Here is a 72,089-nt window from a genome sequence, read left to right as displayed (position 1 = left end):
CATTAGATTAAAATTTGCAAATTTCCCCTTAGGTAACATTATTTCTTCTGCTCAAAGCTTGCAAAGACTAAATTCAGAAAATGAAGATTCAGTAATACCACTAACACAACCTTTATATTTTCTTCTCCCATTAACCTCCATTTGTAAGAAAGAAAGTAAAGGAACAGAAATCTTATTGTCTAGCTTTACACTGTCCATACAATCATGACTGGCACATGATAATTGTTGAATGATTTCTCATGGTTCTTCAGGCCTTGGAGCCTGAACTCTTGGCCTGGGCACTGTCCCTCAGCTCTTTCAGCTCAAGGCATGTGCCCATAATGGGGCTTATACTCAGGGCTTGGGCACTGTGTATTTCTCAGTTTTTTCCTTAAGACCAGTGCTCAACACTTTAGCCACAATGCCAATCCCAGATTTTTGGTGGTTGGTTAATTGGACACAAGAGTCTCACAGATTTTTGTGCCCAGGCTGGTTTTGAACTATGAGCCACAGATCTCATCCTCCTGAGTAGCTAGGATTACAGATATGAGCCACAGGTGCCTAACCCAGCAATCTCTTTCAGTTATGCGGATCACATGGAATCTAGAATAATTACTATTACTATTTTTTGAATATAGCACTTCAGTTTAAATACCTTCCTTTGCTCAATTAAAGGGAAGATCAGGGCACAGGGAGAAGGTAAATGTAATTCAATGTAACTTTTTTCCTTTTAATGAAAACATGCTCTTTTCTTCACCTTTGTGGCTATAAATTTGATGTTTTACATAAATGTGCCTTGTAAACTCTATAGCACTATAAAAATGAAAGCTATTTTACTTAATAATTAACATTAATGCAAATAAAATATTGTCTCCTATTAAAATGCAAATGCTCTTTGGAGGCTGAGACATTAAACCAATTATGCATGACTTGGTGAGAAATATTTCATAAGCAAATTTCCCATGCAATAAATGATGTGGTATGATGATGTAAAGGAGAGATATGTGTGTGTGTGTGTGTGTGTGTGTGTGTGTGTGTGTGTGTGTGTGTGTGAGACAGAGAGAGAGAGGGGGGTGGTTGGAGATTAGTCCCAAACGCCCCTCTTCTGGACAGAGCTGGACTGAGGACTTGGTCACTGGGCTTATTTTGGTAAAGCCACTGAGAAAAGGATGGGAACACCAGCTTGCATGCCGTGTGACTAATACCTTTTGAGAACTGTCTTTCTTAGGAAAACTCTGAGAGGACAGGGAAAACGTTTTCCATTTCTGATAGTTAATGACGCTGTACAAGGATCCATGAAACAAAGTGGCAAAATTTGATATTTTCTTCAAGTTCTATTAGTCGTGAATAGGACCCATGCTTCATGCAAGAAGCAGACATTTCAAGATGGAGGTGACTCGAGGCATGAGCTAGTCTTACATTTTTATTTTACAGAGGAGGGAAGTTAGATGCGGGAGGAGCACATGTCTGGCAGTCAATGCCCTGATGGAACTCACTGGCAGAGCCAGAATTGTGACCCCTATCTCCAAGTTCTTTAAACAGGTCCATGAGTCACTTGCTCAGTGCCATATCTGTGGGGTTTCTGGTTTGGAAACACCCAAGAGGGAGCCATGAACACAAGCTGCCGAGCGCAAAGAACTCATCTTTAAAGTATGTCCCCTCTTTCCTTTGCTGTTCTCAGTCCTTCCTTCATGACTATCCTTACTCTATTTTGCCTGTTTTCCTTGGACACTGAAAAACAGCGAGTATCTGTGGGCAGAACAGGGGTGGGGTGAGAGTCAGGTGAGAGAGAGCAGCTGCAGTATTTTGCTCTAATACCATCTTCTCACAAGCAGGGAGGTAGAGGCTAATTAGTCTTGGAGTGGTAGGGAGGATTTGCCAGGGAGTAGAGAGGAGGGGGAAGGGATGGGAGGGGACAGGAGGGGAGGAGCATTTTAACAAGTGAGGCTGGAAAGATAAGGAGGACCCAATCATATCAGGCTTTTTGGTCATCATAAACACTTTGTTTTATAGTCTAAAAGACAAGGGGCATCATGTACAGCATAATACTTTGAAATATGTATGTATACATGCATGTATATATATATATATATATATATATATATATATATATATATATATATATCCTGTGAAAGTCTTCCTTTGGTACAGTTTTTAACCCTCCAGAAGTTACCATGATTTGGCAAGTGGAGGCCTTTAACACCATTTCCCCTGCTCATGGTAAGAATGGGAATACGCAGGAAGGTCTTTGGTTCATACTGCTCTCAATACGCACATTGGAAATTCCCAGTAGAATTTTGGAGGAAAGCTCATGGAAAAAAACCAAAAAAGAGCCTGAAAGCTGTTGAAAAGCTGACAAAGGAGAGTGATATTTCCGACATATATTTATATGGGTTTTAAGTATTTTTGATACTGTGTGCTGTTCTCTATGATATTCATTTGCTTTGTGGGTTTTTAATTGACTGATCAAGGTGAACTTTATTTGGACTGTGGTCACGAGATTATTTTGAGTGTTGGCAACTCTTTTTTTTTGTATATATTTTTATTGTAAAAATATCGTACAGAGGGGTTACAGTTACATGAGCAAGATAATGAATACATTTCCTATAGAGCATTGTTACCTCCTCCTTTGTTTTTCCCCTACCATCCCATCCCTCCAACCTCCCCTCCTCTCCCCAAGTTGTAAAGTTGGTTTTCAACATAGTGTCCTTGTACGTCTTATTGTTACAATGGTCCAACCTCTATCTTTATTTCAGCATTTTGTTATTTCCTTTCCCTTCCCCAAATTAGAAAAATGTATATACAAGATGCAGGGCATCATTATTTTGGAGGTAAATTACATTTGAAAGATAGTCATTACACTCAAACTTTAGGTTCTGTGCCCATCAGAGTGAAAGGCAAAAAGAGAAGGAAAGGGAAAGAACCTTCTGTAAACCTACTACAAAGCCGGTCTTATCAGTAGTCTAGGAACCAACATTTCTTTTTTTTTTTTTTAAATTGTGAAAATACCATACAGAGGGGTTACAATTACATGGGCAAGATAATGAGTACATTTCTTATCAAGCATTGTTGCCTCCTCCTTTGTTTCCCCTTCCCATCCCTTCCCATCTCCTTCTCCTCCTCCCTCCCCACCACCCCTCTACCCTTCCCAACCCCTCTCCACCACCCCCACCCCGCCAAATTTGTAAAGTTGGTTTTAGGAACCAACATTTCTATCCTGTCATTACAGATGAGAACATGAGGTGGGATAGGTTGAGAGCTAGTTCAAAGTTACATAATTTACATGAAAGAAATAGAAGTGGAACTTGATCTGATGTCTATGTAGAATAAAAACCTCTGTTCATTACAGTGTTAATTTGGGAAGAATTCTACGGATAGCAGAGAAAAGTTCTATACTAAACCCAAGTAATCCAAATACAATAACTCATATTTTGGAGTTTTTAAAGCAATTGCTGGCAATTTTTTTCTGACTTTTCAATTCTAACCTTCCTAGTGGACCTGAAGTGGTATTTTACTCTTTTGCTCATTTTAAAATAATTTGTTCATATATTATTGATTTGTAAGTTCTTTTTATTTCTAGATATAAATGTTTCTAGTTCATTACTAGATGTGTAATTAGGAAACGTTTTCTTCCATCCTTGGGCTTTTTTTTTTTTTAACTCTTGTTGACATCTTTTGAAGTACAAAAGCTCTACATTTTGATGAAGTCTAATTTACCATTTTTTCTTTTATTCCTTGTACTCATGAGGTAGATATCTCAACTTTTTATGTAAATATACCATAATCCAGCAACATTTGGCGAAAAGAGGAGGGTCAAGTTGAGTTTTGACACTTTTGCTGAGCTTGAGGTCTTCAGTTCATCATGCTATATGTGTATTCTCTTACCAGTACAATATTTTCTTGGTTTGTGCAGCTTTATAGGAAATTTCAAGTAGAGTAAATGTTCGCCAACATTCTATTGCACACATCACTTGAGTGAGGTAAGGAGTTCCATTATGATTCTCCCACCCTTGCATACAAGGAATTTTGATCCTATTCACTCCTCTATTTTCTTTTCTGTCTGTCATTCCTCTTTACCCCTTCTTCTTCTATATTCCTAGTAGTCACCTTTTTCTACTTCCCTGCCCTTCTTTTTTATGTCCTAAATTCTACATATGGGAGAAAAGATGCTATACACGTCACTTTGGGATTGGCTTGTTTCACTTAACATGATGATCTCCAGTTTCATTCATTTTTCATTCTTCTCTATTGCCAAGTAAAAACTTCATTGTTCATGTATAACGTGTTTTCTTTATCCATTTATTTGTTTAATAGGCATCTAGGCTGATTCCACAACTTGGCTATTCTGAATAGTGCCACTATGAATATATGTGCACAGGTTCTTTTTTAATCATAATTTGACTTTGCTTCTTTTAACTATGTACCCAGAAGTGGTGTGGCTACATACTGTGGGATTTCTATTTTTAAGTTGTAATTAAAAATTAGATTTTTTTCCAATCAGCAATGAATAGGTTCTTTATTCTTCTCCTAGAATCCTCAAAGCATTTTATTATTGTTTTCTTTATTATATACATTTTATTATTGGGTGAGGTGGAATCTCACTGTAGGTTTGATTTGTATTTCTTTAATAGCTAAGGATATTGGGCCTTTTGATATATTTATTGTCATTTGTACTTCTTTGAGAACTGTCTGTTTAATCCATTTGTTTATTTCAGATCAGATTATTTCCTCTCTGGCTGTTTAATTGTTTGAGTTTTTCATATATTTTGGATCACTTGTTGGATACATGTCTGGCAAAGATTTTCTCCTATTCTGTAGGTGGTCTCTTCACTTTTGGAACTAGGTCCTTTTCTGTGAAGAAACCTTTATTTTGTCACAATATCATGGGTCATTCTTTGCTCTTATTTCCTGAGCAGCTATAGTTCAGTTCATAAAGTCATTGTCCATGCTTGGATCTTGTGTTTTTCCTATGACTTCCTCTAGTATTTACACAATTTATAATCTTACATTGTATCAAAGACTGTGGTTGACTTTGAGTTTATGTTTGTACAGGGTGAGAGATAGTTTTAGTCTTCAATATGTGGCACTGCTTGTCACTGAGGCAGTCTTTCTTCCAACATGAATTTTTGACCCATTTTCAAAAGTCAGATGCCAGTCTGGGCCTTCCATTCCATTGATTTATGTACTATTTTGAGTCAGAACAAGCTGTTTTTGTTTCTATGATCTGTAGTCAAATATGAGGTCAGATATTATGAGACTTCAAGTATTGCTTTTTGGTCAGGAATGCTTTGGCTATTTGAAGCCTTTTGTGTGGTTATAAATTATAGGATTTTTTTTCTAGTTCTGTGAAGATGTCAGTGGAATTCTGATGGAGAGTCCATTGAGTTGCAACCTTCAACTTTTGTTTTGAGTTTTTAATATTGTTGAAATATTTTGGTTTATTATCTTTTCTATGTGAATCTTTAGGTTAGTATTAACTTTTGCAAAAAGCAACCCAAGGATTTGATAGGGATTGCATTGAATCTGTAAAGCCATTTGGGTAGAGATGTCATTTTAATAATATTGGTCTTTCCATATATTAATGTCTTTCTATATACTTAGGTGTTTAATTTCTTTTCAACATTTTATGTATCACTCTTTAGCATGATTGTGAATTAAATTTTCTTAATTTAACCTCATTTTTGCATGTATACATGTGGCTAATTTTTGTACATTGAGTTTCTATCATGGAGTCTTGATGAATGAATTATTACTAGTATATCCTCTCTGATTTCATTAGTGGATATTATTGTATATGATAATATATTTTGATCAAATTATTTCTAGAATTTTTAAAGGTCAACTTAGAGTTTCTATGTTCTGGGTCAGGTTTAATGTGGATATTGGAAATGAGCTTTAATGGGAGAACAACAAAAGAGGGAGTAACAATTCTCGACAAGAAATGTACTCATTGCCTTATTTATGTAACTGTAACCCCTATGTACAGTATCTTTACAATAAAATAAATTAAAAAAGTTTTACTTTTATTTTTCCAAGCTGGCTAATTTTTAGAAGAACTTTATTTTATTGTCTGATTGCAATGGTTGGACACTCTAGTTCAGTGGAGAACAGGAAGAGGAAGGGCATATATTCTTGCTTTGCAGTTTGTGCAGTGTTTTGCTAGTAAGTGTGACATTGGCTGTAGCTTTTCCTGTGGATGGCTCTTTATCAAGATGAGGAAGTCTCCTTCTAGTCCAAGTTTGAGATTCTACTAGAGCTGCTAACCAGGATCACTTTGGGAACCTTTTTAACCATGATACTGGAAATCAACAACATTTTTTGTTAATGTTGAAGCAAGACAGAAATGAAATATACCACAGTTCTTCCATCTTTCAACCTCAAGCTAATAACATTTTGACTTTAATGAGAAGCACATTTGTACTCCCTTATGATCATTGATGTCTTCCCAGGTCTCTGAAGTCAGTAGCCTTCACTTGCCTCTGTGAAAGATGCTCACACTCATCAGAGAATCCATCACTCTCTTCCAATCTCCTGTTTGCTTCTCTGTCTCATTTATCTGGTCTTTAGGCCCTGGAGCTAATTTTAGTTTGTGTAAGCCTAAACTATGGGGTAGTCTCTGACCTTGTGGGTGATTAATAATTTTCTAAATAAACGGATCCGTGCTAGGTAGACTGTAGCATTTGGAGATTTGTTTTTAGAAAGCAGTAGCTATTTTGACGGTACAGCAGGTAGATTGGAGTGAATGACCACTTCCTGGTGACATTTGTAATTTCCTCCACTCTGCTCAGCTGTTGAGAAGAAGCAGTTTGTGGCTCCTTCATTTGCCCAGGACAGTTCCGCAGGAACCAGCTACTTCTTGCCTACCAACTTTCTGTGTGGAGAATCTAGATCCCATAGACCTTCCTTTGGACACAAGGCTTTAAAGACACTACCTCAGCCCCACGCTCAGATCTAAACTTTGTTTAATTCATGTGCTGCTTGGCCTCTCCTAGAGAACCTCAAAAAACAAGCTAGATTTAAACATAAACAAGTAAGAACCAGGAAACATTATTTAGGTCTCATTGCCCATGCCTTACCTGAAATCCTATCCAGTGCTTTCCTTCCATTCCAAAGTCAAAGCCTACCCTGCTTAGTTTAGCAGGATACTCTCCCCGCTCTTTTTTGGTCAGTTATAGGGCTTGAACTCAGGGCCTGGGCGCTGTCACTGAGCCTCTTTGTGCTCAAAGCTAGCACACTACCACTTGAGTCACAGCATCACTTCTGTCTTTTCCAGTGGTTATTTGGAGATTTTTGAGTGGTTAATGGCACCTCGATGCTTACCTCTTGCCTTTTCCAATCCAGTCTCAAAAGCAGTCAGTTCAGCAAGTCCTGAATTTTTTTTAAAATAGAGAACCTGAGTGCCACATGTGAGTATTGCGGTCACAGGTGACTAACATTGTTATTGGACCATTTCAATGGAATAAGATAGAAGATATATACGTTCACTTAAGTAGTATCACTTCCACATTGGCTCAAATTTTTCAAAATGAATGCACACACAAACATATATGGAACTCTTCAGACCCTGAGACAACATGATAAAATGCTTCAGCTTGAGAAGGAACGTGGAGTCACAAGCCTCTCCTTCCTCTCAGCAAGGAGGGCTTCAGTTCCGGAGGACCCTTAGAAGATGGATTCTCCACAGCCACAGTTAATGAGTACAGTTGTGACTTTATTTTTCTGTCCAGTAATAAACAAGCAAATTTATCTGGGAAGGAAAACAAACATCATCTGGATCAAGTTGTGAAGGTCTAAAAGTAAGTTTGAAATGACTATTATAATGAGGAGATTCATACTTGGATCACTTTCCCACTACCATGGCCATCCCTATCATGACTTTCACTAGATGAAGACAGGTAACCTTTCTGAGCTCTTCTCAAATGCATGTATGCCAGCATCATGCCCAACATTGTCTGTGGATTAAGTCATCTCATATCTACAAAGCAAGGATGGTTACTACATTCATATAGCAATAATGAAAGTTAGCTTTAGGAAGGCTCAATAATGCCATGTGCTGGTGGCTCATGCCTATAATCTTAGCTACTCAGGAGGCTGATATTTGAAGATCTCAGTTCAAAGCCAGCCCAGGCAGGAAAGTCTGTGAGACTCCTATCTCCAATGAACCACCAGAAAACTGGAAGTGGAGCAGTAGCTCAAAGTGCTAGAGTGCTAGCCTTGAACAGAAAAGCTTAGGGACAGTGCCTCGGCCCTGAGATCAAGTCCCATGACTGACAAAAGGTTAAATAAAGCCCAACATTGTCCTTTCCAAACAGTAGCTTTTGTAACACTCACAATGACAACATGAGGTGGAGTCTAGTGCTATCCCAGTTTTACCAATGGGGGCCCAGGATCTCATAGTTAAAGAAACTTTAGGACTGGTGTCTGGACTCAGATCATTTTGACCAAGGTCCACAGTGTGACAAAGTTGAGGGGAGGCGTTCCTGTCATTGTTGCAGTGTGTGAGGGATGGACTTTGCTCACCCTCCTAATTTAGGGCATCTTTTGCTCCTGACCTGCTGGTTTGTGCCAAGGACCAGTGGTGATAAAGGGCCTGTGTGCAGTACTTATGAAGGAGTGTTAACTAGCTCCAGCCCTCGCCCTGTATTCTCTGTGCCACCACATATAAACCTGCAAGACTCTTTGCTACTTGCTCATTTCTTCTCATACCGCAGGAGCCTCTGCAATAGTCCATGAGTTAACAGCTGGAAGTTCTTTTTTCATTTCTGTGAAGTCTCATTGACTCTCACACTCCTTTTATGAAAAACGATCCACTTGTATGTGCAGGGAGATTCATCAAAGATGGATAAATTTAAGAAACTTGCTCCAACTATCTCCTACTATGCACAGGAACTAGCATTTGGACCCCAGCATTTTTAATTCTCATCTGTGTCATAAATACCAAGGTCTTTGAAAACAGACAACAACTCCAGTTTGGAATCTAGCCTTTCCTGTATAATGGATGTGTGCCATAATAAGCTGTTTAACTTTCTCTGAGCTTCAATTTGCACATCTATAAAATATTGGGAGTAAGATGGTCACTTGGGGGAGAAAGAGAGAGAGAGTGAGTGAGAGAGAGAGTGTGTGTGAGAGAGAGAGTATGTAAATGCTGCACTTACTGTCCAGTGCATAATCAGCTGATAACAAATATTAGCTCTCTTTCAGTGGGAACTTGGTGAGATGAATTGCTCCCTAAAGGCCGACAGAACAAGAACTGCCTACCTTAGACCACCAAATGAGGCTAAGGCATTACACTGGGCAGCTTTAATTGATCTCCTTGTGATTTCCACAACTGGGTGCAGATTAGCGGCACTGTATCATAGACTAATTACATTCATCACTCCATGGGGCCTGATGGAATATATTGTAGCTTTGCTATTAAAATGGGGTTCATCTCACTAAAAAAATCCCATGAAGTTCTGCAAACAGCCCATGGTGATTTAATCCTGGTAGGGTGTATTTAATCAGAACAATGGCACATGTGTGTACTGATTATGTTTCTTTGGGATCAAACTTCCAGTTACTATGCCATAGGTTTGCACTATCGACTGAAGTTGTTGGGAGACTAGTTAGGGAGATTAGAACAGTTTGCTGAAAGCTGAGTGGTCCCTATTTTCCCCACTAGTTATTTGGGCTTCTCCTCTTGCTATTTCAATAAAATGTTAATAAGGATGAAACAGTTGTCCTTTTCGCCATTAACTAGTCCTTGAATGAATTTATTCACTAACATGACATGGAATACTTAAGTTTACCCACTAAGTGGGTGACATATGCGACACTGGATGACACAGATATTGCTGGAGAGATGGTCTCTGATGTCGAGGGCAAAAAGAACCCAGGATATAGGTGGTCAGATATAAGGCAGTGAATCACAATGTTACCATAGATTTGAAATAAAACATTTGTATGATTTATGGCCTAGAGAAAAGTCACAAGTTAGAGTTGGCCTAACTCAGGTTGGTATTCCTACTCCTCTGATTTTCAGCACTGTGTTCTTACATAGGTTATAATATTTCTTGGATCCAGTTGCCACAGTAGGGTTGGGATAATGAAGATTTCTTTCTGCTGTTGATCTAAGGAGATATATTATGCAGATATATTATGCAAATGTTAGCATTAAAATGTACATATTGAAGCAAGGTATGGGGCAACAGGTTTTGAATTCTTAACTCTGTAAGAGATGCTTAAAAGATGCTCCCCCCCTTGAGATACATTGACTCCTTACTGCAAATTAACTGGTTAGTCATCCTAGCCTCCTACATTTTGTCCCTATGTCCTTTGTCCTGAGCCATTCTTTCCTGTAATCACTTTGTACTCATCTTGGAAGCCAGGAACTAGTGGACAGAAGATGGGACCCACTTTCAGGAATCCATGACTCCTCTTTTTTTTTTTTTTTTAAAGTCACTTGTCTTTTTAAATTTTTCAAAATTACTTTTTAGTTGCACAAAAGGATTTCAATTCAACGTAACAATTTATGAATACAAAGCATCTTGATCACTCTTCTATCATTCATCTCCTTTATTCGTCTCCATCTTTCCCAACCCTGCTCATGCCCTCAATTTATCTAGCTCTGTTTTCAAATACATACATTAAATATTATAACTGTATTCACTCACCATTCTTCTCTCCATCCATCCATTGTCCCTTTCCTTGACCTTTTCTTCTCTTGCAACACATGTTTTAGCTTCTAGTATTTCTTTTGTTAAACTACGAGTTAGTTGTTCAAAGGAGCTGTAACACTGCAAACCTGCCTTGTATGCGCTATTCTTTTTAAAATTATCTTTAAATAGTTTATCAATGATTCTTATTGTGGCAAAGCTTCACTTGGTTAATCCTGAGCCAATAGACTGTTAGACCACTGCGATAATACCTTTCTTAGCCATTCCAAAACCATCCACACATATAGTCTAAAGGACTATATCGTCCAATGGATCTGGAGCCACAAGAATCTAGTGTACTTTTGTTTTAGTGCTGGTCCTGGGGCTTGAACTCAGGGTCTGGGCACTGTCCCTTAGCTTTTTTTTTTAAAAATTATTTTATTTTTTTATTTTGTCGGTCGTGGGGCCTGAACTCTGGGCCTGGGCACTACCCCTCAGCTCTTCAGCTGAAGGCTATTGCTCTACCACTTGAGCCTCAACCCCACTTCCAGCTTTTTCTGCTTATATGGTGCTGAGGAATGGAACCCAGGCCTCATGTATGCAAGGCAAGTGCTCTACCACTGAGCCACCTTCCCAGCCCCAGTGAGCTTTTTTTTTTCTCCTCAAGATGAGTGCTTTACTATGTGAGTCACAGCTCCAAAATCAGCTTTTTTGGTGGTTAATTGGAGATAAGAGTGTCATGGACTTTCCTGCCTGGGCTGGCTTGGAGCTGAGGTCCTTAGAAATCAATCTCCTGAATAGCTACGATTTATAAGTGGGAGCCATTAGCACTTGGCTCTCTAGTGTATTTTTTTCTTGTTTCCATTTCCTGGAATTCATTTAGCTAAATATTATTTTGTATGATCAGATGCACATAGGCATTGCATGTTGGTGTTCTCCTAAGGGTATCCTCCTTTGGTCTCTCTGTGTGTAAAGGCCTAGAGTCCTATATAATTTATCATGTCCCCGTGCATTAGATCTAACTTCTGCATATGAGGGAAAACATGCACCATTTGTCTCTCTGAACTTAGCTTACCTCCTCTACTGTACTTTTACACAGTGAAGTTTCACCATCCAATGTATATTAAAGAAATGAAAGAACCTGAGGGGTCTGGTTGACACTGCTTTTTCAGGCCAGCCCCTTTCTGTTGCAATAAAGCTCACTGGGCTGAGGGACGATCTCATGGCTCTTCCATGTCAAGTTTGAGGAGTCGTTAGGTATAAAAAAAGAAAAAAACAAATTGTTTAAATAGGGATACAGGTAGACCCATTGCAACAATGAGATGTACAAGATGTTATATCGAAAAACGAACTTTACAACTTTGGCCTGGGGGGGGGGTTGGGTGGGGTGAGGGGGGAGGGATGAAGAGAGGTGGGGGGAGAGATGGGAAGGGGAAACAAAGGAGGAGGCAACAATGCTTGATAAGAAATGTACTCATTATCTTGCCCATGTAACTGTAACCCTCTGTACAGTATTTTCACACAAAAAAATAAAATAAATAAAAGAGCATCAGCATGGACTAGCACATCTTACAGAGGCCAAGGGCTTTCAGCAGTTTACTGTCCACAATTTGGAAATTATATTTATTGATTGTTACTAAATTATAGTTATTGAGTTTATGTGAGAAATAAAAGACCCATAACAGATATTTATTATTTCAACCTCTTTTCCCTTTCAATGGCTCCTGAGGAAACAGCAAGGAACAAATGAAATGTTGATCCCATTTTGCTTTTTTTGTGTGAAACATGGTAAGGAAAGATAAACTACAAGGAGCCATTCAACATGGTAAAGAAAGATAAACAAAATGAGCCATCCACGGGTTATTTAGTAGAATGGCAGAAGGTCCAATAATTGGTATTTGACAAAACTCTGTGTAGACTGAGATGTGTGCAGAGGTGATCAGGTAAGGTCCATCACTGAAAAATAGTGAGGTATTAAACAGATACATGAGCATAAATAGGAAATAAGCAGGAGATTATTTTTGGAGTTAAGCAGAACATTACCAAGAGGGAAAGCAGCTTTCTAAGACCCCCAGAATGGGAAGGACTTTATGGGCTGTGGAGGATAGTGAGCATGTGGGGGGCGATTCCTGTGGATGTGGGGAAGATGTATATCTCTTAATCTCCTTGGTGGCACATGCGCCAGCCTGTCTTGAAGTTACTAAAGGGATCACACCAAAGACATAGCCTTTCTCCTAACCCAGGCTTATTGCTTGAAAATTAATAAATTGTTTTCTCAAGACTTGGGATTTGAATTGATTAAATAGTGGTACTGAGGAATCGAACCTAGGACTTCATGCATGGTAGGCAAGCACTCTACCACTAAGCCGCATTCCCACTCTACCACTAAGCCACATTTTTATACAAATTCAATGCAATTCCTATTAAAATCCCAATGACATACATTTCTGAGATTCAGAAAACAGCCCCCAAATTCATATGGAACAACAAAAGCCCTAGAATAGCTAAAACAATTCTAGGCAAAAAAGACAACCTGGGAGGGATCTCGATGCCGGACTTCAAACTCTACTATAGAGCCATAATAACAAAGACAGCATGGTACTGGCACAAAAACAGACCCAAAGACCAATGGAATAGAATAGAATATCCAGAAATAAAACCACACACCTACAGTCAGCTGATATTTGACAAAGGAGCCAAAGACATACAGTGGAAGAAACACAACCTCTTCAACCGCTGGTGCTGGGAAAACTGGGCGGCCACACGCAGAAGATTAAAAGTGGACCTCAGCCTATCACCATGCACCAACATCAACTCAAAATGGAGTAAAGACCTTAACATCAAACCTGAATCTCTGAAACTACTGCAGGACAGAGTAGGAGAGACACTTGAACTTAGAGGCACAGGCAGGAACTTCCTGAACAGAGTCCCAGGGTCACAACAAACTGGAGAGAGACTTGACAAATAGGACTACCTTAAAATAAAACGTTTATGCACAGCTAAAGCTATCGCAACCAAGCTAGAAAGACAACCAACTAACTGGGAAAAAATATTTACCAGCAATATATCAGACAAGGGGTTAATATCCAGTACATACAGGGAACTCAAGAAACGAATCCCTCCCAAACCTAACAAACCAATTACTAAATGGGCAAGGGAACTAAAGAGAGACTTCTCAGAAGAAGAGATAAAAATGGCAAAGAAACACATGAGGAAATGTTCACCATCCCTGGTGGTGAAGGAAATGCAAATAAGACAACCTTGAGATAACACCTTACCCCAGTCCCACATCCTCAAGTCAGCCAACAACAAATGCTGGAGGGGATGCTGAGAAAGAGGAATCCTACTGCATTGCTGGTGAGAATGTATACTTATACAACCACTTTGGAAAGCAGTCTGGAGGGTCCTCAGAAAGCTAAATATTGACCTCCCTTATGACCCAGTCATACCATTTCTAGGCATCTATCCTGAACAACATGAACCAGCATACAAGGACACATGCACCTCCATGTTTATTGCAGCACTGTTCACAATAGCCAGGATATGGAAACAACCCAGATGTCCCACCACAGATGAATGGATCCAAAAATTGTGGTATCTATACACAATGGAATATTATGTGGCCATTAGAAAGGACAAAATAATGGAATTTGCAGGGAAATGGATGGAGCTAGAAGAAATCATGTTGAGCGAGGTAAGCCAAGAGCAAAGAGACAAATGGTACATGGTCTCCCTGATAAGTGGATATTAAATCCAAAATGTAAGGTGATATGACAAAGTAAATAAGACTCAAGAAACAAAGGACTTCCACTCATTTGGTTGAATCACTACTAAATAACCCCATGCTGCTGATCACATATATGGTATATATGTGCACACCGGAGGGAAACCAGGAGGACGACACAGAACTAGAGGGAATCAGGGAAAAACATATAACAGTGGGACCCATCAGCTGCGCTGGACATTGACCAAAATGAACTAAATGACTCAATGGCAGCGATGGGAGGGAGGGAACAAGTGGGAAAGAGGGAACAGCTGATGCTATGCAAAACAAAAGAAATGTACATACCACCCAATGTGGAAGAAATAACTATTGCAATGCTCATAGAACTCATAAATGTTATAGATCATGATAGATAAAACAAAAGAGTGCTAGCCTTGAGAAATTGCTCGGGGATAGCGCCTAGGCCTAGAATTCAAGCCCTATGATAAAAGGAAAAAAAAAACGAGTCTCATGGATTTTCCTACCCAGGCTGCCTTTGAATCACGTTCCTCAGATCTCAGCTTCATGAGTAGTTAGGATTACAGGTATAAGCCACCAGTGCCCAGCTTTGTTTTTATTTATATTTCTGTACCTTTGATTCAAATGTAGAAAAGGATAACCTGACCCAAAGTTATAAAAATGTATCCCTATGTTTTCTTCTAGGAGTTCTATAGTTTTAGCTTTTATCTTTGGATCTTTAGACCATTTTTTTTGGTTGTGGGGCTTGAACTCTGGCCTGGGCACTACACTCAGCTCTTAAAAGCTCTACCACTTGAGCCGCAGCACCACTTCTGGTTTTCTGGTGGCTTATTGGATATAAGTCTCATGGACTTTCTGAACCGGGCTGGCTTTGAACCATGATCCTCAGATCTTAGCCTCTTGAGTAACTAGGAGTACAGGCATGAGCCATCAGGGCCAGCGTCTTTAGACTATTTTGAGTTCGCGTTTGTGTGCAATGTATGGTATGAATCTTTACTTATTCTTTCGCATATAGATACCCAGCTTTCCTTAAACCATTTGTTGAAAAACTATTATTCTTTCCCTATCAACTTGTTTTTGACATCTTTGTTGAATACCATTTGACCATGAACATGAAGACTTATTTCTGGATTCTCCATTGTATTGCACCGATGTTCATGTAGACCCTATGTCTACATAGCATTTCTTGTTACTGTTGCTTTGTATTAAAATTTGAAATCAGAAAAAAAATACATTTTTATTGTAAAAATACTATACAGAGGGGTTACAGTTACATGAGCAAGGTAATAAGTACATTTCCTATCAAGCATTGTTACCTTTGTTTTTCCCCTACCATCCCTTCCCTCCCACCTCCACAACTATACTCCCTTCCCCTTCCACCCCTTCCCAGTCTAAATTGTATAGTTCATTTTTCAATATAGTGTCTTGTACATCTCATTGTTACAGTGGGTCAACCTCTATCCTTATTTAAGCATTTTGTTTTTTCCCTTCCCGTCCCCAAATTAGAGAAGTGTATATACAAGATGCTAGGCACCGACATTAAATACAGTGAAAGCAGGGGTTATACCGTGGGGGAGGGACATATAAAGCAAAAAAAAATCTTATAAATATGTTAGAAACAGTAGCAAGAAAGAAAAACCATTTGAGTCCTTATCTTGGGGTTCATTTAGCCTAACATCAACTTATCTGACCGTTTCTGCTTGTCTCAGACATATACTAGTTATTGCAAATAAGGGAAACCATGGGACCTATGTTTCTTTGGGCCTGGCTTACTTCACTTAATATAATTTTTTCCAAGTCTTTCCATTTCCTAACAAATGGGGCATAGATGGAGTCATAGAATTCCATTGTGTATATATACCAAATTTTCTTATCTGTTCATCTACTGAGGGGCATCTGAGTTGATTCCATATCTTAGGTATGGTAAATAATGCTGCAATAAACATAGTTGTGCTGGTAGCTTTAGTATAGTTTTGTTTGTGATCATTTGGGTAAATGCCCAAAGTGGGATTGCTTGGTCATAGGGGAGCTCTATGTGGAGTCTTGTGAGGAACCTCCAACTTCTTTCCAAAGTGGTTGAAAAAGTTTACACTCCCACCAACAATGCAGTAAGGTTCCCTTCTGGCCACATCCCCTCCAGCATCTGTTGTTATTAGATTTCTTGATTATAGCCATTCTAACTGGGGTGAGGTGGAATCTCAAGGTTGTTTTGATTTGCATTTCTTTTTATGGCTAGGGAGTTTGAGCTTTTCTTCATATGTCTATTGGCCATTCTTATTTCCTCTTCAGAGAAATTTCTCTTTAAGTCTTTAGCCCACTTATTTATCAGGCAGTTGTTTCTTTGAGGATTTTTTGTTGGGAGGTTTAATTGAGTTCCAAGTATATTTTAGATATGAGACCCTTATTTATTGTATAGCTAGTGAAGATCTTCTCCCGATCCGTGGGCTTTCTATTGATCTTGCTAGCTATGTCCTTTGCCATGCAGAAGCTCTGCAATTTCATGCAATCCCATTTGTCCAACCTTTCTTTGATTTGTTGTGTTTCTGTGTCTCTATAGAGAAAATTTTGGCCTGTGCCAATGAGCCCTAGAATTTCTCCTATTCCTTCCTGTAATGTTTTCAGAGTGTCTGCTTTGACTTCAAGGTCTTTGATCCATTTGGAGTTGATTCTGGTGCAGGGTGATATATAAGGCTTTAACTTTAATTTTCTACAGGTATTTAATCAATTTTGTCAGCACCATTTACTGAAGAGGCTGTCTTTCTTCCATTCTATTTTCTTAGCTCCCTTATCAAAGATTAGATGGCTATAGTTCTGTAGGTTCATTTCTGGGTTTTTAATTCTATTCCATTGGTCCTGAGGTCTGTTCTTGTGCCAGTACCAAGCTGTTTTGATTATTATAGCTTTGTATATTTGTTTATCTTTGTTGCACCTTTTCTGTGTCCCCCTTTACCCTCCCAAATACAAATAAATTAACTAGACAATAGGAAAAGTAAATAAAAACAACAACAGCAACTAAAAATCTCTTGTTTCTTTTTCTTGGAATTCATGTCACAAAATATTATTTTATATGATCATATGCACACAGTTATTCAGCCTTTGTGATTTGCTACTATGCATATCCTCCTTTGGACTCAATGTGTGGATGTCTATATAATTTATAATGTCCCTGTGTGTGTGTGTGTGTGTGTGTGTGTGTGTGTGTGTGTGTAACTTATTCAGTGTGTTGCTTGTACATTTATGGGCACATTGTAGCAACTACAAATGAGGTAGACCATGCAACCCACGTTTCTTTGGCTTTGGCTTACTTTGTTTAATATGATTTCCCCCCTAAATCTTTCCATTTCCTTATGAATGGTGTGGTATCATTATTTCTGATGGATGAGTGGAATTCCAATGTGTATATATACCACATTTTGTTGATTCATTTATTACCCGAGGGCCATGGGGGTTGATTCCATATCTTGGCTATGATCAACAATGCTGCAATAAACATGGTTGTGCTGGTAGCTTTAGTGTAGCATTGTTTCTCTTTCATTGGATAAATGTCCAGGACTAGGATTGCTGGATCATAGAGTAGCTCATTTAGTCTTTTTGAGGAACCTCCATACTTCTTTCCAGAGTGGTTGAACAAGTTTACTTTACCACCAACAGAGTTTTCTTTTGGCACATACACATCAGCATTTATTATTGTTAATAGCCATACTAACTGGAGTGAGGTGGAATCTCAATGTTGTTTTGATTTGAATCTTTTTAATGGCCAGAGATGCCGAACATTTCTTCATTTGTCTACTGGCAATTCTTACTTCTTCCTCTGAGAAGTCTGTCTTCAAGTCTTTTTAGCCTATTTATTGATTGGCATGTTGAGATTTTTGGAAGTTTAATTTTTTCAAATTTTTAGAAATGAGGCCCTTGTTTGATGCACAGCTGGTAGAAATCTTCTCTCTCTATCTTCTTAGCAATGTCCTTTGCCATGCAGAAGCTCTTTAGTTTAATGTCGTTTCATTGCATCTTTCTTTGATTTTTTTTTTGGTGTGATTCTGGATCTTTACTTAGGAAGCAAATCTCTATTTCCAGACACTTTTCCCCCTCTTGATTGTAGTAAGAGGTCCAGCATCTTTTAACTGAATGATTCCAGGCAGATAGATCACTGACCCCCATTTAGAAGAAGTTGTTTAAAACAAGGGCCCCAAATTCAACTGAGGTGATCAGAAGATAAGCTGAAAGTGGGGTCTGTATTTAAGGAAAGCTATAATCTCATTGTTTCTCTTGTTCAATAGAATGTTTCCAGAACAGACTTTGAGATAATGCCATTGATATACTGCCTCCAACATGACTTTTTCATGATCTCATGTGGAGGACTTCTCACACTAGCCCCACATTAATCATAACTAGAGGTAGGGTCTTAGTCTCAAAGCTTAGTAATGCCACTGAACTCTGGTTTAGCATTTGGATTTAGAAGCCAGTCAGAGGGAGAAGTGGTTTTTCTGCTGGCTGCTTTGTCTTTTCTCACTCTAGCACATGACAGGATCTGGCTGAGGTAGTGGTCAGGGGAGTTATGATGGAGGAAGTAACCTTTTCTCTCATTGGGGAGATTTGCTCCATTGAAACATGAAGTACAACTTCAAGGACTGGGCCTTAGCTGTCTGGCAAAGGGCAGTGTGTTGGCAAACAAAAGTGCTCTTATTTTTTTGTCAATGAAAACTCAGTTAACCGCAGGAAGAGATGACAGCACTTTTCCCACTTCATTCATATGCATGATAATGAACTCCATTGTAGACCAGGCCTTTGGGCATTATCTGATGCTGCTATTTCTGCTGGCCAGAATTTACACATCTCCCACATGACTCAGAGTTGTGCAGGCTCTTTCCCACTGGGTAACTAACTGACAGTCAGTTCTCAGATTCTCAACTCTGACCTTGATATTCAGCTTTCTAAAATAAGCGTAGCCACAGAGCCTCAAACCTTCTGACATGGGCGTAGTTGGGAGACATTTAAGGGCCCTCTTTTCAAGGGGCTTTTCTTATGGCTTTTACTATCCAGTGGCTATTGGAAGTCACATATACATGCTCATGCACCCAATCCTTTGTCTCTTTCTCTCTTTAGAGTGTGGTTAGAATATCCAATGGACCATAACTTGTAAACTCAGTTCTGTAGGGAGAAAGGAAGATAGCCAGGTGTCAGGGTACCTACCATGCTCCAGATCTGTGCTCATTGCTTCACATACACCATCTTCTTAACTTCTTCCAAAACCTCATTGCATTGATTGCACTACTGGGGAAATTGAGATACAGAAAAGTTAAGCTCTTGGCCTAAGATGACTACAGATGAAAAGAATGTATTCAGAAGCCAACACCAATGGAATATCAATTAAGTGCCTGTCACAGTGCTAAGCATGTCATCAGCAACTCCTTTCTGAATGGGCAGAACAAATTTATGTGATAAATAGTATTATTTTCACTTATAGATTTAAAACAATCAGCATTCTAAGAGGGTAAGTACAGTTGTCTCCTATCATAGGGGAACAAGGTTTGTGTTCACATCACATTGATCTGTGATTCTACTTTCTGGAGCCAGAGATTGTTGATAAGCAAGAAGCTTATCTCAAGATAGGATGAAAGAAGGGAACACAGACAATGCTGACTGAACACAAGCTCCCATCTATGTCAAAAATGCTGTTCAAGCTTGCTTTTCTTCCTTAGAAGAATGATGAAGGCATACTGTGTGAATCAGTGTGGGGCATGGATGTTCAAAACAATGATGTTAGTGTTTGTGCAACAAAGCAAGATGCACACATGTTCACTATGCAGAGTCAAATAAGCAAAGTAATTCCATCTTAGAAATGTGAAAGGAGTTGTTGTTTATTGAAAAAAATATCTTGATAAGATCCTCTTTGCTCTCCAAGCACTTCAGCAATTGCTGTTGAAATCTATGTACTTGGGAAACTGTCTTTTCTTATCATCCACAGGCCAGATTCCAAACATAGGCTGTAGACATCTTGTATTTGCACTATAGTGACCACTTACCAAATACCAACTTGGAATCAAGACTGTGTTGAATGCACAATCTCTGCTTTCGGTAATTATACGGAAGGTGGGTATTATTTTCCATCTTCTCCCAAGAGAGGAATCTGAGAATGAGATATGTCAAGTAGCTGGAAATATCAAGATGGAGGTTAAGATTGTCAGGTCTAACTTCAGCTCCACTTCTTATTGGGTATTGCTCTGAAATCCACGAAGCACTTTAGCGACAGTCTCAATCATTAGGGCCCTAGTTATTAAACTTCCAAGGTGTATTGATTCAAATTTTATTTATGATTCTAGGCTGTGCTGTCACTGGAGGTCACAGCAATATGCCCTTTCTACTTATATTTTCCCTTCTTCAAGGGTCTGGGGTGCTTTATATATAGTAGGTACCCAGCAAATGTTTGCTGAATAAAATGGAACTTTTTGTTTCACTGTATTTTTTTTTTTGTTGCTGTTAAAAGAAGACTACTAAGAACAGACACCATAAAGGAAGAATACTGTAGATTGTAAGGTGTAGTAATCAAATGAAAGAAAACAGAAAAAAAAGCAGAAAAAATAGAGAGAGACCTAAGAGGAAGAGACGATGTTTGTTTAGCCTGCTGGGATCAGGTTTAACGTTTGATTAATTATCCCTTTGTACTGGTCAGCTAGCGTCTCCCTCAGTACTGCATGGATTAAAATGTTAGAAAATTGTGTTGTGAGACCTGACACATAAATTAGAAATCACTTGCTTAGAAAGGGCCCCAAAAGTCCTTGATAAGGGACCTATGTTGTTTTTATACTTCTGCATGGCAACTGCTTGGCATCCAGCAAGCCTTCAAAAATGTTTACTGAATTGAAAGGAATGATTACTTTTCTTTCCTTTTCTCCTCTTTCCTTCTTCCTTTATTTGTGCCAGCCCTAAGGCTTGAACTAGGGCCGAGGTACTCTACCTGAGCTTTTGTGTTCAAAGCTAGCACTCTACCATTTGAGCTTCAGCTCCACTTCTAGCCTTTTGGTGAATAATTGGAGGTAAGAATCCAATGGATTTTCCTAACCTACCTTTCAAAGCCTGGCTTTGAACCACAATCCTCAGATCTCAATTTCCCCAGTAGTTAGGATTACAGATGTGAGCCATCAGTTCCTGTCTCAGAAATGATTGCATTTTATTTTCCAAGGATTTAGCATTCTTTAATGAAGATAAAGCAATGCATAATAATGCATGATGAAAACATTTTCAAATGATAGCTAAAGGAATCTTGACCCAGTGTGGGAATTAACCCTTCTCTCAGGTAGTTTTTTCCAAGTGATGGCACACTTGCTTGGGAGGTTCACCTTGATTGACCAAAAGCTACCAGATGTTTCCAGGAGATAGAGCACTGTGAATAGATGTCAGATATGTAGGAGTGTTTTATCTTTGGGCTAAGATAAGTAGAAAAGAAGCAGTCCATTAGCATTATATACTGCATAGGTTGTATTCTATGTCAGGTTTGAGATGTTTGTGATTATTTGTGCTCATTTTAAATTTAAAAGCTTTCAAGTGAATTTTTCCAAAGTTAAGGCTAAAGGACACCTCTCTCTCTGTCTCTCTGTCTCTCTGTCTCTCTGTCTCTGTCTCTGTCTCTGTCTCTGTCTCTGTCTGTCTCTGTCTCTGTCTCTGTCTCTGTCTCTGTCTCTGTCTCTGTCTCTGTCTCTGTCTCTCTCTCTCTCTCTCTCTCTTTCTCTCTCGCTTTTTCTCTCCCTCTCTCTCCCTCTCTGTGGTTTCCATGCTGGGAGTTACTTGAAAACAATCGCAGGCTGCTGACAGCTGCCGTTAAGTTTTGACTAGCCTAGCATGACTTTTTCCCAAACAAATGCAACACTGGTCATCCGAAGCCTTTCCACTACCCAGAAAAAGAAGAAACAAAGAAAAGAGAGACAGAATGATCTTAAAGGGAAGAGCGGAAGCAAGCTTGTGAGGCGTCTGTACCCCACATTTTCTTCTGCAAAAGTTACCTTCTTGAAAGTGATACAGGAGAGCTGAAGTTCTATTTTTTTCTCTCTCTCTTTTTAAAACCATACTCTTGGGAAGTTGCAAAAGCTGAACAGAAAGTATAAAAGCTGGAAGTTTAAAAAAAGGCACAAAACCTCCTCAAAGTAGCCCTAAAGTATCTGGTTCTGAGAAATAGAGGACATTTTGCTCACTTTTAATTGTTCCAACTTTTATTTGGTTGATTTTCTTTTTTCTTGCTCATATGGAAAATTAAAAAGGCTATTGATTATTGTCTCACATTATTGTCTCATGAATTCTGTTTTTATATCATGAAAATTTTCTTTTGATTTATCATGCTCTGGGGCTTGCACATAGGGCCTGGGCATAGTCTCTTAGCTTTTTTGCTCAAGGCTGGAGCTTTATCACTTGAGCCACAGCTCTACTTCTGGCTTTGTGATGGTTCATTTCCTGGGCTGGCTTTGAACAGAAAGCCTCAGATCTCAGCCTCCCAAGTAGCAAGGATTATAAGCCTGAGTCACCAGTGCTTCACTGTGAATTGTTATTCATAACAAATTTCCTGAAAGGCCACTGTAAACAGAGAAAGTCCCATTGATACTGCTTCTAAGGCCTTGAAGCAATGTCAGATGTAACAGAGCAAGGTTTGAGACAAGGTTATTCTGATGCAGTGTCTAGTATCAAACTTAATAGGGATCTGACTTGTTGAGTGGACTGGGAAAACCTGGAAATTGACTCTCTGAGCTTATTGTAGACAAAGCACTTGGCCTCTTAACTAGCTAAATGATCTTGAACATCACTTGAACTCTCAGGCTATTTGTCAGTTGGGAAATGGGCATATAGCACATAAATTCTAGGTCGTTCATTGAGTTGTACAAGTTGAATCAGTACATATGTCAAGTATTTGGCTCTGATGATCAGTCTTCTAACTTTTAGAGGAAACTGGCATTATATGGAAGTTGACAGGTACTTCAACTAGTAGAGCAGCCATTGTGTGCAAGATGTAGGCACCAAATTCCATCTAGGATTTACAAGGGGACTGGGAGGAATGGAAGGTAGGGGCTCACTTTTGTTCATTTCCAGCTGTGTGTCAGTCTCTTACTCAATCCTCTTACACAAGTCATGTTTACTTCTCAAAAAATCATACAGAGTGGGGTTTATCTCATATTTCATACATTTTATAGATTCAGAAACTGAGGCTCAGGGAACTCTACCATTCTAAGGTCAGGATCCTAAGTGCCAGATTTAGGAAAGGAATTCTGCTTTCCTTGAAGTTGAGCATGCAAATGACCAAATTCTAAATCTCAGACATACACACACACACACACACACACACACACACACACACACACACACACACATGCATGTATATGTATATATATGTATATATATGCATAGGTAGTAAGTATATTTCTTTTTAAACAGTGTTACCCCATCCCTCATTGTCTCCTGCTTACCCCTCCCTATATTTTTAGGAAGTTCCCCATAGTTGGACCACATCTCATTGCTTTCATTTTTAACAGCCATTGGTTTTCTGTCGTGCTGATTAACTGTGGCTCTCCTTGATCTGAAGGTGGTGTCTGTACCCCAACCACTTTGCTCTCTTTTAAGGCCCCTGCCATGAGTGTAAGAGGACAGGTGAAAGAATCTTTAAGAACCTCAGCTTTATATGGTCATACTCTGCTGGGCTAGGGAAAGCATTTGGACATAACCAAGTTCCTTTTCAAGTTCTTTAAGAGCTACTTCACTTTCATTCCTTTGTGCTTTCGCATGAGCTGCTTTCCTTATTTTGTGCTGCTGTGCTGTTCATCTTTCTGCATCCTGCTTGAATATTAACTCCTTCGTTAAGGCTTTCTGTACTCTTAAGGAGAATGTAGTGTTTCTTATTTTTCTTATAACATAGGGGCAGTTTACAGTGAAGTATGTTTAACTGGGTTCTCACCCAGCTCCACTATGCTGAGAGCTTCTCAGAGGCCTTAATTCTATCTGCACATTTTCCTCTCCTCTAAACAGTATGCACAGGATTTGGTACATCAATATCTAATAAATTAGCAAATCAAAGAAGACTAGCACTGGCCTCTGAATGCTTATGATGTATCCGAGAACAGTGTTACCTTCTTGAAAGGCTAGCTATTCTTACCCACTTTTTAGGTTTTAACCCGTTCACAGCAGCCCTGTTTTTTTATTCTTCTGTGGGCAGAGTGATCTCAAAATATTTTCTATTGATGGCTATTTTGGTTCAAACTATACTTTGTTGGTTTCTATTCTCTGCTTAAGGCTCCTGGGGATTGATTCTTGCTTAATTGGTTTAGGCACATGCCTCATGCAGTGAATTGCTTACATATAATTAGTACAATATTGGACTGCAGCACTGAGATCCCAGTATTTGAGGAAGAGACACACATGCGTGCAAGAGAGAAACCATTCATGAATGCTGGCTTGGGGGTGGGGATAGCAGTTGGAAAGGATATGAAAGCCACTTCCCTTTCTCATGTGAGTAGAAACCTCAGCAGAAGTTCTGAGAACCACTCATCTCTATGAGCATTCATTTGTGCATTCATTCATTCATTCATCTTGGAGTACCTGCTTTATTGCAGGAGACATTTAATGGTTTCTCTTACTTTCTTTTGGCCTCTGTCCAGACCATCTTAAGCAGAAGTGACCATGACCTCTCTATAGTTCTCTGCTATTCACAAGATAAGGTTCAAGTTCCTTAGCATGGCATGTGAGACTGCTGAGCTAGACTCTGCCTGCTGCTCTTCCTTACCTCTTTAAGCTCTAGCAATATTGGACACAAAAAGTCACCACTGAAATGCCAAGATTTTTCCCTCTATCTTTGCTACTTGCATATTTAATTTTCAAAGTTCAGCTTAGCCTTATCTTGACTGTAAAGTCTTTCTTGGAGCCAACCAAAAGGAGGCACAACTCCCTTTTCCTACTATAGTGTTGTAGACCTGCACTTATCATTCATTGCTCTGATTACAAGCACTGAACCTCATTGATCTTTTGCATTCTACATTCACCCCCTGCCCCCAGTCAGAGCCCATGCAGTTTCTGTCATACGGCAGGACTAAATACAGAGTAAATGTACACATTAATTGTATGTTGTATGCTCTGGGTTAAGATGTGATTCTGAATTCAAATAAAATTATTTGTAGATTTTAAAGCAGTGATAGTAGCAGAATTCTATTTGTGTTTAGAGATAGACTGGAGAGGGCATGGGGCTGGGCAATACTACAGGCAAAATGAGCAGCTTAATTTTTTACTCTCCATCCTGGTCCTTTCTAATTCCAGCCACCCTGGAGAGTGTCCACTTCCTCAAAACAGTTACAACATCATCTTCAGCTGAGTGTAGTGCCTCATACTTGTAATCTCAGTTACTTAGGAGGCAGAAATGGAAAGGATAGTGGTTTGAGACCAGAATGAGAAAATTGTTAGTGAGAACACATCTCAGCGCATAAGCTTGTGATCCCAACTAGGCAGGAAGTATAGGTAGCTATGACAAGAGGCTATTTTAGTTTGAGGCCAAAATATGCAAGACATCATCTGAAAAATAACTAAAGCAAACAGAAAGAGCTAGGGTATGGCTAGATAGAGCCTGTGTCTACATATATCTATGTAATGTACTGCAATCATGATCAGCCCCTAGTGCCTGCTCCTTTATCTTTCTCCTCTCACACAGACTTCCTCCTCCCTCAGTTGGTCCCTTACATCAAAGTCCTGTATAGCTTTCATTTCATTTCTAAAATATACATCACATTCAAGATGGGTAGATCCTCGTTCAATAAATAAAATCAGGGAGCAAGTCAATAAAGGACCTATGTATTCTTTACCTACTCCTACCCTTAATCTGACCAGTGGTATATCACTCATTGTCCCTCTTTTACTTTGAGATTGATCTTTTCAGCATGTTCATATTGAACCCAAATCTTAGAATTCCCCTTACTCCTCAGACCTTGATATTCAAACCCCAGTTTGCATGGCATGCATTTGAATATTCGGTGGCTTAGACTGGTGCCAGATTCCATTTTTCCAATGTCCATTGCTGCTTCTCTCATTGCTTTTGACAGGGGCCAGGCTCACCACATCACACTTGGCCTGTTGGAAAGGGTGAAGAAGTTTCCCCAGATTCAAATATTTGGTGGCTAAGCTGATGTTCCTTTGCCGTATAAAACCTTTAATTGAAGATAACTCATGGATTCTAATGTGTTTAAAATATCTCCAAGCCCTGGCATGAATGGAATGAGACTTAAGACGCAAAGAGCTATCATCCCCAGAGAGACACAGAGTGAGAGGGGACAGAGCCTTAGAGCAGAGAGCTCTGTAGAATATAGAGGTCTGTTAAATAAATGGCTCCAATACTCTCTGTGAGGTTTGGCAAAAACCAGGCCTCTTATAGCCAGACACGTTCTGCATGAAGTCTAAACTGACTTAACGTTGTGGTAGAGGAAGTCCTTGCTCGCAGGTTCTATTAATTCATGATTCATGCCTCAGGATTGTGTTTGTGTAAAGGGTCCAAGATTTGTAATGGGGCTTGGTAAAGTAAGTAACTCCTCTCCTTCCCTCCTCTCTCTTTTCTTCACATATTTGGTCAAACTGAAACAGTGTTTGAAACTGGTTTAACCTGATTTGCATTTGGGTCTTGGAAGCCAAATCATCTGACACCATATAAACTTGGCAGAATCTATTCCCCTTTCTCTCTAAAGTGACTAAGGCAACAACCTTTTCTTGTTGTTCAGTTGAGTTCTCCAGTTAGGCTCAACTATTAGGCAGTGGAAATCTCAAAACAACTTGTTTTGGCTATTATTCCAACTAGCATCAACCTTCCTGAACTTCAGGTCTGTACATTCTTAGGGACACACTCTGGGCATTGGGGAGGCTTTATCTTGTGGAACGCTCCATTAGTCACTAATAGCTCATGTTGGAAAGTTGGGAGTTATTCTTGACTTTTCCCTCTCAGTGTCTATAATCGTTTCCCCAAGACATGCTGATTTCATTTGTACCCACTTCTGCCAAGGTTACAGCTCAGGTTCTTGCCATTATTTTCCAGAATGTTGACTTGGCTGGCTGAGTAGCTTCTTTGCTCATACTTTTTGTCCTTTTGTATGCCACCCACCAGTCAGAGATTCTACAGATCTATGTAAAGAATGAATTTAATTATGTCACTTAGTTGCACAAGCATCCTCAGAGATCTCTTTAGATGTCCTTAGGGTAACACTTCAAATAATATCCATAATCTACAAGGCCCAGCACCAAAGTCAAATGCCTTTGCCTTTTACTTCAGCTGGCTTTTCTCCCATTATGTCTTTACCCTGTGATCTGTGTATTAAACTCTTGGCTGTACCTGAAGAGAAGCCACAGTTTTGTTAACTGCCATGCCTTTAAGTGTGGTCCTTCTGTCTTGACAGTTTTTGTCTTGGCCTGACTTTTACCAGCTTTATTTAGCTTTTAAGACTCAACTTAGCCGCTGCCTCTCTCCCCAAATTCCCCTTTGCTTGGATTCTAAGCTCTTTTATTGTAATTTTTCCAGCATCTTGGACTTCAGCCTATCATAACACTCATCAGAGAGTATCGTAAGTACTCCTTTCCTTTCTGGTTTAAGTGATTGCATAGTAAATTTCCTGAAGAATAATCCATATCATCATCACCACTATATTTCCCATGCCATAGAAGATTTCTAAGGAGGAGGAATAATTTGTTTTCTCTCTTCTTCCTTTGCAGTACATGTTCAAGGCATATGTGGAGATTTTCTTCTTTTGAATATGCTAACCTGGATTTTTCTTTTCAAGACCCTGTTTTGATTCTTGATGTTTCCTTAGCCAGAAATGTCTTTTTCCTTCTTCTTTTTCCCTTTGAGTTTATTCTGGGATAATCACATAATGTTGATTTTTAATGTCTTATTTTGCATAATTTATGATAGGCAGATAGTTAAGATGACTCTAAATGTCATCTGGAAGATGGAAATAGCTTCGCATGGGCATCATGAAACATCTTGGAAAAAAACATTGAGATGAGTCAGGAATCCAGAGCCCTGGCCACAGCTCTGTGGATGAACTTAAGCACGCTGATTCCAATCCTGTCTTCACATCCTTCATCTTAGCATTAGGAGGTATCGAAATGAATGTTCTTTAAGAATCCTTTCCATGATAATTCTCCATGACATTTGATATTTGAGATAGCAAAAGTAAAGAACCTGTAGGGAAAGGCCTGTCAACTCCAAACAATGAGCTGTATGCCCACATACAAATCTGTTAGTAAACCACGTTATTGATCATTACTTTGTTATTCCATGTCTCATGATGGACTGTATGGAGACACAGCTTCCAGTCCAACTTCCATCACTTATTTGTATTGTGACTGGATCAAGTTCCTTTGCTCTAACTTTGGTTTCTTCTACAAATTGAGTATAAAGGATGTGTATTTCTTAAAGTTAATGGAGGGATTGTATTTAAGAAAATTCCTGTAGAGCACTTGGCAGAGTTTGCGTAGTAAGTACTTAGTAGTTGGGACTGTGATGTAATAAATTGATGTAGATAGAGTGCCACAGGTAAAATGAGGATTAAGATAGAAAATATTTAAGATAAGATTCATACTATCACGTGGTGAGCACGAAAAAAATATTGTTGATTTAAACAGTTTATTACACCTGTAGAAACTCAGTATTTGTTCAGTGAGCAAGAAAATAGTTCTTCCTTGTATATATATAAGGAGAAAACAATTCTGAAGTTTAGCTGTGCTGTCTGAAGGGTTTGGAAATGATGCTTCTCTGTTGCAAATGCTCTTGACTTCTTACTATAAAGGCCAAAGGACTATTTGAATTAGTCCCTAGGGAAATAAAGCTTAACTTTGTCTCCACAAACATTTCTTTTCTTGGTTTGTTTTCTAAACACAAATAAAACCAGGTCTTTTTAATTTTCAGTATTTACGTACTTTTCAATTAATGTAAAACAATGATAAAATGATTAGGAAAGCCTGTTTCCTGAAAGTCATTTTGCTGACATAGTTTCAGTAAAATGATATACATTTTCAGCTTTGAAGAATGTTCTTGTTGAGTCAGTCTTTCTTTGAGGAATGAACAAAAGCAACTCTTCAAAAGTGGGGAAGTGCTTTGTTCACTCAAAATGGAGGAGCTTGAAAAGCAGGAGAATAGCTCCATATATCTTCCCATTCCTTCCTTTCTCATCTACATATGTATCTGTCTGTCTGTCTGTCTGTCTGTCTGTCTGTCTGCCTGTCTGTCTGCCTGTCTTCTGTCTTTCATATAGAAAGCTCAGAGCTTTCCATACAGTGTTTCTAATTCTTAACAATCCTGCAACATATGTAGTATAATTTTCACTGTAATAGGAGAAAGTGTGTACTCAGAGGATGGAAGGTAAATGATTTACTGGAGGCAATGGATATGTAATTTAATTTTGGGTCTGTTTGTTCCTACAATGTATCCTGTTTTCATTGTGCCCCATGGGTCCCTAGCTAGGAGCTGGGCATTATCAGTTCCATTTGGCTCCTGAGTGAAAAGCTTGGAGGAGTTAGAAGGCACAAGGGATGTAGTTAGGAAGATTATCTCTTGAGATGGTCTTTGGGTCTAGGACTCACCCTTCACACATGACTCCATTCACTGTGGATGTGTTCAGTCTTTCTAAATCCTTCAGCAAACTTGAAGACCAATAAAAGAAGTAGCCTGGTGTGAAGGCGGAGTTGTACATTATTTAATGGTAGTTTCATCAGAGAGTCACAGAGTCATAGATTACTAATGGGCATGCTAGAGAAGTGTGATCTTGGTGGATTCCTCAACAAGCATTATGGATCTCCTGCTATGTGTCAGGCACATACTTTGCCCTGAATGTATAGCACATTGGGAATATCCAAAGGAGCTCATAACTTGTAACAGAAGTTCCTAACCTTGATCATCACTAGAATATTTAAGAAAGTATTGTTTCACTGTTACTTCAGAAAAATCTTAATGACTTGAGTTAAATGGGCTCTGAGCATCAGCATTCTTGGATGCTTCTACACCCAGAGTTGAGTCTGATCTATAAAAGAATAAGAATCAAAAGTAATGAGACAGGCTCTGATAATCCTAGATACTCAGGTGGCTGAGATCTGAGGATAGTGGTTTGAAGCCAGCCTAACCAAGAAAGTCCACGAGACTCTTATATCCATTTAACCACAAAAAAGCCAGATGCAGAGGTATGGCACAAGTGGTAGAGCTCTAGCTTGGAGCAGCACAGCTCAGGGAGAGTACTCAGGCCCCAAGTTCAAGCCCCAGGAGTGGCACAGGAAAATAATGGAAGAAATTTAGGAAACATGGACAAATCTCAGTCAATTCTGGATCCCATGCATGAGTCATAGTACCTCTACATGCTAATTGTACTTTTACTTCATAAAGGATTCTTCTGAAACTCTCATCTAAAAAGTAACAATATTTTTAAATATGAATTTTCATACCTACCAAATTTGAGAAATTTTATGCTACTGTTAGTGAAAGGTAAGACTCAAGCATAAGCAAAACCAAACTAAAAAGCTTGCTTACAATTTATACCCAATAGCCTAGGAAATATTAATAAGGAAGCAAGAAAGCAAGATTTGGAGATGGGTCATCTAAGCTCATCTGGATTGCCCTCGGCCAGGTGTGGTGCTCTAAACATCGTTTTCCTTATATCTAAACAGGACCTACTAATCATCTGTTGGGTAACTTTTTTTTTTTTTTTTTTTTTTTTTTTTTGTCGGCCGTGGGGCTTGAACTCTGGGCCTGGGCGCTGTCCCTCAGCTCTTCAGCTCAAGGTGAGCGCTCTACCACTTGAGCTACAGCGCCACTTCCGGTTTTCTGGTGGTTTATTGGAGATAGGAGTCTCACGGTCTCTCCTGCCTGGGCTGGCTTTGAACCGTGATCCTCAGATCTCAGCCTCCTGAGTAGCTAGGATTACAGGCGTGAGCCACCAGCGCCCGGCTAACTTTTTTACATTATGTAAAAGAGGTCATTCTAAGCAAGTGCCTAACAGTGCTGGGCATTCAGGGAAAATACTGGCTCTGTGATGGATATTCTGGGAAAATGCCTTGATCAGTGCTGGGCATTCTGGAAGAAAATACCTGGCCATGTAGGAGATGCTTAAGAATTCATAGCTTTTAATTGTACCAACAGTGATATTTCCTGCATAAAGTAGAAGGATGGGTCATGCAGTGGAGTGGGTGTGGGAAGGAAATGTTTCAAGGATTGAAGAGTGTTGTCAGGTTCAAAGTATGATTTGATCACAATCTTAAAAAATGATTAAAACTGCTCTGATGGGATGATATGGCACAACTAGGAGAAATCATGCCTTTTCATTCCATAAATTGAGTTTTGTTTAAAAATCAAGTTGGAGGGGCTGGGAAGGTGGCTCAGTGGTAGAGTGCTCACCTCACATGCATGAGGCCCTGGGTTCAATTCCTCAGTACCACATAAGCAGAAAAAGCTAGAAGTGGCAGTGTGGCTCAAGTGGTAGAGTGCTAGCCTTGAGCTAAAGAGCTGAGGGACAGCGCCCAGGCCCAGAGTTCAAGCCCCATGACCCACAAAAAAAAATCAAGTTGGAGAGTTCATTAATATTCAAGATTTTATATATGTCTGTAGAGAAATGGAATTACTCTAGGGAGAGCCCAGCCACCTCTGCCGTCGTCTTCTTCAGCTTAGGACCCCATCCTAGGACAGGAGACTCCAATGGTGGCTCTTTCTAATAATTACAGTCATTCTTGGAAAAAATTATATTAAGTGAAGTAAGCCAGGCCCAAAGAAACATAGGCCCCATGGTTTCCCTTATTTTCCATAACTAGCATATGTCTGAGTCAAGCAGAAAAGGTCAGATAAGGTGATGTTAGGGGAATGAACCCCAAGATAAGTATTCAAATGTTTTTTTTCTTTCTTTTTCTTTCATGCAATTGTTTCTTACACATTTATAAGATGATTTCTATGTTGCTTTGTATGTCTCTCCCCCACGGTATAACCCATGCTTTCACTGTATTTGATATTGGTATAATTTGTGGAGGGGAAGGGAAAAAAACAAATCGTTTAGCTAGGGATACAGGTAGACCCGTTGCAACAATGAGATGTACAAGTTGTTATGTCGAAAAACAAACTTTACAACTTTGGTGGGGGGGATCAGGTGAGAGGGGAGGTGGGGGGAGTATGGGAATGGATGGGAAGGGGAAACAAAGAGGAGGCAACAATGCTTGATAAGAAATGTACTCGTTATCTTGCCCATGTAATTGTAACTCCTCTGTACGGCATTCTTACAATAATAATAATAATAATAAAAGTTTAATCCAAGTCTTACCTGGTCAGTTCTATCTTCATCATGTTGATTTTTCCTGTTGATCTTTGGCATGCTTCTTTCTGAGGATCCTTAAATATCTTATGGTTATTTATGTAAATGGTAACTGCCTTATCTACGCCTTGTCCAGCATCCTTTCTGACAGATTGCTTGTTTAATAAATGGCAAACGATTTGCAATGACATACTTAGATGAAAGCATACAGCTTTGATAATTGTGTTTGTTATCAATAACTGTGTCTAGAGTCCCATGCATTACAAATGAAAGATTTTATGGATATGCTTTTGTCAGTAATATTTTAAATGGATCAGCAGGCTGATGGAATGCAATTGTTTTTTTCCATTTATTTGCTAAAAAATTCAGCTAGCACTTATTTTTTTATTAGATGTAGGGAGTTCTTGAGATAAATAAGAATTTTCCTCTACCCTTACTCAAGAAGCTGGAGATCTCCTGAGTATACAGACAAGTCTTAACTATTATAAAAATAGATAAAATGCAAACAAAAATGGAAAACAATGGTGAAAATACCTTGAGCCAACTACTTAAAGATAATTAAAACATATGAGTAAGAAAGTATGCACAAGATGGTGTGTCTACATTGAGAGTAAGAAGAAAAGCTTATCCCAAATTCAGCTTCATTCTACAGTTAATCAGTCCTCATGTCCAACTTTTTCCCTTTGATGAATTCATCATCTCTGGCTGTGGATAATCTGGAAGCCATGCAAACTTCATGAGGGCAGTATCCTTGGTCACTGTCTCCTCAGAGCTTTGCTTAGCACACAGCAGGAGCAGCATATATGCTACTTTCAGGAATGGTGGATGAGTAAAATTCAGGCCCAAGTGCTAAGTCTGACATAGGCCTGAGCAGGGTACAATGTTGGAACAATGTTTAGTATTCTAGAGTACATGCTTGCTTCTGGAAAGGAGATTGTCTTTCCAGATCAGTGACCTGAATTGTGTGTAGCCACATTGCCATCTTTCCAAAAGCCAAGAGACCCTTTGACTGTAAACGTAATTCCAAATGTACAGACATTCCTGGTAACTGAAGGAACACCCATGAAAATCAGTAGGGCTTTCTGCAAGCAGACCAGATTTACAGGGTGAGAGAGCTATGTGAATCTAGGCCAGAGGCCAACGTTTTCTCACTTATTCCATTGGTTGGCAAGTCAGGGCCTCAACAAGATATTAAAATTAACTGACTTCTGAAAACATGCCCATGAAACCAGCTCAGTCCAGTAGTCTCTGCCTGTACCACTTTCTGGCCTCTCTGTCCCAGCTTCTGGTTGATCCAGGCATAGGTCAATCACTTGGTGTGTATTAAAAAAACACAAGCATTATAAGAGTGGCTTCTTGGTTCAGCGCAGCTACTTTCTAGCTGTGAGGTCCTGGTCATCTGGCTTTGCCTCCCTTTGGCTACAGATGAGGAGCCAGGCCCTGTGATGTCCAATTCTGCTTGCAATATAATGCTGGATAGACAGCCTCAGCTGGGTCACTGGCCTTCCTGGCTGTGTGATTCATCAGTGGGTAAATCCATCCTGTGTTATTATTACAGGAGGGCTCTTTCTCCTTCCAGAAACTAGAAGTAAAGAAGTCTTATTTTGGAGCCTAGATTGCACATCTACTGAGGGCAGAGTCTGCATTGGGCTTTGTCACTGCAATGCTCCCATTCATGGCAGATCCTCATCACAGATGGAGGTTCCTCTCTGTTCTGGGTGCCCAGTGCATCTCCACTGAAGTCCCTGTGGGACCTGCCGGTGTGTTGGTATCCTCTAGATGGCAAACTCAGCTTAGTTTTGGACTAGTGTCAGGGCAGTGCCCTGGCATGGAGTTGTTTATTGGAAATGCAGCTTTACCCATTGCACACAGAATCCTCAGAATTCCTGCAAGGCTCTAGAAATGCCAGGCAGCCAGGGAAATTCTCTCCTCTTTACCAGGGAGATATTGGGTGTGGATCTGTCCCCTCCCATTTGCCAGCCCAAACTTTATTTGAACTAGAGAATTGAGTCTGCTGCTTTGTAAAATGTGAGCAAGCTGGAGAAAAGCATTATTGGATGACATTGCATGATTTTCCTATTTAATTTGAATCCCAATCTACAAAACAGGAGTGTTATTATTTCTCCTTACATAAGTGACACTAATGCTTCTGATTGATCAAGCAGTTATTCTGAGACTTGGATTGTTACGCCACACTCATGCTAACTCCAATGTACAATCAATTTATTTTATCATTGTTTTCCTCAGGCAGAGAAAAGGTCAAAAATCAAAGGTGAGGGAACTAGAAGTAAGGCAGTTTCAATGAATTCTTTGTATATGATGTAAAACAGGAAGAATAGCCAGCTCTAGCCAGTGAAGTCGGCTAGACCAGTGCCTTCCAGTCTTGGCTGGATGGGGTTGTATGTGTCGGTGGAATTCTGCCACAGCTTGAGCTGTTTTTGTGACACAGTTCACTACAGAAGTTATAGATGCTTTCTGGCTTGGGAAACTTGTCTGAAATAGATCTCATTTTCTCCAGAAACAGATTGCTACATCTTTCTCTTCCACATATTTTAGAGTTGGCTGGCCCTTTTGGGAGAGGGGTAACTGGGAAAATTCATCATTCATTTATTTAACAGATATTTATTTATTGTGTTCCTATTATGGTTTTGGACCCTGTTCTGTGAGGCATAATCCATGCAAAGTTGAAGCATATGGAAGCTCTGCTTTAATAAAAAGAGAACTGAATACATGTGCAAAAAGAATTAGAACTCACAGTGGGAAATGCTAAGAAAACTTAAATGAATTTCCAACTTTTGAGATGGCAGAAATGACATATTCTTAAATATAGTCTCTGGGAAAGTTGCATGGAGGAGATGCTATTTGGGCTGGTCTTTGGAAATTATGGGATATAAAGATTTTTCATCCATCCAGTGGGAGGAGCATAAAGAAAATATTTTGATAAAACCCAAACACCTTGAGTCCTGGAGTCCACCAGGGTACAGAGACATTGGAAGTTATAGTCAGGAAATGCAAATCCCAACATGAAGAAGATCCCTTGGCCTTGTTCTATAATTATGGTTGTATTTCTCTTTCTCACCCTTTCTATAAAGTTTTGTTTCATATTTTTGTTTTATTATTAGGTGCATATAAATGTACAGTTATTACATATGGTGAATTGACTCTTGTGTCATGAAATATGCCTCTTTAATATCTTTAACTTGTGAAAAATGGACATTGGGTGGTATGGTACAGTTATACCAGATTTCTTTAATGGAGATTTTGCATAGTTAATTTTTTTCAACTTTAACCTTTCTGTGTCCTTATAATGAAGACATGTAAATATTCAAGTTTTATTTTCTGAGTTTGACAATGGGTGCCATTTAATTAGACATTTGACCAAGTGGCACTAAATGCAATTTCTGATACATTTATGTTTTTTAAAAATTACTTTCTTCTTGATTTACTTTTTAATACCTATTTTTCTTGCTTGCCTTAATTAGAATCATGCAAATATTTCTAATCTCACTTCTCCTCTTTATTGGAATTTTAGCTATGCATTGTTTTATTATACTTCACGTGGTTATTGTAGAAAACATAAGATCAATTCTAAATTTTTAAAAATTTAACATAAATTAGTATTTTGACCACCTTCTCAATAATGCTAGGACTTCAAATGTTTCACTTTTATTCTCCTGCTTTAAAATATTAATTATAATTATGTATATATTTTAAACCCATAAAACTTTATTTTTGTGGTATCTGTAGCCATTTACTATTTTTTAAAAATTTTATTATATTGTAAAGATGCTGTACAGAGGGTTTACAGTTACATGAGTAAGGTAATAAGTACATTTCCTTAAAAAAATTTTATTGTAAAGATACTGTACAGAAGAGTTATAGTTAGATGAGTAAGGTAATGAGTATATTTCCTATCGAGCATTGTTTCCCTCTCCTTTGTTTTTCCCCTACCATCCCATCCCTCACAACCTCCTTAACTTCTCCCCCCCATTGAAATTTTAAAGTTCTTTTTCAACATAGTGTCTTCTACATCTCATTGTTACAATGGGTCAAACAGTATCCTTTTTCAGCATTTTGATATTTCCCTTCCCCTACTCAATTTAGAAAAATGTATATACAAGATGCAGGGAACTGGAATCAAATACAGTGACAACAGGGGTTATACCATGGGGAAAGAACATACACAAGAAACAGAAAAGCACATAATACATCAAAAACAAGAGCCACAAAGATAAAAACCTATTGTGTTCCTATCTCGGGGCTCATTTTGCTAACATCATCATTTATGGTCATATGTATATAGTTTTTGACCTTTTCTGCTTGTCTGGTAAGATTATCCTAGACATATACTAGTTATTGCAAATAAGGGAAACCATGGGACCTATGCTTCTTTGAGTCTGGCTTACTTCACTTAATATAATTTTTTCCAAGTCTTTCCATTTCCTAACAAATGGGGCAATGTCATTCTTTCTGATGGAGGCATAGAATTCCATTGTGTATATATACCACATTTTCTTGATCCATTCATCTAGTGAGGGGCATCATGAGTACATTTCTTGTCAAGCATTGTTACCCCCTCTTTTGTTGTTCTCCCACGATCCCTTCCCTTCCTCCACCTCCCTCACTCCTCCTTGCTAAAGTTTTTGCGACTTCTACTTAAAAATATTTTAGCCGGGCACCAGTGGCTCACACCTGTAATCCTAGCTACTCAGGAGGCTGAGATCTGAGGATCACAGTTCAAAGCCAGCCTGGGCAGGAAAGTCCGTGAGACTCTTATCTCTAATAAAAACCACTCAAAAACTGGAAGTGGCACTGTGGCTCAAGAGGTAGAGTGCTAACCTTGAGCTGAAGAGCTGAGGGACAGCGCTCAGACCCAGAGTTCAAACCCCACGACCGACAAAAAAAAATTTGCCTGCACATCTGGAATCTTTTCTCTCTCTGTGTAAAGACCCACTCAATATGAATTTTTTTAGTTTTTTTGTGTTGTGTGGCAATATCTTTATCGTACCTTCTCTTTGAAGATTAATATCTTTCATTGGCTATAGAGCTCAATTTTTTTCTTCTTCCACTCAGCTCTTTAGACATCCTTTTTTTGATTTCTGGCTTCTATTGTTTCTGTTGAGAAATCAACCTAAGTCTTATTTCTCTTTTAAAAATCAGTGCCTTTAAATTCAAACTCTAGACAGAGCCATAGTAATGAAAACAGTTTGCACTGGCACAAAAATAGTCCTAAGGATCAATGGAATAGAATAGAAGACATAGAAATGAACCTACAGACCTATGGTCATTTAATATTTTCTACAGTAGCCAAAGGTATAGACCGGAAGAAAGATAGCCTCGCAAACAAATGGTGCTAGAAAACTGGATATCCACATGCAGAAAACTGAAAGTAGATTCCTCACCTATCACCTAGCACAGCCTCAATTCAAAATGGATTAAAGACCTCTATCTAAGACCAGAAACCATGAAACTTTTGCAGGAAATGGTAGGGGAAACACTAGGGCTCCTGGGCACAGGTCAAAGATTTCTTAGTAAAAATCAGAAAACACAACAAATCAAACCAAGAATTGATAAGTGGGATAATGTACAACAAATTTAAACATTTCTGCAGATAAAACATAGTTAACAAATAGAAAGATGACCGAATGGGAATAGTTTTTTTTTTTTTAACCAGCTATCCATCAGACAAAGTCCTAATATTCACAATATACTTAGCACTCAAAATAATCCCTCAAAAAATAAACCCTAAAAAAAAAACCAAACAGTGGTCATATTGGACTTATGACTTAAAGAGAGACTTCTCAGAAGAAGAAGTAAATATGGCCAATAGATCCATGAAGAAAAAACATCTCTATCTATAAAAGAAATACAAAGCAAAACAATCCTGAGAGTTAACCTTACTCCAGTTAGAATGACCATTATCAAGAAAACTAACAACAGTAAATGCTGGCAGAGATGCAACCAAAAGGGAACTAGCTATATTACACTGTTGGTGCGAATGTCAGCTATTCAACCACTCTGGAAAGCATTATGGAGGGTCCTCAGAAAACTTAACATAGAACTACTCAGCAATTCCAGTCCTCCACATTTTCCCAACAGAGCACAAACAAACCGGCACAACCATATTCACTGCAGCATTATTTACTATAGCCAAGATATGGAGCTAGCCTAGATGCCATTCAATGGATGAATGGAATATGTGGTATTTATATGCACTGGAATTAAACTTACCCATCAGAACCGTATTGTACCATTTGTAAAGAAACGGAAAGACTTGGAAATAATTACATTAAGTGAAGTAAGCCAGACTCAGAGAAACACAGATTGTATGGTTTTCCTCATTTGCAAGAGCTGGAATATGCCTCTAAATCTAGAAGTAAACATGCTTGGGTGGTACCCAAGCAGTTACAAATGAAATAACTGACGTATAATACGCCCTTTAGAGAGAGCAAATAGTATAATTCTTTAGATAGATATATAGACATATACCATAGAATTGAGAAAAGTAAGGGAAGGGTGAGTTGAAGAGGAGTGAAGATATTAAAGTGATGACATAGATCAAGACACGATGAATACATGAATTGCTTTGTTATATGGCAAAAAATTCTATACATAATCTAAAAATTAGGAAAAGTAAGGGAAAGAGTGAGGTGGGGGAAGTGGCTGAGAATGTTAAAAGGGGTGATGTTGACCAAGAGGCATTGTATGCATAACCTACTTTGTTCAATGACAACTCCTTTGTATAACTACTTAAAGAAAATAAAAATACATTAAGATAAATTCCCTGTTTTAATATATCTTTCTTTTTAGTTTTCAGACATTTAACTATAATGTGCTTAGCTGTGATTTTATGCTGCTTATGTTTCTTAATATACTTTTTTCTCTTCGGTGCTTTTCTGTTTAATTCTCTATCTGTGTTTTTTGTTGTTGTTTTGGTCTATATTCTTCTACTGATGTATTCTACTTGACTAATACTTTCCTTTGCTTCATGTAATTTTCTGCTAAACCCATGTATTGAGTTTTTAATTTCACATTTTAGTTGTAAGATTTCTGTTTAAATTTTTGGTTTAATTTTTGTGATGAAATTGTTTCTTTCACTATACATTAAGAAAACTCAGATCAGTTATAGATAAAACCAATTGTTGGGTCCTTTGGCAATATAGTTGTAAGATAGTCCCTAAGATATTTCTCATTCCCATTGTATATTCTATGTATAATCCCTAAGGAATGTGAGTGTTAGCCATAAATAGTATGAGGTACCGCTTTATGCTTGGTTTATGATGTGTACTGAAGGCCATGAAAGTCACTTCTGGGTAATGCTCCTTCCTAGCATACTAAAGAGAGATTCTCTTGCTGGTTATGAAGACATAACCTACCCATTTGTGAGAGTTCAAGGATGGCCTCTAAAAACTGAACAAACAGCATGAAAATAGTGTGACGATTTTTACAACAACAAAGATCCACATTTTTTATAGCAAGCAGAGTAAGCTTGGAGGGGGACCGAAGCTCTAGATAAGTTGCAGCCCCACTGATTCGAGTGGTGTGAGATCGCCAGCAGAGAACTCAGTTGTACCATGCATGGTCTTCTAACCTTCAGCAACTGGATGAGATAGTAAATGGGTCTGGTGTTAAGTTTCTGAGGCTGTCCTAGTTATATGAGAAAAGTAATACGGGCTATTTGTGCTTCTATTTCTGTTTTCTGTTCATCTTGTCATTGTTATATTGAAGGTCTGGTGTTTTATGTGAAAAATTATGTAGACGCTGGATCATGTTCTCCTCTTAGAGAGAGTTCAACTCATTCTTTATTGAGCATTGAGAGAAAAGGAAAGTCATTAAAATCCAATTATGAGAGGACCCCATTTACGGTTGGGTTGCAGTGTTTGTTTGGGTATAACTGAAATTATTTTTGTCCTCTCTGCTAAGTGTAGTCCTTCAGAGCTCCCATCTCTGAGTTGAAGAGGCTTTTCTTGAAGCAAGTCCTAGGCTTCAATGTTAGATTTTTCAGTATCTTGGTATTGAAAAATCTTTGGCCTTCATTGCAAATGCTATATACTTAACTTTCTGTTTTTCAGCAATTATTTTGCTACAAAAAATGCTCTTCATTTTGAAATTCTCACTAATAAAAATCTTTAACATCTCTACAACTACTAACAGTGTAATTTTATTTTTGTTGGTCATGGGGCTTGAACTCTGGGCTTGAGCACTGTCCCTCAGCTCTTCAGCTCAAGGATAGCACTCTACCCCTTGAGCCACAGCACCATTTTCAGTTTTCTGGTGCCTTATTGAAGATAAGAGTTTCATAGCTTTTCCTGCCCGGGCTGGCTTTGAATGGTGATCCTCAGAACTCAGCCTCCTGAGTAGCTAGGATTACAGGTGTGAGCCACTGTTGCCTGGCTAACCGTGTAATTTTTGTAACTAAATATGCACCTTAGAGTTGTTCTGGTTTTTACCCATTGTCCATTTCCAAAGCCAGTTTCACATTTTAAGTGTTTATTATACCATCAGCTCACTTCAAGATAATCAAAATTTGACATTTGGTTGACCTTAATAGGAGTTCAAGTAGAGGAGCAGGTCAGTAGGGAATAAATATTGAGAGATTTATTGCATTAGATTGGCATATGTGATTTGGGAGACTGGCTAGACAAATCCAAAATTCATAGAACAAGTTATCAGAAAGGAAGATTGGAAATTTCTGGCATAGATTGGAACTTCTGCACACATATTTTCCCTTTTACAAGGAAGCTTGAGTACTGATTTTTATTCAGCCAATTGAATTATGATTATTCAGATCATGTAGGATAATATTCAGCTCAAGGCTAGCGCTCTATCACTTGAGCCACAGCGCCACTTCCAGCTTTTTTCTTTTTGCTTATGTGGTGCTGAGGAATCGAACCCAGGGCCTCATGCATGCAAAGCAAACACTCTACCACCTTCCCAGCCCCAGGATAATATCTTTTACATAAATCCAACTGATTATGGTCTTTAATCACATCTATTAAATAATGTAATGATAATGCCCAGATGATCATTTTATTGAATAATCTGAGAAGTGTAGACTAGGCAAGGTGATAGATCTATCAGACCATCAATAAACTTACCTTATGTATGCAATTATGGATATTTGTGTGGCTTTCTCCATTGGATGAAATATCTGCATTTACTAGCAGTTACTAGTTTTTTTTATAATGGCATCAGTTCTCTACATATTTATCTAACTATTTGTCCTCAAAGTCAGGAACCATACCATTATATTCAGTGTCTGATATTGAGCTAATGTTTCATAAATATCATTTAATGTTTATTGATGTTCATTGAAGTAAACTTTTGTTCTTATCTAACATTTCAGTAGAGAAGTTGATTTTCTTGTGAAAGATTAGTTCAATTAGCCATCTAATTATGCAAATACATAGGGGATCAAATATCATTAATTGTATCTTAGGTTGGCAGAACTTCTTATCTCAGTTTCTAGGATAAAATGAATGCAGAAGTGAGCACTCATTGTGTGTTACTGTCACACTTCAGAGCCAACAAGGAGATCATAGGCTTTGAGGCAGAAAGAACAGCATTAAGAAAATGATTATTATATCCACTACCTACATCATGTGGGCAGTAGTCGAAACTCTCTGAGTATCATTTTCTGCTTTTGACACATGTGGGTATCCATTCATGCCTGTATTAGAAGACTTGCTTTGGTATGTATGAGATTATACATATATTCTTATTCCCACTTAGACCTGCCTTCTACTTTTCTTTTATGTCACTGTACTTACAGACCAGTAGTTTTTCAAATTCTAGAGCAGAGCCATTGTGTTGAAATAAGACACATAAGTTTATGAAATTTTATCAAGAGTGCTTCTCTTACATCAGTGGTCTGCCATGTTGGTCTCTGCAGAAAAAGAAATGAATAAATTTGCATGAAGATCTCAAAAAGAAGCCACAGCAAACCTGTCCTCTATTCTGGAGATTCTAATTTAGAGAGAATTATTGGAAGAAAGTTGGTGGAACTACTGAAGAAAGGCAAGAGACTCTTCAAATAAAGTTCTCCTTAATCAGGCTCTATGGCCATCAATAGCTGAATGGATCAAGAAAATGTAGCATATTTAAGTCATAGAGTCTTATTCAGCCATAAAAATATGTTGCTTTCAAGAAAATAGATGGAAACAAAGATTATTATGTTAAGAAAAATTAGACAAACTCAGGAATGCCACTGCTGACTGTTTTCTTTCATCCATGGAGTTTAGATAGAAAAGAAACAGAGGGATACATATGACAGGGGGTCTACTTGTTAAGGAGGAGTCACTGTTGATGGGAATGGGGATAAGAGAGGAAGGCGGTGGAGATAATACAATAAAAGTACTTTGTATGCATGTATGAAAAGATCCCAATTAAAACAAAACTATTTAAAAGTCACAAGAAAGTTAAGAATGGGAGGGGTGGAAGGATAAGAAAAAAAATAAAATCAGGAGAAAATATGATGAAAGAATATTTTATGTGCTTATGGAAATGTCAGAATGAAACCCCACACAATGTACAATTCATATATAATAAATAAATAAATAAATAAGTACATTGTTAACATAGGAAGATCTAGGCTAATATCTAGTTGCCTTCTAACTACATATCAGGTCAGGAACTCCTGAGGACTTTGCTACCTCTACCCAGTGTTGTATTGCAGGAGCAGTAGCTGAAGGCAGTGGTAAAACTTCACACTGGTCTCGGCCTGAAGTCCCTCTGTCAGAAATTGTGAGATTATTCTCCAGCATGGCTACTGATGGAATGTGGCTGCAGTGATGGAAGGGGGTAAGTATTCATTACAATAATCTGGATTAAAAAGAGGTTGTACCAGTGGTATCAGGATGAATTTTGTTTCTCTGCTTTTTTTTTTTTTTTTTTTTTTCCGGTTGTGGGGCTTGAACTCTGGGCCTGGGCACTGTCCCTGCACTATTTAGCTCAAGGCAAGTGTTGTACTGCTTGAGCCGCAGGGCCACTTCCGGTTTTCTAGTGGTTTATTGGAGATAAGAGTCTCGTGGACTTTCCTGCCCCGGCTGGCTTTGAACCATGATCCTCAGATCTCAGCCTCCTGAGTAGCTAGGATTACAGGTGTGAGCCACTGGCGCCAAGCTCTCTGCTTATTCTTAGGCAAGTTTGAAGAAAAAAAAGGCACGGATTCAATTGAAACTAGATTGTATTTTAGTGAAATTCTGTGGGAGAACAAAATCCAGAAGAAAATAACATTTTCCTCATCTGGCAAGTAAGGGGGTCAAATATCCTTAATTGTATCTTAGGTTGACAGAACTTCCTGTGTCAGTTTCTAGAATAAAATGAATGCAGAAATAAGCACTCATTGTGTGTTACTGTCACACTTCAGAGCCAACAAGGAGAGCACAGGCTTTGAGGCAGAAAGAGCAGCATTAAGAAAGTGACTTTTATATCCACTACCTATATCATGTGGACAGTAGTCGAAACTCTCTGAGTATCATTTTCTGTTTTTGACACATGTGGGTATCCATTCATGCCTGAATTAGAAGACTTGCTTTTGTATGTATGAGACTATATAGATATTCTTATTCCCACTTAGACCTGCCTTCTACTTTTCTTTTATGTCACTGTCATATAGAAACTACTTGCAGACCACTGGTTTTTCAAATTCTGCCAAAACCAGGGATGAGAAAGCAGCATGTGGAAAGGTATTTGTTATGACTACACACAGGAAGGAATCTGTTCTCCATTCAGATTGAGTGTGAGAAAATTACCATTGAGCATTACCTACAAAATGATACTTCCTCTCTACAGCTAGGGTTGTTTTTTTCTGTCAAATAGAGACAGTAGTTGGATCAAAGTAGGATCAAACATCACAAGGAAACTAAATAGTTGAAGAGAAAGTGCTCTCAAAAAGGAAGTAAGAAAATGGGAGGCTCTAGATTGTTCAAGGTTGTGGTTTTATGTATTAGAAAATCTATTCGGATAATTGTCCTTTTTATCAATTTTCTCTGGGGAAAAATTGATAGGAATTTGCTTCACAGAAGAATTTTCTAGTAGAATTGAATTCACTGTATGATTGGATATTAAATTGATACGCTTATAATCATTATGGCTTATTTTGTTCTCCAGATAATGGAGGTTTTAGAAAGACAAGGTTTGTGTTCACCTTCTCTATTATAGGGTCCATAGACTCACTCACTCAATGACACATATCTTGTGCTACTGAGCTTTGAAAGGGCTGTTATGCATGTGATGAAAAGGACCCTCAATACCTTGCTCTCAAAAGACTTTATTTCAGTATTGGAAGTAGATAATGATTAATAAAAATAAAATATATTTTTGGTATGATATCCTAACAATAGGAAAGTATTACAGGTAATTGGGGTGCTGCTCTACTTTAGATAGAATGAGCCTTCATGGGCTAATGGGCTACCACAACATTGTCACATCATGTTATGTTGAAAGATGAGGATTTAACCAAGGTAGGATTAGCCTAGTTTAGCCCAATGAATGTGAAAATGGTGATTTACTGATTTTGTTAAGAGCAACTCTGTCTTCTAGATTTAACATGCCCTTAGATTGTGATAGTTGTTTGGCTCTCGTATAGAAAGCCAGAATAAGAGCCAAACAGAGATGGGAGTGGTAGAACTTCAAAAATTACTGGAAGAAGGATTTAAAGACTTAACTGTGCTTAATCCCCGTTTCTTTCTCTAGACTTCAGCTGGTAAGTTGTCAATTTGATTTGTTGCTTAAGGCATTTTGAGTAATGTTTTCTTTTATATGTGCAATTCTGCATCTTAGTTTTGGCCTTTTCTGTCATATTTTAATATGGGCCATTAGGTTCTTTTTCTAAAAACAATAGTTAATGTTTATTGAAGACATATCACAGTTTCCATATTACTCTAGCAGTTTAAATGTGTCTAATCAATAATTCACAATAACCTTATGAGGGAGATATTATTAAGGTAGTTTAACATATGAGGAATCTGATGTTTAGAAAACTTAAGTGAGTTGACCACAGCCTCCTAGCTAAAATAGAATAACACGTGCATTACTTGTGCACAGTTGAAAACTTGTGCACAGATAGAAAACTATCACCATGTTTATAGCTTTTAAAAGCCAAACAGTAATTATTTCATCATGTCTGTGGATGAGGAATCTGAGTACAGCTTAGCTGTTTCAAGATCTTGATCTCAGGGTGGGTAAGATGTCTGGTAGGCTGCAGGTAATCTGCAGTTTCACCTGAAAGCATGTTTAAATCTTGATTCAGTTTGGATATATCAATGTTCTCTAGGAATGCACCCATTTCTCCCTGTTTATCCAATTCGTTGACATAAATGTTTTCGAAGTATTCCCTTATACGGTTCTGAATTTTGCTTGTTGCTGTTGCTGTTCCCATTTTTGTATCTAATTTTATTTATTAGTGTGAGTTCTTAGATTTGCTAAGAGTTTGTCAATTTTGCTAATTTTTTTCAAAGACACAACTTTTTGTTTTGTTGATTCTTTGTTTTTTTTTTTAGTTCCTACTTTGCTTATTTCTGATCTGAGTTTTATTATTTGTTTCTGCCCGCTGGCTTTGGGTTAGGTTTTTTCTGTTTTATAAGGAGCTTAAGGTACATCCTTAGAATGTTAATTTGAGATTTCTCTAATTTGATGTAGGCACTCAAAGCTATAAATTTTTCTCTGAGTACTGCTTTGCTGTGTCCCAGAGGAGCTGGCATTTTGTATGTTCACTTATATTAAATTCCATAGATGTTTGAATTTTCTTTCTTATTTCTTCAATGACACAGGCATCATTCAGCAAATGTTGTTCAGGCTCCATGAGTTTGAGAATTTTCTGTGATGACTATTTCTGTTGAGTTCGAATTTTATTCTATTGCGGTTTGACAGGATACAGGGTGTAATCTAAATTTTTTTGAACTTGCACGGATTTAATTTGTGAATTAGGACATGGTATATTTTGGAGACTTCCATTGGCTGCTGGGAAGAATGTATATTCTGATGCTGCAGGGTGAAATATTCTGTAGATGTCTGGTAAGTCTAGCAGGCCAATGTAGATACTTAGGACTGAGGTTTCTTTTTTGAGGTTTGCTTGGATGACATATCCAGAGGTGACAATGATGTACTAAAGTCATCAAAATCAATGTGTTTGGATTTATGTGTATTATAGGTCAAGTAGTGTTTTTTGGATGAAGTTGGGTGCTCCAGTATTTGGTTCATAGGTATTTAGAATTGTTATATCAGCCCAGATGCTTCTTAATGAATGAATGGATCAAGAAAATATTGTATCTATACACAGTGGAATTCTACTTATCCATCAGAAAGAATGATATTATACCATTTGTAAGGAAATGGAAAGACTTGGAAAAAATTATAGCAAGTGAAGTAAGCCAGACCAAGAGAAACATAGGTCGCATGGTTTCCCTCATTTGTGGTAGCTAGAATATGCATTTAAATCTACAAGCAAACACAGTAGGTGGTAAGCAAGGGGTCACAAATTAATTAACTTAAGTAGAATAGACTTTAACTAAGTCAAGGCCCAATGAATTAAGTACCAGGAAATGGGTACTTGCAAAATGGTAGGGTGGGACCAAGGGGAGAGGGATAGAAGAATGAACTAGGGAAGGATGAGGCGGGGGGGGGGTGGTGAATGCAGGCAAGAATTCATTGTACATACCACAGAATTGGGAACTCTAGGGCAAGTGGTAGGTTGTATGGGGGTGAATATTTTGAAGTGATGACACAGATCAAGATGCAGTAAAAAGCAATAAATTAAACGTAACCTAAAATTAAGATAAGGGAAGGAGTGGGTTGGGAGGAGTAGGTGAGAATGTTGAAAGGGGTGACATCCATCATGATGTACTGTATGCATAAACTGATTCAGTGAATGGCAACTCCTTTGTGCAACTACTTACAGATAATATCAATACTTTAAAAACATTAAAAAATAGTTATAAGTGTGGTCTTTTAGGTCACGATCTCAGTTTGGGATCTCCTCCATCCATTGTTACTGCCGTCATCAGCCGAGGGGAGAAATCTGCTTCCCATGAGATAAACACTCCTGCTCCACAGTGCAGCCTCATCATTATAGGTCACTGTCCTGGGGTTTGTGTTTGCTTGGCCTGATCGCTGGTTGGTGTTCTCCCACTCAAGCCACATTTCTAGCCCATCATTTTTGCTGGTTAGTTTGGAGATGGTGGAATCTTGCAGACCTTTCCTGACTGGGATGGCTTTGGATTGTGAACCTCCTGAGTATCTAGAATTACAGGTGTGAATCACCAGGGACCTAAATTTAGGGGCTGTTTTGGTTCCTTATAAAGATGTTGTCATCATTCCTGTCCTTTCTGAATGGCTCAGAACAAGGGCAGATACAAAATTGGAGGGTAGGATGATCAGATTTTCTCCCACTTTTAGTGACTTCGTGGTAGTTACAAGGAGGTCATGGAGGCTTTTCAGTAAAAGCAGATTTTAGCCGTCTGTTACATCATGAGCCTACTCAAAGTATTTCTTTCTTTCTTTCTTTCTTTTTTTTTTTTTGCTTTTTTTTTAAATTGTGAAAATACCATACAGAGGAATTACAATGACATGGGCAAGATAGCGAGTACATTTCTTATCAAGCATTGTTGCCTCCTCTTTGTTTCCCCTTCCCATCCCTTCCCATACTCCCTCCTCCCCCACCTGATCTTCCCCCCCCAAAGTTGTAAAATTCGTTTTTTGACATAACGACTTGTACATCTCATTGTTGCAATGGGTCCACCTGAAGTTAAATATGTCCACCCTAGTTAAATGATGTGTTTTTTCCCTTCCCCTTCACAAGTTATACCAACATCAAATACAGTGAAAGCAGGGGTTATACTGTGGGGGAGGGACATGCAAAGCAACATATAAATCATCTTATAAATATGTTAGAAACAATTGCATGAAAGGGAAAAAAACAAAAAAAATTTTGAATCTTTGTCTTGGGGTTCATTCCCCTAACATTAGCTTATCTGACCTTTTCTGCTTGTCTCAGACATAAACAAGTTATTGCAAATAAGGGAAACCATGGGACCTATGTTTCTTTGGGCCTGGCTTACTTCACTTAACATAATTTTCAAACTTAACTAGTGTGTCTACTGGCAATTGAATATCCTGATGTTTGATAAAACTTTATAATGATAGCAGTAACACCCTCCTCCTCCTCCTCCTCCTCTTCCTCCCCCTCCTTGTCTGCACTTGTTAGGCAGCTCTATTACTTATACTTAGGCTGAGCCTCTAAGCAATTTTGGTGTTGGCTATTATTTAATTTAACTAATTAGTTAACCACTTAATTTATTTTTGTGCCTGTCCTAGGGCTTGAATTCAGGAATCTGGGCACTGTCCTTGAGCATTTTTGCTCCACTTCTGTCCTTTTCATGACTAGTTAGAGATAAGAGTCTCATAGACTTTCCTGCCCAGGCTGGCTTCAAACCACAATCCTCAGATCCCAGCCTCCTGAGTATGTAGTACAGGAATGAGCCACCAGCACCCTGTTAAGTGTTAGTTATTTGTGTGGGCTTCAGTCCTCTTGCTGTGTTTTCTCATGTTAATGGGCTGAGTCCTAAGTCACTGTGCCCATCCTTTGTGCTTCCCCAGTAAATGGGATAATATGTATAGTCTATTATTCTCCGTTAATGATTGAGATGGAATCTTGTAGCTTTTAGCCTAGCTGGTCTCAAATCACAACCCCTTGATCACTGCCTTCCAGTTAGCTAGGAAGGAGTACAAGATTACTGGATTTGGAATAATTGACCCCAGATCAGTTATGCTTTGATCTTGAAATATGTTTTCTTTTTTCACTACTTTCTTTACTGCTTGCCTTTATCTCTTCCTTGGATTCCTTTGACACTCTTTTCCTTCATCGTTTGTGAAGTTCCCATTTATGCTTAATGCTTCTTCCACATCCAGTCCCTTTCAGACAGTGTCACAGAGTTCCCGTTCCATTCTTGTTAGCATTCATCTCCTTTAACTATGCTATGGTTCTTCCTGCCCCTTCCTGAGTTCTTTCAGTCTTCCCGCTGTTGGAATTTCCTGGCCATATGTTTATTCTTAGTAAATTCCAAGGATGCAAGGACTGTGTCTATTGAGATCAAGGTAGGAACAGAGTTACCTATATGAAGCAGTCCCTTCATGGAGCTATTGTAAGGATTAAATGAGTCTAGGTCATTGTGTAAACACAATAGAAAGATGCTCTTTTCAGTAAAAGCAAAGTAGAAATGAAGTCTCACACTGAACTGACTCTTTCATTTGTTCTGCTCAGAGCTTTCACTTGAAATTTCCCCAGGGACTCTATTGCTTCTATTTACCTTGTTCAAATTTTAGTGTGTTTTAATTAGATTCACCTCAGTGTCTCAGCTTTTTTGGTTAGGTTTTGCAGGCACTTTTTTTTTTCCCTCATGGAATCAAGACTTCTACACTAGAAATATATCGGTCAGGGGAGGTTGAGTTCCAAATTGCAGTGACTTAGGGCAATAAAAGGATATGATTTACTTACACTGAGTATCTGTTAGGAATTGGCTTCATGGTGTTTTCAGTGGGGGAACTCAACCTAGAATATTGGAGGGAAACATGCAGAGAGAAAGATTACATCCAGTCTTGCAGCAATAATGAAATGCTATAGGCTGGCAAAGATACATGTCATTTCTGCTTTCCTTTACCAACCAGAACCCTTCATCTGGACTGTGGTGGGCTGGATTGTGTGTCTTTAGATATGGTGCTGTCTTAACCTTCAATGCTTATGAATAAGGTCTTGGTAGATGTAATCAAGTTATAATGAGGCCATATACTTTTAGGGTGGGCCTTCGTCAATAAGAGTGAGCTTTTTATAAGACACTTATACGAGAGTGCCATGCTTTAATAGAAGAATAGCTTTGGGGCAGCTGCTGCAAGCCCAAGATTGCTTGCATTTCAATGCCATTCAAAAGCATTCTAATACCAATCAAACTAAGAACGACTAGAAAGAAACCAAGAAGGGATTCTCTCCTTTATTAGTGACCATTTCTCCCTGCAGTGACCAAATCCTCAAAAGAAGCAATCTAAAGGAGAATGGATTATTTTGCTCATGGTTTTAAGAGGTTGTTTGGCTCCATTCCCTTGAATCTGAAGATTTGTATCATGGTATGGTGATAGAAAAAATTAATTCTTGTAATAGATATGCATGAAATCATGCTGAAAGTAAAACCTAATTATTGACAGTAGATACAAAAGTCCTTTCTGGTATTTTTTTTCCTTGACATGTTAAAATTATCACGAAGGCCTAGATTCCTAGATTTCCTGGGATAGGACAACTAATATCCAGAAAAATATCAAGAAACTGTTGCAGATATGATTTGAAATCCAGTCTCATATTGCTTAAAAGAAACATGGTGGCCAGGTGTCAAAGGGGATACAAGAGAGATTACTTCTCTCCTTCATCATCTCTTCAGCATACAAATGTCATTAGCACATCTTTAGTTGAATGGATAGCTCAGGGGCATGGAATGCTTTAATTTCTCCAGGTAGCACAGAATGCATAAATATTTCATATGTACTAAGTAATCACAACTCATTGCTTCTTTCTAGAAAGTCAACTTGCATAAATTAGTTCATGTTTGGTTTAGATTAATATTTATTGGATTACCATTTGCATTAAATTATATTAAAATATCAATTTAAGCATACATCAAGCAGATCCAGTTCCCAACTGTGGAATATTTGCAGTGTGTTTATTGAGTAATCAGACATTTATAAATCATTATAAATAATTCCTTTACACATAAGAATATAAATACTAGATATGCTAAAGATATCCTTTGAAGAAAATAAATTATATTCATTCAAGGTGATTTTTGCCTCTTGGTATATATATTAGAAGTCTTAAAAGATCAAATTACTAAATAGGGCATTACTTTAGCTTAGTTTCCTTCTTTCTTCTCTCTTCTTTCTTTCTCTTTTGCTTATTTCTTCTTCCTTCCTTCCTTCCTTCCTTCCTTCCTTCCTTCCTTCCTTCCTTCCTTCCTTTCCTCTTTCCTTTCTTCCTTCCTTGCATCTTTTCAAAAAACACCACCACCAATAGCTTAATCCAAATATGAATTTATATGTAAAGGTCATATATGAATGAATGAACTATATCTGTATAGGATGCATATATCTAATGCATACATATATAAAATATATACTATGGATGACACACACATAGAATTCACATATATTGGAGTCTGTGAAAAATCTATGCCATTTATTCCTTCAGTATTTCCATGGACTAAGCTTTGCTCTAGGCAATTCACATTATTTTTACATCAAATTCCTTCAACATCCCCTCAAGGCAGACATTGATGGTCCTGTTACTGAAGTTTGGAAAAATTAAGTAATTTGATAAAAGATAATTAGTGATTAGCTATAAAACTTGCCTTTGAACAACAATCTCTTTAACTTCATAGTCCTTACTTTTAAGGACTATATAACAGAGCTTCTGATGTCAAGCATACTCTTCATTTACTCTTTAGAATCAAGGGACTGGGTGAATGAAGCCATTTCCTATTTATGTTTCTTTGATGATTCCTTATCATCTTCAGAACAAAGTCCTGATTTCTCATACAAGTGAATACTGTCTTTACTAACTTCTCAGTACTGCTTAACTCTCCAACTGACTATACTTATGGAATAGCACTCTAGCATAAAGTACTCTAACACAAGAGTGATGAGCTGACCTTTCTCAGAGCATGCAATATTTGCTCCTGAAGTCGTTACACATGTGATCAATGGCTGTCCTGAGACTTCCTTTGTCCTCATATTGGGTTGATGAAGCTGTTGACTCTTGGAAATGTTTCCTGTAGAGAACTTCCTTCTCCCATATGCCCTTTGTGATTTCAATCTAAGTCCCAGTCCTTTCATACTGTAGAACAAGTCAAGCCACTTGACCAGAAGTTTGTAGAGGGAAGAGTCCAGGACTTGAGTAACAACTATGTGTCCTGCTTACTGAATTCCACAGTGTTAAGACCTCCACATAAACTATCTTATTTTATTCTCTCAAAAATAATGAGTTCTGCCAGGCATTGGTGGCTCATGCCTGTACTCCGAGCTTCTCAGGAAGCTGATATCTGGTTGTGGTTTGAAGTCAGCCTGGGCAGGAAAATTGATGAGACTTTTACAAAACTCCAATTAACTAGCAAAAAAGCCAGAAGTGGAGCTGTGGCTCAAGTGTTAGAATCATAGCCTTAAGAAAAATTGATGGACAGCATCCAGGCCCTGAGTTCAAGCCTCAGTTACAGTTATATACATCATATGTACATATACATACATCATTCTCACAGTGAGAACAAAGGAGGAGATCCTTAGGAGAGGATCATAATGGCTCAATAGCCATGTGCATATGACCATATAAAATGATGCTTACTGAAATGAACTCCAAGAAATGAAGTTCATTTGTCTGCAGTTATTTCTTTTTTTCCTTTGGCTTATTCCCTTTTGTCACTGTTTTTGATTTCTAAACCTTTTATCTTGTATATAAGTTTATCTGATTTGGGGAATGTAAGGGGAATCACCGAAATGGAGGGACAGAGTGTGAACCAATTCAGCAATGACACTCACTAGATACTATGTTGGAGAGAAACTTTACAACTTAGTCGGGGAAAGGGGTTGGGAGGGGAAAAGTAGGAGAAAATGAGGGAGGGGTAACACTGTTCAAAAGGAAATGCACTCATTACCTGACTTATATAATTGTAGCCCCTCTATACATCACCTTTATAATAAAATTAAAAAAGAAATATACATGCATCATTTCAAGAGTTGTATACCTAAACACTATAATGTTTTATAACTCTATATCTACTGACTGAAGCTAGGTGTTTTTAAAACCAATTTATAAGCATTGTGCTATTATATCCTCATATTATTGAAAACCATGAATAGCCATGTACTTAAACAAAAAGTGAAAATGTTTCCCTATTTAATGTTTATTCAGCACCTAGCAAGTGTCTGGTACTGTGTTAGATCCAAATATTAAGTTGGGGAAAGTGTTGAGCAAAGAATGTGTTAGTGGTTAGAACTTACCTGTAATAGGAGGAGAAGAAAAACTTTTCTGGGTAAGACTGAAAGTTGAAGGTGAAAGGAGAAGGGAAAAAAATAGCTTTCGGTGAACACTGTTACAGTAGAGTCTCATGGAAGGAAGTTGGGGCCAAAAATTAACCCTTCCTATGTTTCTCTCCTCTATTATGTTTTTGTATTCTCCAACCAATCTCCTCAAGCATCATTGTGTCATTTTCACACATGTATATAATGTATTTTGAACATAACCATCTTCCATTATTCTCTTTGTCCCCTGTCCCCATATCTACCACTAGTACTGAGTTCAAGGATAATTTCTATATTCACATCTTTAGAATTTTGCTTGAAATGTGAAAACATTAGTATGTAAATGAATTAATGACAAATAACTATTTTTTTTACATTGTTTCAAATGCCATGTGCCAACTAATGCTGATTCATTCACACATCTTTATTGGATAGAATTCTATATTGCCTAAAATGTCTGAGAACTTAGTAACTGACTTAGGTGATTATGTAGGATCAGTACGATAATTGTCATAATGAAAACAGCAACTTATTCATTGATTTATACATTTAGTTGTTCTAACATAAGTGAATGCTGGATCGCACCAGGCTTTAGATTATCCATTAGGGAGATAACTCTTCCCATTCCTAATAATTTCTCATCATGTACAGGAGTTTCTATCTCTGATTTACTCCTTCCTGGGAAAGGAATAATCCAATTGGTTACTTAGATTGTGTTAGTAAAATCCAACTGTAATTTGAGCGTTGCTGGCAGGTAAGGTTTGCCATATGGAAGCTCTGAGAGGGCCCAAAGAAGAATCCCAAAGCTGATCTACTGAGAGCTTTAAACTAAACCATGCTCACGTTTACTTACAACTGTTTTCCTTGGAGACAAATTTATTGACTTGAAATGAGTGCCGAGAGACTAAACACCGAGGCAAGGTCCCAAGTGGGAGCTGCCAACCATAAAAGGGCTGCTGTGTGGTCCACAAAGATCTAAGTTTAAGTGCTTACCATAGCAACCCATCATTAAGAGGAAATGGCAGACATGACAATGGGCTGGTGAAGGTGAAAAGGCTGTATAAAGTGTGTGCACAGATAGCCCAGACTCCTCTGACATTTGCTCTGGTTGTACTATTGCCCCTTTCCCCAGACTTCTGCCTGGAAAAAGATCCTTGTGATCAGCTAGACTTGATTCCAGAGTTTCATCTCTTAATGATTGATGAAGTAGCTTGGGTGAACAAAACTTCCCACAGGTCATATCAATAAAATATAGCTCAAAAAATAGACCAAAGAAGCTGCTTGATGGCACAAGAGGGTAATGGAATGGAATAAAGTCTATGGAAGAGGAGCAGAGCTCATAGCTGGCGGAAGAGCCAGAAAGGTAAAAGAGAAATCCTGGAAAGGAGACAGATCCAGAGGGACCAAACCCTAAAATCTGTGTGTGGCACAGTCTTGGCAAACTATTAAACCACACAAATTAGTGGTCGGGAAGGGGGTGCTGGGGGGGGGGAGAGACATCAGCAAACCAAATGAAGGGCTCCAGCTGGAAGTTGAAAGCTTGCAATAGAAATTTTAGTGTCTATAAACAGCAGGGAAACAGTTGGGGATTTGAATCCAACCCGGGTAACTGCCTGCTAGAAAAAAAAAAAAAACAGTTACAGAATCCAGAGTGGCAAAACATTATTTGCTATGTTTAGTATCTAATTTGGCACTCAATAAAGCAAGAAGTGTGCTTCTGAATGTGGAAGGAAGCAATTGGTAGAATTAGGTTGAGGGTTAGAATTAGGTTAAGGCTTGGGTTTGTGTTTGGGTTACAGATAGGCCTGGTCTTAGGGTTAGATGTGAGATTAGAGTGATATGCAGATAGGGTAAGACTGAGTGTTAGGTTTAAGGTGAAGGTTGAAGATTATAGTTGGTTGCCATAGACAGGTTTAGGGATGTTGAAGAGCAATAGCTAACATACCTGTTCACAGTCAAGTATGGAATGACTGAGCCAAAGGCAAAAGCATAAAACTAGTGGGGAAATACTGCTATTAATGAAAGCTGGCATGTTGGGGAAGGCCTTGTTCCTGTGTCCAATTGCTCTTGCTCACATGCTAGCATTCATGCGAGTGTAAGAGCGAGTGCTCTCGCAGAATTGGACAGACTTGCTGTAGCAGAGGCTGTTGGTTCTCAGTAGTCCAGTCCCTTCGACCCCCATGACTTCAGCTTGAAGCCAAGGCTAACGTGGGAGCATGCCGAAGGCTTTCCATCTTACTCCCAGCAATATCTTCCAAGTTGTCTACCTTAGGGCTTTCTTGAAGCTATGGGATCTCAGTCAACTCACAGGTTAGCCTGTAAGGGACTGTAACTCAGTTGGGGGAGACCCTGTACCAATGGTCAAAAGGCATCATTATACCCCATCTTCTGTTTTCCTGGGGGGGCAATTTTGGGGTTTGTTTCAGATTGTGCATTCAAGGGTCTCCAGTGAGAGTTAGCCCCGGTTGCTGGGAGAAGTAGGCTGTCTGCTAGGGAATCAGCTTCCCTTCCTTCCTTTCCACTATCTCTTCTCACATCAGCTTGACTTTATGGGCTCAGCTACTAGCAGCCATGTTGTTTCAGCTCTACCCCTTTATTTGTGTGAGTCTCTTTCAAGGTTTTTCCATGCTGTTAAATTGTTCTGGCTGTCTAGGGCTCTGACGGTACCAAATTTGCCTTGATGTCTGTTGCTCTGTAATAGCCTTAACCTTGGAAGAGTACTTCTCCCTGTTTGACTCTTCTGTCAAGATTGTTTAGCTCCTCTGTGGCTTGCACATTGTCATGTAAATTGTAGACTGATCTTTGCTCACATAGTACAAAGGTTCTTGAGTCTGGGGATTGCTATGCACACGCTTAGACAGACTTGGTTTAGGGAGGGCCCCTTTCTGGTTCATAGGTGGCCATCTTCTTGCTGAATCCTTACACAGTGCAAGGGAGAGCAAGATGGCGGAGGACTCTTCCAAGGACCCCACCCCCACCACCTGCATGCCCTCATCCCATTGGAATTACTTCTCAGAGACTTAAACCTTAGAGGACCGTCAAGGGATTCTGCATTCATGTTCCATGAATCCAGACACCACACCTCCTAAATGCCAAGTGGGAACAGAAATCCAGGTTCCTTCATTGGCCCCTTACTACTTCTGGGTGGCAGTGAGAGTTCTGGTGCTTCAGTAGTCCTCCACTGATATCTCCCTATATTTTTTCCTTGACAGTACTAGGGGTTAAACTCAGGGCCTCACACTTGGTAAGCAAGCACTCTGAACACTCAAGCCACTTCAGCCAGTTAAAAAAAAAATTGTTGGTTGTTTTTGAGATACGATTTTGCCTTGACCACGCTCCTCCTATTTGTACTTCCTTGCTTCTTGAGATGGGAGGCACACAGTACTGTGTCACTGTCTGTCCATTGATTGTGATGGATTCTCTTGAACCTATTTATTGATTTTTTCCTTTTTATCTGGGGTAGCTTCAAACAATGATCCCTTGGCTTCAGCTTCCCAAGTAGCTAAGGTTACAGGTTTGAGTCACCATGCCCTGCCACCCTAAGATACTTCCCTTGTATAAAAATGCTAATAAAAATTTGTGATGTTTTCTAGATTTCATCAACATTGTAGGACCACAGAAGTTGGAAGAAGTGAGTGAGGGCAGCAGCGACAGATTATGTATCCTGTTTCTTAAGGTGTTTTCTCCTGAATTGTGTTGTCTGGGTGGGCTGAGGGCAAGGTGAGGAGGTAGAGAGGGATGTTAAGACAGGAGAGGTATTACTGTCAATGGATGACTAAGTTCCCCCAGTATAGACTCATAGTGAGGGACACATGGTTTGTGTATTGTGTGGCAGGCAAAAAGCCAAGGAATATGGAGATTAGACATTTAGCATTAAGAATTTAGGCTTCTTTTAAGGAGAACTAACATCTTTTGGTTTTATTATCCATTCATTTTCTTTGATATCAGTAAATCAAGTTTTATTGGCCTATTTGATTAACAAGTATCCTTGGGCTCAGTGGGTTTAAAGACTTGTCTTAGATCTGCCAGCTTGTTAGTAGTGTTAGGCAACAAATAATAAAAGTAAGTCAGCCTTAATTTTTGGATTCTTCACCTCCTGGAGGTCTGACAGACAACCTCATTCTAGCCAGAGGAAGCTGAGGCACTGCTAACGCTGCCGTAGAACGTCGCCCATGTTTCATAAACGGGGGGGGGGGCTTGATAAACCTAATCCTCTAATAGAAAATTATTTACAAATGCTTTCGCCCAGACTGTAGATGCTTAAACTTATTTTTATAAGGTCTTTGACATTTACAAACATGCAGAGCATTCTCTAATTCAGTGCTAATGTTACGCCAGCGTGTTTCAATGATAACCAAATATAGACAATCACAAAAGGGGCAGATCAGGGTAAACACACCACCATCTCCTGAAACCACTCCAGGGGTGGCAGTTTCTCTGCAATTGCAATAAATCATGCAAGCTGAAACGGTCCTGGAAAACAAAACAAAACAATATTTTGCAAAATCCACTAGATCAACACCCTTTGCCTCGCAATTACCTGAACTTTGGGGAAATGTTGAGATCACTTCCACTTCCAAGGAGAAACTCAGGGGCTGTCAGCATGGAGCCCAGGTTAAGGAGGAGGAGACCGTGTTTTGACCTACTTCTCTCCAGTGACTCTTACCTCCGCCTCCCAGTCCACTTCTGCCTTTGGCCACTGTGATTGTCCAAGTCACATCCGTAGACTGGCAACTTCAAATCCTATTATCTAGTCTCTAAGTTCAGTTATTTCCCCTTTCCCACTGCCCTCTATCATTTAGATCGCCAGGTGCTGAATTTCTCTGTTTTCTTCCAGCTCCTGACTTCAAAGCCCGTGTTGTGCAGCACAGCACAGTTATGTTCTTTTGCATCAGCATTTCACTCATGCTTTTGCTAATCCCCTGTGTTTACTGTGAAACCAAACCCCGCACTAGTCTAGCCTTTAGGAATCTCCCTTTTTCCTTTCCTCTTTCCTCACTTCCCTCCATGCTTCCTTCGTCCTTGTCTCCTCCTCTCTCCCTTCTTTCACTCCTCTTCCTCCTCTTTTTCTCTTCTCCTCTTTGGACTCCCCAATGATATATTTTGGCCCTTGTCCCATCAGACTGCTTCCTATGACCTTACTCTCCTACCAATGACCTTACTCTCCTAATAACTTAGTGGTTTCTGCCTTTAATCTTTCTATTTTTGTAGCATGTGCAGCTTTTATTATTAGTTAAATCAATCAGGGTGTGATAGGTACCAAATTCACAGAATTGAAAAGTCAAAAAGCTCCATAAAGGAAACCAGTAACAAATTCATGCTACTACTAATGTTTTCTGGTCACTTGCTTCCCATTCTTTTTTTTTTTTCCCCATATATATATATATTATTGTGAAAATACTGTACAGAGGGGTTACAATTACATAGGCAAGATAATGAGTACATTTCTTATCAAGCATTGCAACCTCTTCCTTTGTTGTTTCCCCTTCCCATCCTCCCCCTCCCACCCAATCCTCCCCCTCCCCGCCCCCTCCCCCGCCCCACCAAAGTTGTAAAGTTCATTTTTGACATAACGACTTGTACATCTCATTGTTGCAATGGATCCACCTGTATCCCTATTTAAATAATTTGTTTTTCCTCTTCCCCTCCACAAATTATACCAACATCAAATACAGTGAAAGCAGGGGTTATACTGTGGGGGAGGGACATACAAAGCAACAAAGAAATCATCTTATAAATGTGTTAGAAACAATCGCATGAAAGAAAAAAATGTTTGGATACATATCTTAGGGTTCATTTCCCTAACATCAACTTATCTGACCTCCGTATATACTTTTTATTGTAAAAATACTGTACAGAGGGGTTACTGTTAATGAGTCCATTCCTATGGAGCATTGTTACCTCCTCCTTTGTTTTTCCCCTACCATCCCTTCCTTCCTCACCTCCCCAACTCCTCCCTCTCTCCCCAAGTTGTAAAGTTTGTTTTCAACATAGTGTCTTGTACATCTCATTGTTACAATGAGTCAACCTATATCCTTGTTTCAGCATTTTTTATTTCCTTTCCCCTTCCCAAATTAGAAACAATCTATATACAAGATGCAGGGCAGTGACAACAGGGGTTATACCATGGGGGAAGAACATAGGAATGAAACAAAAAAATCACATGGTACATTATAAACACATTAAAAACAACAGCAAGAAGGATACAACCACTTATGTCCCTATCTTGGGCTTCATTTCACTTAGCATCATCTTATATGGTCATATGTACATAGCTTTTGACCTTTTCTGCTTGTCCTAGACATATACTAGTTATTGCAAATAAGGGAAACCATGAGACCTATGTTTCTTTGGGTCTGGCTTACTTCACTTAATATAACTTTTTTCAAGTCTTTCCATTTCCTAATTCTTGAAAACAACAAATGTTATCTATTTCCTGAGCAGTACTTGCCTGCTGAAGTATGCTCGTGCACGCGCGCGCACACACACACACACACACACACACACACACACATACACACACACACCAATACACACACACACCAACACACACACACACTCCCTCTCACATCTGTCTCCCTTAAACTTTTTAAAGAGAAATGGATATTTGTCAATTTAACACTGTACAATTGAATGGCTAGGAGACCATACAAATTAATTACCTTAATAAAATTTAAGAAGAATTTTAAGAAAGTTGTATGGAACGCGATTACCTCGCACAGGTGTTAATGAAACATCAAAATTTTTAATTTTTTTCTGTATGATTAATATTCCACTCTGTTGTATTTTTAATTGCATTTATTTTATGAGGGAGTGAAATAATTTTCATGCGCCTAAGTGCTGTTTATATTTTCCCCATGAAATATTCATATGTATTTTCTTTATCCATTTAAGTTCATATTTATCTCATGTATTTATAAGAGATCCTCAGGAAAAGTAGATGATTATGGGATTGCCAAAAGAGTATTTATTCTCCCCTACCCTGATGGTAGTAGGCCTGCTCAGTCCTATTCTCTTGCGCTTCCTTGTATTCCTCTTTGGTCTTTACTTTCCCTTCAGTTTCTCCCTATTTTGATCTTTTGTGCTCCTTCAACATTTGTGGCTTAGATTGTAGTCTTCACTTCTTTTTTTTTTTAATTGTAAAAATACTGTACAGAGGAGTTACAATTACATGGGCAAGATAATGAGTACATTTCTTATCAAGCATTGTAGCCTCCTCCTTTGTTTCCCCTTCCCAACCCTTCCCATCCTACCCCCCACCCAATCCTCTCCTTCCCCCTCCCCCCCAACCCACGCACCAAAGTTGTACAGTTAGTTTTCGACATAACGTGTAGTCTTCACTTCTTATGTCCTATAAATCTTTCAGAATAACCAGGTAAGTAATATTGTTTTTATGACTTCAGTACTGCCTTATATGATGCTGATATCATTTGAATCAAGTGTACAGACCTCCTTACTCAGTTTCAGAGTTTCTACTGGATATCTGCCTATCATCATGAGATGTTTCCCTGGTATTTAAGATGCAAATGTTACATAAGAGACCTTGTTTCAAACTCCTTGCCCCCTTCCATAACCCTCATAATTAGTCACAACTCACTAATCTTATCCATATAAAATCAACAAGAATATCATCAGTAATAACCTGTTTTTTTTCTTTTTCTTTGGTATGCTTTTTATTGTAAAAATGCTGTACAGAGGGGTTACAGTTATATGAGCAAGGTAATGAGTATATTTCTTATCAATCATTGTTGCCTCCTCCTTTGTTTTCCCCCTACCATCCCTTCCCTCCCACCTCCACAACTACGCCTTGCCCCCAGTAATAACCTGTTACCTAGCCAGCAACCTGTAAAGTTCTCAGAAGTTGGCTTTCCTTTATTACCTGATTCCATCAGTTTTAGGTTTTCTTGATCTAGATATACAGTCATCATGTCCATTCTTTCTTTAACTTCCAAACCCTTTCTTAGTTCAATTCCTTTGCACTCTTTAAGCAAATGATTCAAAATCTAGCTTCTTGCTTCTCTTCTTGATCCCTTGGTTCATCTTCCACCAGGTGGCTGTCAGAGCTTCCGGAAACCTGTTTCCTCACTCTCCTATTTACATTCTATGGCTTTCTGTACATCTTTTGGTGAAAATCTTTATTTCAAGCTCACGTGGTTCTTGTGGTAGATGAAATTCAAATCTTCAAAGACAGCTATATCTTAATCCTTATAGCTTGTGAATTCTGTTCTGGGGCAAAAGCAACTTTGCAGATGTGATTAAGTTAGGATCTACAGATGGGAGATTTCCTTAATGATACAGATGGGCCCTGAGCGTGACCCCAAGTCTCAGATCGCAGGCAGTCAGAGGGGGATTGTCTACGGAAAAGATGGTGACGTGGACACAGAGCCGACAAACGTCAGCTGCCTTAGTAGCTGGAAGACACAGGAATGCTCTTTACTCTGGAACTTTGTGGAGGGGCCATCTCTGCACACACCTTGATCTTACCCCCAGGAGGACCCATTTTGGACTTTTGACCTTCAGCAACATAAGAAGATAATTTTTTATATAATCTAAGTTAGTGGTAATTATTTTCTAAATATTCTATTTTGAGATCAGATTACACGCAGGGTTTAGAAATAGTAAGAACCTCTGTGCCCTTCATCCTATTCTTCAAGGATAACTTTTTTTTGAATTCGAGAAATATTTTAATGCAATCCTAGTACAGCTATAAAGTCACATTCAATCCTCCGAATATATTCAAATTATTAATAAATATCTTATATGTCTTTATTCGGTATTCTAATATAATTAAAGCATTTGGTTCTTATAGATAAGACTAATACTCATGCTCATATATGCACTGCCACTGAACAGTATGGAAGTGAAATCTATGGATTATGATAGGAGGGCTTCAGTCTTTTGATGTGAAGTTTATCAAAAGTGAATTTTTTTTTTTGTCAGTTGTGGGGCCTGAACTCTGGGCCTGAGAACTGTCCCTAGGATTTTAGCTCAAGGCTAGTGCTCTACCATTTGAGCCACAGCACCACTACTGGCTTTTTCTGCTTATGTGGTGCTGAAGAATGGAACTCAAGGCTTCATGCCTGCAAGGCAAGCAATCTACCATTGAGCCACCTTCCCAGCCCCAAAAGTGAATTTTTTAAATACCACAGTACTTGAGCCCTAGAAAGGACAGTTAAACAATTTAAGACAAAATGTTAGAACTTTTATATAACTTTAATTTGAACAAAAAGTCGTTTATCAAAAATAATAGACATGCCTTACCATTTAGGTAACTACAGATTTACATAAAGGTAGTAAGAGAAACATTAGTGACATTTCTACACTGAGTTCCTCAAAAGAGAAAACAATAGGTTTTAGGGTGAAAAAAATTACTTTCTAATTCCAAAAGGAAAGAATTCTGGTATACAACTGGAGCAGAATTACTTTACTGAAAAAGATAGTAATAAAATACTTTGATTATACATAAAAATTTGGTGTCTTGGTCAGTTTCAGACTTTTCTCAAATTACTTTAAGGAAGTAAGTACAACTACTTTAGATTTGCTAGACAGTGGCGGTAGTAGCAGTAGTAATATGAATGGATTAGTAATATGGAATTAGTAATATGGAATGGATTAGGTTTCAAAAGCTTAAAGTGAAAACTTCCGGAGCTATTTTATGTTTACAAAGCTACTTACATACGTAAAAGAAAAAAGTATATATGAAAAAGGCAACGGGATGCTTCGATCTGCACTGTAATTCAGTTATTAAACAGAAAACAGTTTAACATTAAATGCATCATACTCATGAGTTTTCTTACAAATGGATTATTAATGTTACCCACCAAAAATTTCAATTTTTTAAAAAACTTATTCTCTTGATAGATCTTCAGCTCTGTTATTTCTTCTTTGCAAGTATTTGTTCACTTTTTGCAGCATACATTCTATTCTGGGCAAAGGAACTGGAGACGATACTTTCTCTTGGTTCTCTTTATTAAATAAAGAAACTACTACAGCTCTATTATAATTTAGTCTTTGAATTTCTATTTTCACAATGACATTTATTATTTATACATGTTTATCGAAACTGCGCAAACCTTCTGTCTTGTTGAATGAGCAACTAATAAAAAAGGAATCTTATTCATAATGGTTATTGCATGATAATTTTAAACAAGGATAACTTAAAAACATTTTAGTAGAACATATTAGTCATATAAAGAGGTTTCATTCTGACATTTCCATCCATTAATACAGTGTGTCCTAATAAAATTATCTCTTGTACTCTCTCTCCCCTTTCCTGTTCTTTAAACAATTTCAACAATTTCTGTTTTCACTCCGTTGTACAAAGTACCCTCTCTGATCACCCTCCTGCTGACACCCTGCATTCCCTCACAAAGGGCCTATTTTCAACTTTCCTGCATACATTAAAAAATTATCCAGTATATATTAATTGTACAATAAAAATTCTCCATGATATTTCACATGTGCATACATCATATTTTTAATGGAGATTAACACCCCTCTATTGTTTTCCCTTTCCCATTTCCCTTACTCTACTACCATTCAACAGCTTTGAGTGAGTTTCTTCTGCCATCTTCATGCATAGATAGTATTTTCGTATTCTTCACCTATTACATTTTTCTTTCCCTTTTCCCCCTTCCCCTTGTTCCAAACAGTCCCACAGTTATAATCATGCTTAATGTGTACATATACAAATGAGGATGTATACGTGCATATATGTATGACTATGTATGTCTCTCAGGCCTAGATTCCATGTATGAGCCAAAATATGCAATATTTGATGTTTTGAGTTTGGCTTACCATGCTCAGCATGATCTCTAGCTCTCCCCATTTCTAATAAATGCCATAATTTCATTGACATAATTCCATGGTACACATGTATCATATTTTCTTCACCCGTTTAGTGGTTGTTGGAAATGTCAGCTGATTCTACAGGCTGGCTGTTGTAAGTAGAGACACAATAAATACGGGTATGCAGGTATGTTTCTTGCATGTTGATTGAATACTCCTTTCACATAAATATCCAACAGTGCTATGGCAGGGTCATTTTCCTAAATGGGATAAAACAGCCAACCTTCAACTAACTGAGGAAAGAATGAATCCATTTTCTCTGAAGTTGGGAATGACCCAAGAGTGTCTACTTTCCCTACTCTTATCCAATATATTATTGGAATTCTTAGCTAAGCAATAAAGCCAGAGAAATAAGCAAAAGGGATTCAAATAGGGAAGGGAGAAGCTAAATTACCCGTATTTGTTGATGATGTGTCCCTATACTAGGAACTCCAATTTTTAAAAAACAAACCAAAAACCAAAAAGAAACTCCTACATCTGATAAACACTTTTGGCAACATGGCAGGATAAAACATCAATATATGAAAATCAATAGCTTTTCTATACCAACAACACTATAATCTTTTTAATAGCAACAACAGGAAACGTGGTACAGCCTGTTTTGCTTTTAGTTCCCCCCCTTCCTCCATAAATCCATTTGTGTAGCCATATTGAGTTTCTTTTTGATTTGTGAACACATATGCTCTTTCCAGCCTTTTCTTTGTATGTACAATAAATTTCCTTGTAGGATTTCCCTACTTCTGTCCAAATCAATGTTACTTCAACTCTAACCCCAATCTGATTTAAATTCCCTGAATCCATGTTCCTGGTGAAGTACCTCCTTCCCCATTCTATAGTCATTGACTTATCTACCTGTCTCTTCTACTACCCTGGAGTTCTCCCTCATTAGCAGGTGGCATGCTCTTTGTTGCTTTCTACCTTCTGTACTCAATATAGCAAAGAAATAGAATCTATGGTGAGTTGGCTATATTATGAAGCGGTGCTTTATGTCTATTGTCATCATTTCTTTGCCCAGGTAGACAAACTGGGAATAAGTCAGATTTAACATAACTCAATTCATTTTCCTACTTGTTTCTCAACTTGGCAAGCAGTTATATGGCTGTGAGACTTGGTTAACACAGAGGCAGTCTGTTGTCTGGAATGCTGGTGATCTACTATGGAATTGAATGTGTGTTATTGGGTATGGGTGGAGTTACGTAGGGAAAGTATTGGGCTACAAGCCAGGAGAGCCAAGTTCTAGTTGTGAATTTGCCACAAACCTTCTGAGTAATGTACTTGTATGAAAATGGTCTCTTTGTTCCTGTACAGCCTATTATTTTAATCTTTAGGTAGGATATAATTTCATCAAGACTTAAGATTTAATTTAGATTTAATTTATATTTATTCCATTTATTCAGCCAGTCCAGGCATCTGGATGACATTAAATATTTACATATTTTCCCCAATGACTTTAATAAGTACAGTACAGTTGCCCTTTGTTTATCAAATAGTCTAGCTTCTTCCATTTCCAGTAAAGCTTCGTGTTCCACCTACCTTCACTTTTGAAATGATTTTCAGATGTCTTTTCACTTTATACTCTTGGGAAATTTGAAAGAAAACCTTCTCTTTCTTCGTTTCTTCCTTCCTTCCTTCCTGCCTCCCTCCCTTCCTTCCTTCCTCCCTTCCTTCCTTCCTTCCTTCCTTCTTTCCCACATTGCTTTATGTCTTCTTTCTGGGTCTCTTTTGTTCACCTACTGACATACAAATCCTAATAAGAATTTACCTCTTTGAAGTAATGAATTGGCTTTAATGCTCTTGTATTTCTTGTATGTATGCTGGCAGCAGTGTGGTTTATTATTCGTGTTTTCTTTTGAATTCCTATAGTTCTAGCACTGTAGGATGTTTCCAGAACTGCTCATAAGTTTCTTGCTTTTATGCACACAAGCCTTGTGTAAACCTCTCCTCTGGGTATGAGCTGGACTAAAGTGACTTGCTTCTAATGAACAAAGATGGAATGTCATTTCTTTTTTTTTTATTGTGAAAATATTGTAAAGAGGGGTTACAATTACATGGGCAAGGTAATGAGTGCATTTCTTATCAAGCATTGTTGCCTCCTCCTTTGTTTCCCCATACCATCCCTTCCCATCTCCCCCCACCCCTGTGTGCCCCTCACCCCTGTGCCAAAGTTGTAAAGTTCATTTTCGTGGAATGTCATTTCTAAGATGAGGTTCTGGAATCAGTCTAGATGCTCATCAAGTGATGAATATATATATATATATATATATATATATATATATATATATATATATGATACACATAATGGATCCATAGGAAGAATGAAATTATGTTGTTTTGAGAAGATGAAAAGAACTAGTGATCATCATATTGCAGGAGATATGACAAGCTCAGAAAAACACATATTTCATGTTTTATCTCATATGCAAACTTATGCCATAATAATAATATAAACAATATTAATAATATTCCCAGGGGAAAAGCAAGGCTAATGGGGAGTGACGATGATAGAAGTATGTAATAGATATACATGAAAATAATACAATGAAACTAAGTAAAAATTGTTAAAATAAAGGTGGGACTGGGCCCAGAAGTAGGGGTTAAGAATAAATAATAAAAATGGAGTAAGTTATATCAAAGTAGATTATTTTCAGGCATGAAAATATCACAGTGAAACCATTCTGTACCATTAATTTATGCTAGTAAAAATTACAATGGCATATGAAACCTATTAACAACTACAAAAAATGTGGATGGGAGAAGCCAGTGGGAAGAGAAAAAAGAGCAATAAGGAGGTTGAATTTGACCAAAGTACATACTCTGTATGTGTGGAAACATCAGAATGAAATACCTTTATTCAATTAAGATATGTTCATAAATTTTCTTCAAGCAATAGGTTCCAAAAAGATGGCAGCTAATATCTTGTCTTCTCCCATTCTCTAACTTGTTCCCAAGCTCCTTCTGGGAGAAGTCAGGTGTCATGTGACAAGATGCCCATGTGACAAGGTGTGATGTCTTTGACGCATAGCCATGGGGTACACAGCATCAAACCCCTGTCAACAGCCATGGAAGCAAGTTCAGAAGAGCATCATCCTCTGTTGATAACGAGATAACTGCAGCCTGGGCATGCTTCCTGACCCACAAAAGCCACTGAGACAGCGCCTGTTGATTTAAGGGATTCCAGTAATTTGTATGCAAGAATTGTTACCTAACACGTATATTGCAAGGCTTATAGTGGATGCAAAAACACAAGATCTTCTTACTAGAACATATCACCTCAGCCAATCTATGTGCTTCAATTTGTCAGTGTTAGGGGATGAAGCAGAAAGCTTTCCATGGGAGACAAGGACTTAGGATGTCGACATTTGTCCTGCTATCCACAGGGCAGTCTCAATTTCCTCTCCATGGGAATAAATTGACTGCATAATGGGATCATTTGGCAAATGTTAAGGATCACTGATTCCACCATTCTGACTAAATTCATAGGATGTGTGATATGACACTAGAATTAAAAGAAATCTTTCTAGGTGGTTCTAGTATGTAGCAAATGTTGAGAATGATTGCTCTAGACTAATGGTCCTTAAACATGGTTCCTCCATCCAGAAGCACTAGTGGCCTGGTTATTAATGCAGAATCTCATGGCTCCCCAGATCTTTGGTACTTACTAAGACTTACAGTTAGGTCAAAAGTGTTCTAAAGTTTGGGTTTTTCTGTGGGGACCAATAAATGATCCTTTGATGTTATTCCCAATCAAAGTGCATACAGGTACGCTGTCCTGCTCTGGGGACATTGGCTTATCTCTCACACTCTAATGCCTTGCATCTATAGTAGGTGATTATCAAATTTGTATGTTCCTGTTAGCCTGAACTCAAAGATACTAGTCTCTTGAAAAAATGAAGGAAGGAGAAAAACAAATCGTTTAAATAGGGATACAAGTGGACCCATTGCAACAATGAGATGTATAAGTCATTATGTCGAAAAATGAACTTTACAACTTTGGCCAGGGGAAGGGGGGTGGGGGAGTGGGGGGTGGAAGATGGGAAGGGATGGGATGGGGAAACAAAGGAGGAGGCAACAATGCTTGATAAGAAATGTACTCATTACCTTGCCCATGTACTTGTAACTCCTCTATAGGATATTTTCACACAAAAAAGAAAATGTGAAAAAGAAAAAAAAATGAATTTCAGTGTAATTCCTTAGAAAGGCTAGCTCACAGTCCAACAAAATAAATGAGTACTTGAAAGGAGGGAGTTGGATCAAAGGGAGGAGTAGACAAAAGAAAAGAGGAAAGGGGAAGAACAAGCTCATCGAATCCAATGCATAGCTTCCACAATGAAGAAAACTGAGTGAAGGGGTAAAGTTGGAAGGAATGGAAAAGAAGGATGAAAGGGAAGACATTTGATCAAGATGCATTGTATTCATAAACTGCTTCAGTGAATGGCAACTCTTTTTTTAACTACTTAAAGATAATTGAAAGAAAAACATGAAGAATTTTCCTGATGTGGCATTTGTCACTAACCTGTTAAGCGGTAGTTCTTCCTGGTTAATGTTATGGGGCGAAAGTTCCTAAGAACGCTGGATGGATGTCAACCAGTGAAGAAGCAGTCCTTGTGTGTACGGTACGTTGCTTCATCCTAGATGGATCAAGTGTGCTCTGTGAAGCCTGGAATCTTCTTACAGAAGAACAAATGAAATGAGTTTGAAGACAGAGGAAAGGAAAACAGAGGGAGATACTGAGATCCCAGTTTGAATATGAACTTATCAGATTCTATTTAGCTGCTTTGTTTACTCACAGTTGATACTTGGCCTATTCACATACAGAAGAAATGACAAAAGCAGTCCAGGAAGAAAAACTCTAGTGACTTTGATAGGAGTAGATTTTAATGCTTCACCAAATTGGTTGTTTACTATTTTCATCAATATAGTCATTATATTTGTGGTTACATATTTGACATCTGATTTTAGAAAAGGATTTGCATCAGAAATGACCATTTTGCATAGGCCTTTCCATAGCTGCAAAAGCAAATTAATATTAAAGTTCTTTGATGGAACTTAAGTGGGGGTTAATCTGGCCTTGCAGAGAACACACACACACACACACACACACACACACACACACACACACACACCTTTATCTATAGATGTTATGGCTGGTACCTTCCTTCGTACATATACATCTTGGTTTGCATATATAGATATATTTCTAACCTATTATTATATGTGTATGTATACACGTAATATCTCCTTATTATACTTATGGCCATTGTTTCATTCTTGATAGACTTTTCGATGTAGCTGAAGATGGTTCAACAGAATTAACAGTGTTCATTATATGTGTATTATTAGATTGGCATGCAGAAGCAAGTCAGGTGTATCTAATCCTTATACCCCTTTCCAATGTAATTTTGCTTCCATTTTGTAGATGAGAACACCATCTTAGAAAGGTGAAGTGATTATCTCAAGATAGTAAGAGTCAGATAGCAGATGACCAGATTGGAATCTAGAATTTTTTCAGGCTCCTCCCCATTGTCTAGTCTTATGTTAATAAAAGCTTATGGAGATGTTGAATGGTCTTGAGCCATGTAGTGGCCCCTCCCCTTTCCCATCTCCCTTTCCATCACCTTTCTTTCACCTTCCCTCTCCATGACAAGGGGTAATGCAATCGTTATTTAATGATGGCTGTGTCTTTAGGTCCATTGTCTTCTATCCCTCTGAGATGTGACAGTTAGATGACAGAAGATAGTAAAAGACATTCATCATTAGCCAAATTGGCTTCTTAGTAGTTAGGTAAGAGACAGACATCCTTAGGCATTTTTTGGTCACTTTTGAGAACCAGCACCAGTTTATTCCTTTTTTGTGTGTGTGTTGGTCCTGGGCTATGAACTCAGGGCCTGGGTGCTGTCCCTGAGCTTTTCTTGCTGAAGGCTAATGCTCTACCAACCTCAGCCACAGCTCCACTTCTAATTTCTTGGTAGTTTATTGGAGATAATCTTATGTTCTTTCCTTCCCAGGTTGGCTTTGAACTGGGATCCTCAGATCTTAGCCTCCCGAATAGCCAGTATTATAAGTGTGAACTCTGGTGCTGGCCACCTGTATACCCCTTCTCATAAAAATTCAAAAGTCTGTTTCTTAAAAATTTTTTTTTATCATAAAGATGCTGCACAGAGGGGTTACAGTTACATGAGTAAAGTAATGAGTACATTTCTTGTCAAACATTGTTACTCCTTCTTTTGTTTTTTCCTATTATCTCCTTCCTACCCCCACCTCCACTACCTCTTGGTAGCTCCTCTTCTCTTTTCTCCTCTCCTCTCTCCTCCTCTCCTCTCTCCTCCCTTTCTTTCCTCCTTCCACTCCTCCTCTCTCTTCCCCTTTCCTCTCTTTCCCTCCCTTTCCCTCTTTCCTCTTTTCTTCCCTTCCCCTCTCTCCTCTTCTCTTCCCCTCCCCTTCCTTCTTCTCTCCTCTCTTCCCTTCCCTTCTCCTCTCTCCTCCCCTCTCCTCCTACCTCCCATCTCATCTCCTCTTCCCTTCCCCTTCCTCTTCCATTCCCTTTCCTCTCCTCTCCTGTCCCCTCCCCTCTCCTCCTGTCTCTTTCAGTTGTCAGTCTTTCACTGAAATGGAATTTCCATTCTGTTTTGCTCATCAACATGTAGACTGGCACCCAGCACAAAGTACAAAGTAGGTGCATAATAGATATTGGTCATATGCATGTTAATATATAATTAAGGGCATTTATAGTTATAATTATGGTTTGAGAATAATCATAAACTTTCTAAACCTTGACAAATTAAAAATAATGCTCTAGCTGATAAATGTGGGAGGGAGGGGGATGAGGCAAGAAACAACATTAATTATGCTAATTCTCTGTAGGACCAAGATTATGACATAATGTGTAATATTTACTTTTCTTTTGTTGTTGGTCATTGGGCTTGAATTCTGGGCTTGGGTACTATCCCTCAGCTCTTCAGCTCAAGGCGAATGCTTTACCACTTGAGCCACAGCACCACTTTTGGTTTTCTAGTGGTTTGTTGGAGATAAGAATCTCATGGACTTTACTGCCTGGACTAGCTTTGAACCATGATCCTCAGATCTCAGCCTCCTGAGTTGCTAGGATTACAGGCGTGAGCCACTAGTCCCCAGCCAATACTTACTTTTAAATGACTTCTCCCACTACAATTTGCAATCCTTTATTTCTTAAACATTATAGAAATCTCTCATTAATTAAAAATTTTTCAGGTGAGTGGGAACAATTTTCCATTGGTTCCCATTTGCATTAAATTCACATAAATATAAATAAAATGATTTTTATTCCTTTTTTTACATTTATTCATTTTTCCATTTAGTTCTTTTTATTAGCACACATTAATTTTACAAAAATAATGGGCTTTATTATGACATCTTCCACCCCCCCACACCCACACACATACATTTTGATTATATTTATCCATTTCTCTCCTTTCCCCCACTCTTCCTTCCACTGGTTCCTCCCTGCTCCCAAATATTCTCCCTTCTAATTTTTATCTATTAGCACATAATTAGTTCTGCAAAGTAAGAGATTTT

The sequence above is a fragment of the Dipodomys merriami genome, unplaced genomic scaffold, assembly GCF_024711535.1.
Source record: "Dipodomys merriami isolate MVZ:Mamm:240054 unplaced genomic scaffold, mDipMer1.0.p SCAF_4, whole genome shotgun sequence".
NCBI lineage: Eukaryota > Metazoa > Chordata > Mammalia > Rodentia > Heteromyidae > Dipodomys > Dipodomys merriami.
This window is presented reverse-complemented; position numbering follows the sequence as displayed.